At 45.5% G+C, this 60,948-nt stretch overlaps 1 protein-coding gene across 1 annotated transcript; it reads right to left on the bottom strand.

Annotated features, from left to right (window-relative positions):
• Window positions 1–8,021: 8,021 nt before the first annotated feature.
• On the bottom strand, window positions 8,022–54,447 carry PPT2 (palmitoyl-protein thioesterase 2). The gene is made up of 9 exons (XM_033141697.1): window positions 54,382–54,447; window positions 27,565–27,737; window positions 24,084–24,237; window positions 19,215–19,310; window positions 18,489–18,596; window positions 14,393–14,476; window positions 12,411–12,495; window positions 9,458–9,512; window positions 8,022–8,339 (listed from the first exon to the last, which is right to left on the bottom strand). The coding sequence occupies exons 2-9, from the start codon at window positions 27,724–27,726 to the stop codon at window positions 8,196–8,198; spliced, it is 888 nt and encodes a 295-aa protein (XP_032997588.1). The 5' UTR covers window positions 27,727–27,737; window positions 54,382–54,447; the 3' UTR covers window positions 8,022–8,195.
• Window positions 54,448–60,948: the final 6,501 nt, after the last annotated feature.

Consider the following 60,948-nt stretch of genomic DNA (forward strand, 5'->3'; position numbering starts at 1 on the left):
TGTTCCTTTATCGCCTAATGTTTTCTTTCTGCAGAGAGCAGTTGACGAAAAACGATTTCTTACATCCCTGTCACACTGTACATCCAAAGCACTTAAAAAAAAAAACACCTTTAACCGTCATGGCTTCCCCCCAAAGAATCCTGGGAACCACAGTTTACCCCTTGCAGAGCTACAGTTCCCAGCACCCTTGACAAACTACAGTCCCCGGAAATCTTTGGGAGAGCGTAAAGTTGTTTAAATGGTGTGAGACGTATGTTGTGACCTTGGTGACATGATGGCAAACCACTCAATCGCTTCCCACATGCAGGTTTCCAGTTCAAACTTGCAACTGTTGTATCCCCCACACCTCCTAAGTGTGGCCCTGCAGGGGGAAAGAAATGTCTCGACTAAATGTAGCAAAGGGTACTTGGGGAGCAACCCCACCGCTCTAAAAAAAAGAAAAGTTGCCTTTTGTCTTCACTCTTTAAACTGTACGTAAGTTTGCAGACACAAGCTACAATGGACCTAAACGGGAAGAGGGGGTGCGGGAACATAAGGCAGCGTGAGAAATGCAGATTATATTAAAGCTTTCCGGGGATGCAAATAAGATTTAGAAAGAAAGAAAGAAACCACACGGGCTGTAATGGTTCCTCTAAGTATCATAGACCATGTGCTATTCACAAATATGTGCTTCTAGAACACGGGAAAATGATAAACGATAGCTTTACATTGCGGGGGAAACTCACTTTTTTAATCGCTTTCATGCACTCTTCTCACTTGCTCTCGAGGGTGCAATGCCAGGATCACCTGTTCTGCATTAAAGGTAAAGGGGCCCCTGGCCATCAGGTCCAGTCGTGTCCGGCTCTGGGGTTGCGGCGCTCATCTCACTCTATAGGCCGAGGGAGCCGGCGTTTGTCCGCAGACAGCATGACTAAGCCGCTTCTGGCGAACCAGAGCAGCGCACGGAAACACCATTTACCTTCCCGCCGGAGCGGTCCCTATTTATCTACTTGCACTTTGACGTGCTTTCGAACTGCTAGGTGGGCAGGAGCAGGGACCGAGCAATGGGAGCTCACCCCGTGGCAGGGATTCGAACCGCCAACCTAGGTGGGCAGGAGCAGGGACCGAGCAATGGGAGCTCACCCCGTGGCAGGGATTCGAACCGCCAACCTTCTGATCGGCAAGCCCTAGGCTCTGTGGTTTAACCCACAGCGCCACCTGGGTCTCTCTGTTCTGCATTAACACATAGCAAATGGTCTCCTCTGCCCATCCTCTCGAGGAACTTAAAACGGAGGAATTCAATGTCCCGAGACAAAACTGATGCCAACTCAATCTTGCACTAAGATCGATCTGTCACAGCAAGCATTTTGGCCAGATGGAGCAATCGCTGCTTCTCCTCCCCTTGTGTGCTGTTTTATTGACCTCTCCACTACCAACACCCCGAACCAATTTTGAGGGTGAATAGAGGGGGAACCCCATTTCACAAGCCGAAGCCCATGATGGGACTTATTTGTTGAGTCATGCCCACCATGTTATTATGCTGGGATAGGATAGCTCATTCGGTAGAGCATGAGACTCTTAATCTCAGGGTCGTGGGTTCGAGCCCCACATTGGACAAAAGATTTCTGCACCGCAGGGGGTTGGACTAGAATTCAGGCATGTCCAACAGGTAGATCATGATCTACCGGTAGATCACTGGATGTCTGTGGTAGATCACCGGTAGATCAGTGGCTCCCCCCAAAGAAGCTAAAAAAACTTGGGTCCCCTAAAAAAACTCACCATCTTTGCCCTGCACCCCTAAAATTACCTGAACCACCAAAAACAGGGCATCCCTTCCTAAAAAAAAAAAAGCTCAGTGTTGCTTTCCTCCTCAGTAAAGAAGCTCAACAACTTTTACGTGGACCCCAAGAAACAGGGCTCTCCTTAAAAAAAGCTCAACAACTTTGACCTGAACCCCGCAAAAGAAAAAGAAGAAGAGTTTGGATTTGATATCCCGCTTTATCACTACCCGAAGGAGTCTCAAAGTGGCTAACATTCTCCTTTCCCTTCCTCCCCCACAACAAACACTCTGTGACGCGAGTGGGGCTGAGAGACTTCAGAGAAGTGGGCCTAGCCCAAGGTCACCCAGCAGATGCATGTGGAGGAGCGGAGACGCGAACCCGGTTCCCCGGATTACAAGTCTACCGCTCTTAACCACTACACCACACTGGCTCTCTGCCAGTTTTTAACTCTGATCACTGCCAGTTTTTAACTCTGTGAGGAGATCATAGTCTCTCTTGGAAGTTGGCCACCCCTGGACTAGATGATCCAACTCTATGATTCTATGGTATTCCATGTACACTTTCATAGGGCCGTTTGATACAGAAAAGATTGAGAAAAATGGGACTGTAGTGACTGGATTGTGGTTAGAAATGTACATACCCTCTGGTGTGTGTGTATTCAAAGCAGCACCCAAATTGCAGCAACCCCGATTTGAAAAGGGTTTCAGCAGCTGCTCAGAGGTAACTTAGGCCATGCTGAGGACACAAGCAAGTACCAGATCCATGCTGAAGCAGACTCCAGATCTCCTTGCCACGCTACCAGATCACCCCACCCTCACAATCCTTCTGGAAGTGGGATGGGTGGTTGTGTAGGGGACTCACTGCCACAGACTCGCCATCCAACTCAGGGTAGTCCACAACTTGCCACCCTAAGAGCAAGGCTGTGTGAACGCCCGCCAAACTCCACGAATGATCCACTGGTCCACCACCTCTTTCCTCCAGATCCAGATCTGGGAGGCAAGCAGATGGGATAAATAATTCTGCCCTGTCTCTGCATCAGGCATGATTGGACAATCATTGGACACAAACCACCCCTTCTAAAGGGACATGAGGCAGGAGCACCACACCCTAACTTTGAAAAAGCATAACAAAATAGAAAATTCTTTCCAGTAGCAACTTAGAGACCAACTGAGTTTGTTCTTGGTATGAGCTTTCGTGTGCATGCACACTTCTTCAGATACACTGAAACAGAAGTCACCAGATCCTTACGGCTACCCACCTGTATTTGAAAAAGCATGACTTCCCTGGAAAGAATATTGGGGACCGCAGTTTACACCCACCAAGCTACAATTCCCAGCACCCTTAACAAACCACAGTTCCCAGGATTCTTTGCGGGAAGCTGTGTGCTTTAAAATGTAGGTTGCAGCAACGGCCGAAGTTCCAGAAGTCTTACTTTTATATCAGGAGGTAGGCCTAGATGACGGCAGCTCATGCAGAAATTCAAGGGGCGAGATTCTGTGTTCTGACTCATACACATTCTAAAATGAAAGGTTTTCAGGTGTAACAACGGCATCTGCACCTCCAGTTTTAACAACAGCAGCAGCAGCAACAACAACAACAACTAAAATCATGCCTTGGCCATCAGAAATTTGTGGGCCACTAACCTACATTAATTAAAGCCAGATCCAAAATGTGTACAGCTTCAACTTTCCATATGAGAAAAATAAATATTCATGCCAAAAACATTTCCTTATCCCTTATCCTATATTCTCTACATGGCAAAAAAAAAACAACCAAAAACTTCCAAGACATTGCATGTGGGAATGCAAAAATAAAAATAAAAAATAAAATCTTAAGCTTCTGCAGTACTATAAAGTATTGTTAACAATGCTGCTAAAATCCACACTAGTGGCTAGTAAATTATGAACTCCTCAAAACAGCCCCCACTCCCAAATTCTGTTAATTTCACACACAAATGTCTATCAATTTTTCTAACTATTTGAGCCTCAAAATAATTATTATTGTTATGAACATTTCTGAAGGTGGAGTCCTAAAAGAAAGTACAATCTGAAACAAACCCAAGTGACTTGTTCCCCATGGAGACGTCGGGCCTATGTTCTCATGTGAGAAAGTACAGAACATGCTTTGCAAAAAAAAACAAAAAAACGTATTTTTTAAAAGACCTTTGCTAAAACTGGACAGCTGCATGGGAAGGCAGTGCCAAATGTTTGCAACCTAGTGCCAAGGCTTTACCTCAGCAATCGTATCCCAAAATGCAATGCTTTACTCTCTGCCCCTCCCCCCCCCGGTGGAGGAAATGCAACCATTCACTTATATGGAAAAAGGAATGGGGCACACTCAGGAGCACTACTGTCAGTCTGCCCCCACTGTTTGTCTGTTCTCTGCCAGCACAGACCTGCCTGCCTTCTTACTTACAACCAGAGGGTGGCGCTGCCTGTCAGCTCCAACCTGCTTAGTGCTGCCCCCTATAGGACGTGGCAGGGAGGAGGATGGGGACAAAAGTAGAATTCGTTGGTTCTGCCTGTCATTGGCTCTGGCGCCACCTACTGCCGGCCTCCCTCCTTCCTGCCCTATCAGTCCCAATATCAACCAGCCACCACTGGAACAAGGATTTTTGCACCTTAAGCAAAGATGGGAGTTTGGTGCAAATGTAGCCTTCTTCTGGTGCTCGGACAGCAAACCAAAAATGCTATTCACACCAAGGGAGAAAATCGGAGGAAGTCCTTAGTGATGTTGTTCAGTCATGTTCGACTCTTCGTGGCCCCATGGACCGGAGCACGCCAGGCACGCCTATCTTTCACTGCCTCCCGCAGTTTGGCCAAACTCATGCCAGTCGCTTCGAGAACACTGTCCAACCATCTCATCCTCTGTCGTCCCCTTCTCCTTGTGCCCTCCATCTTTCCCAACACCAGGGTCTTTTCCAGGGAGTCTTCTCTTCTCATGAGGTGGCCAAAGTACTGGAGCCTCAACTTCAGGATCTGTCCTTCTAGTGAGCACTCAGGGCTGATTTCTTTAAGGATGGATAAGTTTGATCTTCTTGCAGTCCATGGGACTCTCAAGAGTCTCCTCCAGCACCATAATTCAAAAGCATCAATTCTTCAGCGATTATGGTCCAGCTCTCACTTCCGTACATTACTACTGGGAAAACCATAGCTTTAACTATACGGACCTTTGTCGGCAAGGTGATGTCTTTGCTTTGTAAGATGCTGTCTAGGTTTGTCATTGCTTTCCTCCCAAGTAGCAGGCATCTTTTAATTTTGTGACTGCTGTCACCATCTGCAGTGATCATGGAGCCCAAGAAAGTAAAATCTCTCACTGCCTCCATTTCTTGCCCTTCTATTTGCCAGGAGGTGATGGGACCAGTGGCCATGATCTTAGTTTTTTTGATGTGGAGCTTCAGACCATATTTTGTGCTGTCCTCTTTCACCCTCATTAAAAAGTTCTTTAATTCCTCCTCACTTTCTGCCATCAAGGTTGTATCATCAGCATATCTGAGGTTGTTGATATTTCTTCCGGCAATCTTAATTCCGGTTTGGGATTCATCCATTCCAGCCTTTCGCATGATGAATTCTGCATATAAGTTAAATAAGCAGGGAGGCAATATACAGCCTTGTCGTACTCCTTTCCCAATTTTGAACCAATCAGTTGTTCCATATCCAGTTCTAACTGTAGCTTCTTGTCCCACATAGAGATTTCTCAGGAGACAAATGAGGTGATCCGGCACTCCCATTTCTTTAAGAACTTGCCATAGTTTGCTGTGGTCGACACAGTCAAATGCTTTTGCGTAGTCAATGAAGAAGAAGAAGATGTTTTTTCTGGAACTCTAGCTTTCTCCATAAGTCCTCAGTACCTCACAGCAATTTGGCACCTCAGATATTTATCACCTCCACTAGCTGCGCTTTTACTTTGGAATAGTGAGGATTTCCCTCAACTCCACAACCTACCTTGCTTGCCATACGTTACAGTAAAACCCAAAGTTTTGCACCTTTCGGTTGATTTATGCAAAATAATTTTTTTAAAAAATCCAGGCAGCCTGTGCAAACGAACTCAAACTTTGCATGATGGAATCTGAATATTGCCCATTTGCTTGCTAGCTGGGCTATATACACAGCTCTGGCCATCACCTCATCAAAGGAAGAAGAAGAAGAAGAAGAAGAAGAAGAGTTTGGATTTGATATCCCGCTTTTCACTACCCGAAGGAGTCTCAAAGCGGCTAACATTCTCCTTTCCCTTCCTCCCCCACAACAAACACTCTGTGAGGTGAGCGGGACTGAGAGACTTCCGAGAAGTGTGACTAGCCCAAGGTCCCCCAGCAGCTGCATGTGGAGGAGTGGAGACGCGAACCCGGTTCACCAGATTACGAGTCTACCGCTCTTAACCACTACACCACACTGTTAGAACACATTAAGAGCCAGCTGATCAAGGTAGTAGACGGAATGAAAGGGAGGGATAAGGAGTCTGGGTGGCATGACTTCGGATCGCAGGCATGTGTGGGCATTTATTTCTAGATGTTCCCCTGCTAAAAAGCTCCTTCTGTAGCATGCAGGCAGCTAAGACAACAGGTAAAGAGCTAAGCGAAGCATTTATCTCCAGTGTACCAGCTGACTACATAAAGGATTTGTGTATTTCTTTTATGTGGAGGAACATTCAAAAGCACAAACCTCTCTCTACGGTACTAGAAGTGGAGCAGTCTAGCGTTCCACAATCTCATTCCGCATAGCATGTGAAACATTTCCAGGAATAATTATCCCCCTCAAGCCTCACCAAGCGCAGCTGAAAGTGAACCCTGTCTTGTCTTCATTTCCTTTTTCATTTCCTTTTTTCAAACTCCAGCTGAGTATACACTTTGAGGCACATTGTTTTCTGCGGTTTGTTAAGGGCTGCTGGGAATCGTAACTCTGTGAGGGGGTAAAACGACAGCGCCTGTAATTATTCGAGGAAACGAATGTGCTTCGCATAAACACAGCCTGGATCCACAGTTAGCGTTAAACCTGAGTCCTATTGCGTGTCTCCTATTGTACCTTGGTGATAGTAAGAGTTAATACTGTAGCAGACGGGTGGGGAATCTGTGGCCCTTCGCATCTTGTGGGACCCCAACTCCCATCAGCCCAAGCAGAATGGCAGGCAGTCAGGGATGATGGAAGTTGTAGTCCTGAAACATTGTAGCCCCAGGTCCCTTTCCCTTTCTGTAAGTGGTGAAGCTCTGCAGTTTTCCCACCAATAAATAAGAGTACCTTAGCAGATGCTCCCCCAAAATCAGCCAGCAGCTGCCTCTTAAACAACTGTCACTGGGTGGTTTAAGCACATTTCATTTTTTAAAAAAATATAGACAACAGAGCAAACGACGAAGTTTCTGTCTACCTTGATTTTTGTTGCTAACCTGAGTTTCTGAGAATGTGCTTCTAAAGGAGGAGGGAAAATAGACACATTTATAATAAATACATATTGCCTTTCCATTTAGTCAATAATTTAAAATATTTGTTTTGATCTGTGATTGGAGGACTAAGCTCTGAAGCTCCTTACAACGTTGTGGTGCAAAGAGAGAGACTGAAGCAAATTGCTGGGAAAATTGCAACCTTGAACCATTAGATGATTTTGTGGTGACACCTACATGGTTAAAATTCGAAAATGCCAGGGAACTGGAGTTTTGGTAAAATAATACAAACTGACCCATCTCTGTTGAAATGTCAAAGCAGAAATTTGAGCAGAAATCTCAACTTATCTCTGCAAAATAAAGTTAGGTTATCAAAACTTTCTCACAATTAGTTTCTGTCACCTTTCTGGAAGTTTAGTCTCCATTAGAAACAGTATTAAGATTTTTGCCAGAAAGAATGTGATGGTTTTTTTTTAAAAGTCCAATTGAAAAGGCATTTTCTAAATTCAACCTTTCCAGTGTTAGAATTGCAAAGAGAAATATGGCCAGCTTCCACAAGGCATAGATTTCTGCAGTAGGTTTGGAACCGGGAAATATGAAATAGGAACATTATCCATTGCATTTAAATGTAATACAGTTCCTGTTTTCAGTCTCTTTGCTAAATTCGGCACCTAAATCCCACTCCCCACCCCCTGAATTCTTTTCAAGTATTTGATCCTGTTGAATTGTCCTTTTGCGGTTTTTCCTGCAGCTTTGATAGCTCAGAGCTGCCAAAAATAAAAAATGGCACTGACATTTCCCGCCTCCTCCCCTGCAGCCCTCTGGAATCCACCCCCAACTACTGCCAGCCTTCACCAAAAGGTCCTGCAAGGGGGGGGGAAGTTTCTTCCACTATGAAAGAAAATATCAACCATCCTAAAAATGAAAACAAAACCAAAAGCTATAGGTAACAAACGCGGGGTTTCTTCTCGGTGGGAAGAAATGCCAAGATGAGGTACCACAGCGCATCTCAGTTTAGGACAATCTCATCCTCTGCCAGCTTCTTCTCAAGTCCCTGCCAGCTACGTCAACCATTTGGCAATGCAAGTGTCATAAACTGTGAGGTTGGAATGCCAGTTTGTGTGGGTGACGCCTGGCATTTTGTAAAAAACGATGTCACCTCGAGCGTCCAGAGTCTTCAAACCAAAGGTATCCAGTAGGTACACCTGAGAGAAAGGAGAAACGGGATCGTTTAAACTCCTGCTGAAATACAAAAATAAAAATAAAAAAAGCCCTGTCATGAGGCGGAAGCTGAAGACAAAACTAGTGGCGTGGGATTTTTTTTTTTACCAGTTAATATGTTGCTTGGTTGTGCCTTTAGATTGCAACGCGCAAGAGACACGTACCTTTCCATAGGGTTTTGAGGTCCTGGTTCTTACACATGTGTTCTAACTAGGCCAGGAACACTTTGAGTTTCCTCTGATATTTCAAATCCAGAGGCATCCCCCCCCCTCCCGCAGCCTTCAGGAGCCATTTTGAAGGTCTTATGGAAGAAAACCACCCTAGAAATATTTGCATTCAATAGCTAGGCTTTTTGGTAGGTTGGTAAGAAGAGGAACTTGCAATTGACAGGAACATTCCAAGATTTATACAGTGGTACCTTGGTTCTCGAGAGAGCCAGTGTGGTGTAGTGGTTAAGAGCGGTGGACTTGTAATCTGGTGAACCGGGTTCGCTTCCCCACTCCTCCACATGCAGCTGCTGGGTGACCTTGGGCTAGTCACACTTCTTTGAAGTGTCTCAGCCCCACTCACCTCACAGAGGGTTTGTTGTGGGGGAGGAAGGGAAAGGAGAATGTTAGCCACTTTGAGACTCCTTCGGGTAGTGATAAAGCGGGATATCAAATCCAAACTCTTCTTCTCAAACTTAATCCATTCTGGGAGTTCATTCAACTCCAGAAACAGTTCGAAAACCAAGGCAAGGCTTCCGATTGGCTGCAGGAGCTGCCTGCACTCAATCGGAAGCTGCAGAAGCTGCATTGGATGTTCGGCTTCCAAAAAACGAACACTTACTTCTGGGTTTGTGGCGTTTGGGAGCCGATTTGTTTGAGAGCCAAGCCGTTCGAGTACCAAGGTACCTGTGTGTGTGTGTGTGTGTGTGTGTGTGTGTGTGTGCATTTAAAAATATCAATGGAAATCCATGTTAAAAACAAGTTATTAAAAATTCAAAACATCCTCCTTTCCCAATACCAACTTCTTTTTCCGAGTAAACCAAAATGTACATTTCTTTTGACATGCTGCTGCCCCTGGCTCCGTCCCCCCAATTAGGCAGTCTTGCCTCACTCACCGGCTGTGATGTCATATTTCTCACATTCTCGTTATCATCATAGAAGGCAAACAGGCTGCAGGGAGAAGAAGGAAGAAATAGGTTTCATTACAAGGACAGTGCTTGATTCATAGCTGTCAAGTTTTACCTTTTCTCATGAGGAAGCCTATTTGACATAATGGAATTTCCTTTAAAATAAGGGAGAACTTGACAGCTATGGCTTGATTTCTCTCCCACCCCCACCCCCCCCACACACACTCAGGGCTGAGATCCAACCCCATGACCTGAAACTCTTAATTAAGAACTGCTGCTGCCTGGGTTTGCTTTCTTCCTCCTCCCTCCCAATCCCTTTTCCTTTCATGTCACATCTTTCTTGGCTGGGAGTCTTTCTTGGCTGAAGGCTGGAGGGGAAAATGCTTCAAATAAACAAATTCTGTGATAAGACCCATATGTATGCACCTGCAATTTTATCCTGACTAATAAGTCCATGAAAGTTACCAGCTATTCACCTACACATGTTTAAGTTAATCTTTTGATGCTTAAAAACAAATAATAAATTCACTGATTTTTTTGGGGGGGGGTGCACTGAAAATTTCCATCCCTATTCATCAGGAGGCAATTCCTATCTGCCATGGATGAGAAACATTTTTGCTTACATGCCTGTTGCTGTCCTGTTTTGTTTGCTGCATTCTACAGCGGTTTGAATATATTCTCCCCACGTTGGAGCACCTGCCACTACAATATTGCTGGACATTGACTATTGAAAGGCACCCTGCCTTCGTCACAGTGTTCCCTGACAGCAATTTATTACGCTTACTATTTCTTGTTTATGAACTTTTGCATAACTATGCATATATTATACGTGGACGCTTATGATTTGTAAATGTTGTTTTATGACCTAACCGTTGATAATACATTATTAGCCGCGTGTTGCGTTTGGATTTGAGCAGTACAGGGTATAGCATGCAGGTTGTAAAATTAACACCCTGCAATATTTCAGGGTTTTTGTCTCCTTTTGCAAAATTCAGTATACAGGTGAAATTCGAAAAATTAGAACATCGTGGAAAGGTTCGTTTCTTTCAGTAATTCAACTTAAAAGGTGAAACTAACATATGAGATAGACTCATGACATGCAAAGCGAGATATGTCAAGCCTTTATTTGTTATAATTGTGATGGTTATGGCGTACAGCTGATGAGAACCCCAAATTAACAATTTCAACTTTGGGGTTTTCATCAGCTGCACGCCATAATCATCACAACTATAACAAACAAAGGCTTGACATATCTCGCTTTGCATGTCATGAGTCTATCTCATATATTAAACTCCAGTAGCTAATGAAAACAATTGCTTACATAAATGGACTTTTCCACAATATTCTAATTTATTGAGTTTCACCTGTATTTCAGGGCAGCATCACCATTATTATTATTATTATTATTATTATTATTATTATTATTATTATTGGATTTCGCCACCTAACAGAGAGGCACTGTGGCAGTGCTGAATTCCTCTCGCAAATATTTATACCTAACAAAGGAAGCTCCCTCATATACTGAATCAGACCATTGGGTTCATTTAACTCAGTATTCTCGACACTGGCTGGGATCCGAGACAGGATTTTCTCTCAGCGCTACATGGAAATCCTGGGGAATTGAACCTGGGACTGTTCTATTGCAAAGCACAATCTCTGCTACTGAGCTACAGACCTGCTCTACCTACTCTCAAGGTAGCTTATCTGAAATACAACAAAGCAAACAATGAAAGTTAGGATACAATACTCTCGGGGGTGGGGGGGGGGGTGGAACCAGCAGCAAAGAAAGCATACACAGTACCAAACAGAGATTCTGCCCGGCACCTAAAAAGTGTTATGGCAGGGGCCAGAGGAATAGGCAGCACTATCTCACTTCAGAACGGGGGCTTTCCAAAGCTGGCCCTCCAACAAAGATCTCAACAGTGAGACAAGTTTGTAATCTGGGCTGTGTGCTCTGATTCACAAGCCTAAATGCCTTATGGGCAAGTCCGAATGGCTTCCCTGCATTGATAGCATACGGGTGGGGTAGGGGGGAAGAGGAGTTTGGATTTGATATCCCGCTTTATCACTACCCGAAGGAGTCTCAAAGCGGCTAACATTCTCCTTTCCCTTCCTCCCTCACAACAAACACTCTGTGAGGTGAGTGGGGCTGAGAGACTTCAAAGAAGTGTGACTAGCCCAAGGTCACCCAGCAGCTGCATGTGGAGGAGCGGAGACGCGAACCCGGTTCCCCAGATTACAAGTCTACCGCTCTTTAACCACTACACCACACTGGAAAGAGTGACAGAGAAGGCAGAAAGCTGTGCTTGGAGACAAAAGCCTTGTCCTCATTTATTATCATTTTATTATCCTGCTCTACTGTTGGGGCATAAGCAGGCAAATGAGTCAGCAGACGGGCTGGAGAGAAATCAAAACAGCAGCAGCACCACGAGTTTTCATTCTTACACATGCAGGAAGCTAGAAAGGGTCCTTCAACACAGAAGTGAGAGAAGTGGTTCTATCTGGTGCCAGTGGATAAGTTAATAAAACACGGTACTGTAAAAGCAATCCAGAGTCTTCACTTCATTTGCTCATTTTATTGGGATTTTAAACTGTATTTAACACACACACCCAGGGCATAAACATGGCTCAGGAACACTTGCCTCTACCCCTGCGGTTTTTAAGCAGACTTTGGATGGCCATCCGTCGTGGATGCTTTGGTTGAGATTCCTGCATTGCAGGGGGTTGGACTAGATGACCCTCAGGGTCCCTTCCAACTCTACATTTCTATGATTTTATGTTGTTGGGCTCCAACTCCCATCAGTCCCAGCCAGCATGGCCAATGGTGCCGGATGATGGGATTTGTAGTCCCACAAGGGTCCCTGCTCTACTTCCTCAAGATCTGAATCTCCCCCTCCCCAACCTAGGTGAGAGGGTCTTCTAGCAGCTTCCAAAAGCTCACCTGGACTGCCATGGCGTGATTACACCGTCATCCGGACCCCCAATCAGAACCATCTTTCGGATCCGCAGGAAGTTTCTCTTCCAGGCTGTATTGGGAGAGAGAAAGAGAGAGGCAAAAGATTCAGAAATCTGGTCACAGAAGTCACTGTGGAGACTCTCCTCCTTGGTCCCATGTCCTTCTCCTTCCTCTGTTCCTGACAGACAACAACAGATCTCTCCTCACTCTGAATTCTCTGAGATGTGCAAGGAAGTTGGATCTGAGTTAATCTACATAATTTGCTCCTGCAAGAGGTAGCGATGGCCACCAACTTAAATTTTACGATGGCATCACCAATTGGTGTGGGGAGGTGGGGACAGAAAGAAATGAGAAACTGAAAGAAAGCAAAACTGATAGATGTGCCCATTTCCTACTGGTCTCACAGCCCTTTGCTGTTTAGAAGTCTTAAGGCAAACTGAGGTAAAAAAAAGAGGAATAAGCTGCGATGACTTGTTTTCCGGGTCTGCTCCCGAACTTTTATTTCGTTTAAATATTTGTCGCTTGGCCTTTCTTCCTATGAGGACCCGCAAGACAGCTTGAAGTATAAAGACTAGATAGCAGGTGATTAAAATAAAGCAAAACAGGGTGGGGGGTGGGGGGGAATACCGAGCGAAAAGTCATAAAACACAACACACACGGCACGGCCAGCAAGCAGTCCGTGGCAGGAATCCAGGATCCAACTGCATCGGTTCCAAAAAGGATTGGCAAAACAAAACACAGAAAGGTTTTTTTACAAGCCTTTCTAAAGCCGCCACAGCTGAACTGGCCTGGCAAACCTTTCTGGAGAATTCCAGCAGCCTGACATATAAACTTTTAGCAAGCAAGATTTTAACTCTCCATTTTGGGAAAAGTTTAACTTGAGGAGGTGGCGTTCGCACAAACAAAAGAAACACTCCATCTTCGAAAAGTCGTGCTCGGTTACCAGATGTTGTGGGCCAATAACCTGTTAAATTTCTCTGTGTCAGGATGCTGGCAAGGCCTTTTTTTAAATTAAAAAAACAGAGCTGCCCTATTCAACTTGAGACTTGGCCCGGTTCTAACAACTCAGAGGCAGTAAAAGACTATGAGGACCACAACGGTTAAGGGCAGGACAGGGGAGGCAGCCATGTTTATTCTTCATGAATCAACTGGGATTGGGGGGGGCGGTTGGTTGTGGTTGTGGTTGTTGTTGTTGTTATTACACAACACTCTTGCAGGTGAAGGAGAGGAACCAGGCAGACGCTTTTCTCTCAACTCAGCACTGACATTGGAAGTGAGTCAGACTAGGGAGAAAAATGTTTGAGATAGGAATTGGGGAGACACCCGAACGAACAAACAAACGTGGCACCCACTGACATGACTAGTTTGGCCCTAAGAGGACAATTTGTAAACTTAGGGAGCCCCGTTTCAATTTTCTCTTCAGTCATTGCTTCGCTGTGGGTGTTTTTTTTAGCAACGGAGTTCTCTTTCCACCTCAGGAAGGAAATTATGAGCAAGAGTATAAACATTTAAACATATGTTTAAAGAAGATTGGAAAACGTTTACAGAATATAGGGAGGGAAATTTGTGTTTATTTGAAAACGTGGGCAGCATTAAGATAAACTCAACAGTGTAGATGGGTTTTGATGGATGTAATAATGGAATACTGAACGGTTTAGTTTATACAAAATATGCAGGGATTTGTGTTTTGCAAAATGAACCATGGAAAGAGAAGAAGGGAAGTCACTGATATTTTAAGGTTGTTTGAGTGAATTTTCTAAAAGGTAAAACAGAAAATGTAATAAAAATTATAGAAGAAGAAGGAAAAAAAAGAAATTACGAGCAAGACTGCCTGAGAGACCTAGCTGGCCAAAGATTAGCAACGCAGACCCAAGTCACCCAGGGCTGTGGGGTAGGCCTGCCTAGTGGGGCTAGCCTACCATTCCCCCTTTTACATTGGGAACTGAGGGGCAACGCCACTTTATTACCTGTTGCGTTGGGATGGAGCCTCTCGTCATTCAACAGAGCCAGGAAGTTGCTGCTGTTGAGGTAAAGATCCCGATGATGTGGATCTGAAAAAAGGCAGAAAAATATTGTTTGCTTTCTACACTTGCCTTTTCCCACAGAACCCAGGAGACAGGCTCCAACTCCCCCCCCCCTTATTTTTAATATAAAAATATAAAATAAATAAACAATTATTTTAAAAAACCAGTCTCTTCTTTTTAGGGGGGGGGGACGGCTTTAGATCTGAACATAGCCCTGGAACTTATTTTTAGTGGCAGGTTTTATCTCTGGAATAAGCATAGCAGGAGCAAGAAGCCGCGACTGACTCAGAGCATGCGCAGAGTGCATTTCCCTGCAACGGAATATTTACTTATTTATTTTGTCTATCTCCCACCTCCTTCTCCAAAGAGCTCAAGGTCCGTCCCCCTCCTCATTTAATCCCCACAACAACCCCGTGAGGCTGGTTAGGCTGAGTGGCAGTGAGCGGCCCCAGGTCACTCAGTGCGAGCTTTATGTCTGAGTGGAGATTTGAACTCTGGTTCTAGTCTGACAATCTAACCACTACAACCATGCAGACTGCTCCAAGAGACCAAGGATCCCGAAGTACAAAACCACTCTCCTTCTCCAACCCATCTACCCAAATTTCCTTTGTATTCATCACTCCTGGCAGATCAGTGGTGGGGACCCAGTGGTTCACAGCCCCCACTACGCCCGCTGGCCCTCCAAAAGAGGCAGATTTCGGGGGGCGCAACCGAAAGAAAAAATAACAACCAACAGAGAGAGATAGGAAGGGGGGGCGGAGATAACAGAAAGAAGAAAAGCCCCAAAATTTGGAGAAACAAAAAAGACAGCCAGGGAGCAACAAAAATAGAGGTGCCTTGAAAAGGGAAGGGGAAATAAGGGTGTGCCCCCCCCCAATTATTTGGGGGAACAGATCATTAACCTGTAGTTGAGTAGCAATGCTCCTTTTCCCCACAATGCATTGTCAAGCTGAGCTCGCACCCCATCTCAAAACAAAATTAATTTTAATACACTCAGCAGAATGTAATAAGGAAGCACCACGGCACAACTGTGTAATCTTCTGCTCCTATCCAGCAATTGCACACCTACATATACTGTTTAAGCAGCTCAGTATGAGTCAATAAATGGCTTTGACCAGTCAAGTAATTAGTCTCCTGATACAGTATTAATGTATGGAGATGGAAATTCAAAAGGAATCAAGTGTTCATCTTCCTTTTTAGAAACTCCCTAGCTCCTAATTAACTCCCATACACCCAAACACTTATTTCGCACTGTGCCATTCTTTTTTTTCTTTTACACGGTGCATAATGTGTCTAGCTATAAATTCGGATAAACCCTGGTGGAGTTGGAACACAGCCATTGTGGCTAGTAGCAGCAGCCGTCAATATCCTCCGCGAATTTGCCTAATTCTGAGCAAAAGGAAATCTGAGCAAAGGAAGGTCACCTGACAACAGAGAATTGTAGAGTTGGAATGACCCCGAGAGTCATCTAGTCCAGCCCCTTGCAATGCAGGAATCACTTTTGAATAATCCCTGACAAATGTCCCTCCAACCTCTGCTTTAAAAAAACAAACCCCAATTTAATATCATCATCATCATCATCATCATCATCATCATCATCTATTTGTACCCCGCCCATCTGGCTGGGTAAGGGGAAGAAATGGAGGCAGTGAGAAATTTTACTTTCTTGGGCTCCATGATCACTGCAGATGGTGACAGCAGTCACGAAATTAAAAGACACCTGCTTCTTGGGAGAAAAGCAATGACAAACCTAGAGAGCATCTTAAAAAGCAAAGACATCACCTTGCCGACAAAGGTCCGTATAGTTAAAGCTATGGTTTTCCCAGTAGTAATGTACGGAAGTGAGAGCTGGACCATCAAGAAGGCTGATCGCCGAAGAATTGATGCTTTTGAATTATGGTGCTGGAGGAGACTCTTGAGAGTCCCATGGACTGCAAGAAGATCAAACTTATCCATCCTTAAAGAAATCAGCCCTGAGTGCTCACTAGAAGGACAGATCCTGAAGTTGAGGCTCCAGTACTTTGGCCACCTCATGAGAAGAGAAGACTCCCTGGAAAAGACCCTGATGTTGGGAAAGATGGAGGGCACAAGGAGAAGGGGACGACAGAGGATGAGATGGTTGGACAGTGTTCTCGAAGCTACTAACATGAGTTTGGCCAAACTGCGGGAGGCAGTGAAGGATAGGCGTGCCTGGCGTGCTCTGGTCCATGGGGTCACGAAGAGTCGGACACACATATATATATAAAAAACACTCAAGCATCAAAACCTCTAAGTCATGTTTACATGAAAAGGATACACAGCCCAGGCCTCAGTGCTGAGGTCAGACAAATGGATCCTTGTTAGCTCCTGCAACTGAGACGACCAAGAGCCCGAAGAAGAAAGCAAATGCCAGATTATCAGCTACAACCATCTTCAAAGTGTCACGAGACTCTGTCGTTGTTATTGCAACAGACTAACATAATTTATTATGGCATAGGTGGCACACTTCATCAGAACTGCGGGAAATCTCATAGCTGCCAATGACTCACACAAGTGAGCCAAGCCACATACTATTTGAGGTCACTGGTTTTTTCTGGTCTGGAGGGCAATGCCTTTATGGCACTTTATGACATCTAAATAAGAGCATAAACGTGAGCAATGGCCATCTACGGAATGATTCCAGGGCAAGTTTAAGCAATCCCAATATCCTGCTTCCCGGTAGCGGCAATTTCCGGTGTTCCAGAGGACAAAAGTGACAAAAGACAGGATGACGGATGGGAAATCCACAATGGAGAATCAGAGCTGGTCCCTAAGGGTTAAAAGTATTAGCTGGGACATTTCTGCTTCTTATCTGTCCTCAGACACAAGTGGCCCTTGCAAGCTGCTCTCTCTCTCTCTCTCTCTCTCTCTGTGTGTGTGTGTGTGTGTGTGTGTGTGTGTGTGTGTGTGTGTCTCATCCTCAAGGATCCCAAATCAAAATACAGTAGAACCTTGGCTTATGTTCTTAAGATTTAGTGTCAGGAATATAACGTAGTCCTGGACACAGCAGAGTTAACCGCAGGTTTTCTTGAAGCTTCTGGCTGTAGAGCTTTAACTGGACAGCACAATGCAGGAACTCAGCAAACTCACTTGGATAACTATATACAGTATTTATTGAAGCAACTAGTATCCATAAGTTACTATGTACAAACTTCACAAATAAAAGAAACAAAACATAAAACCTCTCCTCTCTGTCTCTCTCTCTCAACCTTCAGTACACCACTAACAACCAACCAACAACCAACTCTCTCTCACACAGAGCTCATTCTTTAGGAACTCATTGACCAATCACAGGTCGTTGCTAAAGGTCTGGAGAGAGAGCAGATCTTGGCTTTCTGCCAACTGGTAATTGCCTGAAGGTAGACAGCTGACTTTCTGCACGTAGGCACTTTGAAATCTCTAACATATGTTACCCCCGGGTAACGTAAACTTCGGGTTGCACATGTGCAGAAACAGGCACCTCCGGTTGCAGAAACCTCAGGATCCGACCAGAGCTCCGGAACAGATCCTGTTGGCAACCGGAGGTACCACTGTATGGGGATGATAACCTGGCCTACCTTACAGGGGTGTTGTAAGCACTGCCAAAGTAACGTAAGCAGAAGCTGTTTCGGCAACTCAAAAGTGCTACATAAAATGTCAAACAACAGGTGGTGGTGGAGGAACAGGGATAGCTGTAGATTCTTCTTGGGCCGTTTCCTGTTTTGATAATCATCACCACCATCATCATATAAATAACCACTGAGGCCCAAACTCTCATGCAAGGCATATTTCATGTATGCAATTTGCATTCTTGCATCTGGGTATATAAATGAGAGCTACTGGGAAGCCTCAGAAACTCCGGGGCTGCCGGGATGGATCAGTTGGTAGAACATGAGATTCGTGGGTTCGAGCCCCACATTGGGCAAAAGATTCCTGCAGTGCAGGGGGTTGGACTAGATGACCCTCGTGGTCCCTTCCAACGCTACAGTTCTATGATCTGTGATCTCGGTAGTAGCAATAATAGCAGCAGCAGCGATCTCACCATTCCAGTAGTTACAGATTGAGAAATCCTGGCCCAGCTGGGTGTAGCATAAACGGTACAGGTTGGATTTCATGTGCTCCGGGAAGAGCCACTTCAAGTACTTGGTGTCTGAAATGACAAAAAAGGAGAGTGAGCACAGACTTTGCTTCCCCCTCTGTGGTTCTTATTCATTTCATTTATTTCATCCATGTTTACCATGAGGCACACCTAAGCGAATTTACAAGACAATGAACAAACAGTTACATATTTTTTTAAAAAACAACAACAGTGAAAACAATGGAATATATAAAATCATTTAATAATAATAATAATAATACTTTTATATAGAGAGGGGTGAGAGAGAAAAGTATCAAACAGCACTCAAGCTTGCTCTTGTTGTTGAGGCGGAATCTCCTTTCTTGTAACTTGGAAGCCATAGGTTCGAGTCCTATTCTCCAGAGCAGGAGAAAACAAGCTTGTTCCCTCTTCCATGTTGACAGCCTTTGAGATATTTGAAGATGGCTGTCCTATATCCTCACAGCCTCCTCTTTCCCAGGCTAAACATTCCCAGCTCCTTCAACCGTTCCTCATAAGGCTTGGGTTTCCAGACCCTTGATCATCTTCGTCGTCCTCCTCTGTGCATGTTCCAGCTTGACAACGCCCTTCCTAAATTGTGGTGCCCTGAATTGGGACACAGTATTCCAGGTGTGCCCAGAATTCCAGGGTGGCCCTTGCCCCACAACTTACCCCCATATTGCCCCATCTGCGGGGAAGAGAGAGAGATGAAGGTGTCCACGTTGTGGTCAGGCATTGTGGATAGGAGAGCGCGGCAGATGAGTCCTCCTGGGGGACAGAGGAAGGGGAGTCATATTTTAGAGGAAGCATTTGGATATAGTATGCTTACAGGAAACCCACATAGCCCGACGTCATAGAAGATTACTACAGAATAAAAAATTAGGCCAAGAGTTTATATCATCGGATAAGGCCAAGAAGAGAGGAGTAGTGATATACGCAAAGGAGAAATATAGCCCAAGACAGCTTTTTAAAGATGAAGAAGGGAGATACATCGCAATTGAAATTAACATACAAGGCGAAAAATTCTTGATCCTGGGACTTTATGCACCAAATGATGGAAAGTCAATTTTTTATAAGAAAATACATGATCTGCTGTTGGACTATTTGGATTACAAATTAGTTTGCCTTGGAGACTTTAATGGTGCAGTTTCCACACTAATGGATAGATCTCAAAGAACCAAATTAACGAATGATGGGAAACTCCCAAGGACTTTTTTCGAAATGGTGGATAATTTGAATTTGGTGGACTCTTGGAGATTAAAAAATCCCACAGATACAGAGGCAACATACTTCAGCGAACCTCAGCAGTCATGGTCGAGGATAGATTATATTTGGATATCGAATGAATTGGCTCCAAAAATACAAAAGGCAGAAATTGGTCCTAAAACTCTTTCAGACCATAACCCTGTACAGTTAAATTTAAAAATGATTTCCAAGGACTCTTTTAGATGGAGAATGGATGACGCTTTGATGAGAGACACCAAGCTAGTGGAAAGAGCGGCGAAAAAGATGAAAGAATATTTTCAGATAAATTGGAGCTCCGAAGTGGAGAAAAGAATTGCTTGGGATGCAAGTAAAGCTGTAATGAGAGGATTTCTCATTAGTGAAAAAGCAAAAAAGAAGAGACAACAAAACGTAGAGATGGAGAGACTGTTGAAATCAATCAAAGAAAAGGAAAAAGAATTAAGAGGACATCCCAGATGTGTCAAAATCCAAAAAGAAATTAAATACTTGCAATCCCAATATGCCAACATAATGAACCAGGACATAGAATGGAAAGTGAAAATGATGAAGCAAAGAACATTTGAATCGGCTAATAAATGTGGAAAATTACTAGCTTGGCAATTGAAGAAAAGACAAAAGGCAAATGTCATCAATACCTTGGTAGTAAACGGAAAAAACGTGGAGAAACCTGAGGAAATCAGATGGTGTTTTCAAAGATTTTACAAGCAACTGTACAAGGAGGAGAAGATAGATGAAGCAGAAATTGACCGATTTCTGGAAAAGAATGGATTGCAAAAGGTCCCAGAGGAAAAACTAGTTACTCTCAACCACCCAATAACGACACAGGAGATAGAAGATGCGATAAATAACATGCAATTGGGGAAGGCTCCAGGACCGGACGGTTTAACAGCAAAATATTATAAGACATTGAAAGACTGGCTATCGCAGCCACTAAGAGAAGTATGCAACAAGATACTAGAAGGAGATAGGGCACCAGAGACGTGGAAGGAAGCCTTTATCACACTGATTCCAAAACCAGATACTGATAAGACTCAAATGAAAAACTATCGCCCAATATCCCTTTTGAATGTGGATTACAAAATTTTTGCAAATATATTGGCTACAAGATTGAAAAGAGTGTTGAAAGATTATATACATAGAGACCAAGCAGGTTTCTTGCCAGGAAGACAAATTAGTAATAATACGAGAATTATCGTGGACATTTTAGAAAAACTGGAGAGAAACATAAATACAGATGCGGCACTATTGTTTGTTGATGCAGAGAAAGCATTTGATAAAGTCTCTTGGACATTCATGAAAAAGAATTTGGAAAGGATGGGAGTTGGTCAAAAATTTTTGAATGGCATCAATGCCATCTATACAGAGCAAAGAGCTAAAGTAATAGTAAACAGTGTGATATCGGAGGAGTTTGAAGTTGAAAAGGGAACAAGACAAGGGTGCCCTATCTCCCCTTTACTTTTCATTACGGTCCTGGAAGTCCTCCTAAATATGATACGAAAGGACAAACAGATAAAAGGAATTCGTGTGGGAGAGAAGGAATACAAACTACGCGCCTTCGCAGACGATTTGATGTTATCCCTGCAAGAACCGGAAAGCAGTGTCCCCAGAGCTCTGGGAATAATCGAACAATTTGGACTTGTAGCTGGTTTCAAGTTAAATAAGCAGAAAACCAAAGTTTTAGGAAAAAATATGAGTGCAGAACAAATTCAAAGAATACAGGAAGGCACTGGCCTCAATTTTGTTAAAACAGTAAAATATCTAGGTATCAACCTCACAACCAAGAATTTGAACCTGTATAAGGACAACTACGAAAAACTGTGGATGGAAATAAAGAAAGACATGGAAATATGGACAAGATTGAAATTGTCGCTAATGGGAAGAATTGCCGTGATAAAAATGAATGTCCTACCAAGGATGCTGTTTTTATTCCAAGCCATACCAATTCTGGACAAACTGGATTGTTTTAAGAAATGGCAAAAGGACTTATCAAAGTTCATATGGCAGGGCAAAAAGCCAAGAATCAAGTTTAAGATTTTAACAGACTCTAAAGAGAGAGGAGGCTTTGCCCTGCCGGACTTAAGACTCTACTTCGAAGCAGCGGCCTTTTGCTGGTTAAAGGACTGGTTCAAACTAGAAAATGTTGATGTATTGGACTTGGAAGGGTATGATAATATGTTCGGTTGGCATGCATACCTTTGGTACGACAAGGCTAAGATCCACAGAACTTTTAAGTCTCATATAGTTAGAAAATCCTTATACCAGGTTTGGTCTAGATATAAAGACTTGTTAGAGAGAAAGACCCCTAGATGGATCTCTCCAGTGGAGGCCAAGGCCTATAAGAGACCGAACATGTCTGCAAATTGGTTAAGATATATGGACATATTGCAGCAGGAAGGGGACTCTTTTAAGCTAAAAAGCTACGATCAAGTGAAAAGTCAGGTCCCCGACTGGCTGCATTATCATCAGGTATATGAAACATTCAAAATGGACAAAAAAGTTGGTTTTCAAGTAGAAAAATCAAAACTGGAAACAGAACTGATAGAATCGAACTTTAAGAACCTTTCCAAAATGTATAATCTTTTGCTAGAGTGGCATACGAAAGATGAACTGGTTAAATCGTCAATGATTGATTGGGCGAAAGATGTAGGACATAATATTATGATGGATGACTGGGAGAGATTGTGGCAGAAAGGTATCAAATTTACTGCTTGTCATAGTTTAAGAGAAAACATAATGAAAATGGTTTACAGATGGTATTTGACACCAGTTAAGATTGCTAAGATGAATACCAAAATGTCAGATGTATGTTGGAAATGTAAACATGCGAAAGGTACCTTTTATCATATGTGGTGGCTGTGCCCAGCGGTAAATGCTTTCTGGGATAAGATTTATAATGAGCTCAAGAAGGTAATGAAAGTTACCTTTTGTAAGAAACCAGAGGCATTTCTTCTGAGCATGACCAATGAAGAGATACCCAGTCAGGATAGAGTGTTTTTTATGTATGCCACAACAGCAGCTAGAATATTATTGGCAAGAACATGGAAAGGAGAAGAGATACCAACGGTGGAAGAATGGCAGATGAAGATGATGGAATATATGGAACTCGCAGAGCTGACCGCCAGAATCCGGGACCAGAGGGAGGAGAAGGTGTCAAGGGACTGGAAGAAATTTAAGGATTATTTAGTCAAAACAGTAAAATTGAATATCTGAGCAGAATTAAATAGAATAGCGGCTTTAGTAGATATATGTCAGATAAAATTGTTGGTAAGATATTTTTGCGTGAAAAATTTAATTGTTAGGAATTGTGTTAAGATTTGGAGTTAAAGTTAAGACATGATTAAGCAAAGTAAAGTGTATTAGAAATTGAGCTAATGTGAATAGAACAAGATACAAAGCTACCCTGAAGATATATATGACTTTGAAGACAGTGGAGGGAATGGGGGAAGTCCCTCAAAATAGAGAAGTTAGTAACAAGAAAAGTAAGAGGATAAGTGTTAGTTTAAAGGTTTGTATATGTTTCTTTTTATTGTGATTGTTTGATTATGTTTTTGTGTTGTGTTTATGTATTGTATTTTGTATTCTTATATTGTGAATGTTGTTGTTTATGCTATGTTTTCCCTTTGTCTTAATAGAAAATAATAAAATCTTATAAAAAAAAAATATATATATATTTTAGAGGAAGCAGAACCCTAGTCCCGTATCATGTCAACATCGTTCCACATCGCTCCATTTCTTAAAAAAAAAAAATATTACAAGAAACACACACACACACACACACACACACACACACACACCAAACTGGTGGTCACTGCTCTTGTGGGGTCTCTTTACAGGTAAGAAGGAAGATCTTATGAAGACCCTAAAATATAATGTGCCGTATTTTTCCGTGTATAAGACGAGGTTGTTTTATTTAAAAATTATGTTCAAAATTTGGTCTTATACATGGATAGTGGAGAGGTGGGACGGGTGATTGGTGGCTGCCGCGAGCTGGAGATTGTCAGCGGCGTTTTCGTGGGTGATTGGCGGCTGCGGCAACTGGGCGGGCGATGGGCGCTTGCTTTAGTCGAGCGTGCAGACGATTGGTGGCTTCGCCGATGTGCGTGTGATTGGCTGCGGTGGTCTGGCGGGTGAGTGATTTTTGGCAAACCGCCCCCCCCCACAAGAAGCTCAGCAACTGTGGGCGATCTTCCCCTCACTTTCTCAATTTGGAGTCCCCCCAAAAAAAACACAATGCGACCAGACAATGGGCCATTGGTTCGACCCAGAAAGAGCTTCTGAAGCCCTTAACTCACATACCTTGGGAGTAGCATATGAGGTGGACCCCATCGACAGCATTCTGCATGATGGGGTAAATGGCCCGCCGGAACCCTTCAACTTGCATCCAGAGAGGCTTCAGGCTCTCAGTGTGGTCAAACAAATCAACGACTGTGACGTTGGTACCTGGGTGGGTCTGCAAGGAAGAAGCGGGAACAGAGGGAGGGAGAAAATATTCAAAAAGGGCTGAAAGCACAACCTCTCTTGCAGCATCCAAGGCTGGGCTGCTGCTGCACCACCGAAAATATGTATCTTAAAAAAGAAATATTAACTTCAGTTTTTGCAACACTGCTTTTCAATGTTAGCACTTCCATGGCGGCTCACATCATACTAAGGCTATCTCCACACCATGCATAGGAACTTCATGGATCCCTGCTTGAATTACTCAGGGAAGCTATGGACAGGTCAAGATGGACAGGTCATAGTGGAGAGTTTGGACCAAACGTGATCCACCTGGAGAAGGAACTGGCAAGCCACTCCAGTATCCCTGCCTAGAAAACTCCATGGACAAAGACAACAAGCATAGGAACTACTGTTCTGCTATGTCATGCCCAGGGCTGGCGCGTCCATTTAGGCGAACTAGGCAATTGCCTAGAGCGCCAAAATGGAGGGGGCGCTGGCCAGGCTTGGGCGGGGGGGGGGGCAGGGCGGGCTAGCAGCAGCTTCTCCACTGTAGCGGAGAGGTGCTGCTTGCCCCCTACACCACCCCCCGGCTCCCGCTAAAGCAGGTTTGGCGGGGGGAGGGCGGGGGGGATGGGCGAGCAGCAGCTTCTCTGCTACAGCGGAGAAACTGCTGCTTGCCTCTCCACCACCCCCCACCTCCCGCTAAAGCAGGCTTTGGCGGGGGGGCGGCGGGAGGCGCCAGAAGGTGGTTCGCCTAGGGCACAAGAAGCCCTAGCACCGGTCCTGGTCATGCCCCCCCCCCGCTACAATGAATTTTGGGAGCTGTAGTTTGTTTCAGGAGCAGAAAGTTGTTAGTAGACTCCTTCCCCCTCCCCCACAAAAAAACAAAGCTATAGTTCCCAGAGCAGTTCAACAATCTATCCCCCTTCCCAGGGAACTCTGGGAACAGGAAACAATTTTAGGAACGGAAATGGACAAATAAATTAAGAGCAGGATTAGGTAGAAAAAAGCACAGGCAGTGTGAGTTTGTCTGCCTGTGCTATGATGCCCAAACCTCTTGCCTAGTTTAATCGTGCTTTATATCGCTGGCAGAACCCTCACATTTTATAGGGAATTGGCAGCCGCAAAGCGGAGTCCTGCTGCCATTACTGCCTAGCTGTGCCCCAAGACTCCACAAGGCGGTGCCTACATGTGGGCACTGTGCAACCGCCGCTGCAAAGTCCAAAGTTTATCATTGCATTCTTAAGGACTAGAAACTTGTGCATCAAAACAGTGGTGTAGTGAGGGTTGCCAGTGCCCGGGGCTGCACGTAGGGGGTGGGAGGGAAATGGACGTAGTACGCCTGCATGTAATAGTATCCATGTAACTCAGGAGCTGAGTAAATCACAGCTGCAGAGATAAGAAAAGTAAGACTCATTCCATTGTTTAGAGAAGTCGCTTCCTGGTTGGCATGTGGACGCCGGTTTCAACGGAGCCTGGCGACGGAAGCGTGCAGCTGTATTGAGGCAGCACTGGCTGTTGAAATTTTGCACCCCCAACAATTTTGCATCTGGGGCAATCACCCCGTGGCCATTCCCAAGCTATGCCACGACATTAAAAAAAAAAAACACAAGCAAACATTCGGGAAACTGCATCCCGTTCTGCATTCGCACGGCATAATGCCACGTACAGAGTGAGAGATAATGCTTTATCTGACTGGTGAGCAGGGGCCAGTTAAGAACTCTCCTAGCCTTGTGGTTCTATTTCTGCAAATGAAATTGAGACAAGCAAGCACTCAGGAGTTGCCAGAACTCCACACTTCCTCTTTCACTACCCAGGTAACCTGCCTTTCCAGCCTAACCAGTGAATCCCAGTGCAGACACCAGCCTGCCATACAGGGATTTTTGCAACGGCTCCACCTGCAACGGCTCTGAGTCACCCAGGGCCTGGAGAGGTAAATTACAACCCACCCCTGTCTCTTATTAGGAGAGATGTTTACACAATTACCCCTCTCATTAATATGCCACTGAGAAAACGAGAGGTGAACGACTGGGGTGAAATCAGGGAAGAGGACGAAGCATAAAGCCAGTGGAGGTGTAGCCGCTATCTCAAGGGTGGGGAATCTTTGGCCCTCCAGATGTTATTGTACTGCAACATCTGGAGGGCCAAATGTTCCCTAACCCCGGTGAGCATGTCAGGCTAGGATAGGGGAGGAGCCAGGTTCAAATCTCTTGTTTTGCCTGAAATCTTAGTGGTGTGACCTTGAGCTAGTGGTTCTCTCTCTCTCTCAGCATGGAATACCTCACAGGGTTGTTGTTCTGGGGCATGGAACCACATGCACTACCCCAAAGATCCTTGGGGGAAAGGAGAGTACTCCACCTGGAGTACTGTGTCTAGTTCTGGGCCCTACAGTTTCTGGAGGGTATTGACATGCTGGAAGGTGTGCAGGGGAGGGTGACCAAGATGACCATGCCTTATGAGGAACGGTCGAAGGAGCTGGGTATGTTTAGCCTGGCAAAGATGAGACAGAGGAGGTACGACAGCCATCTTCAAATATCTCAAGGGATGTCACATGGAAGATGGAGCAAGCTTGTTTTCTCCTGCTCTGGGGGGTAGGACTCGAACCAATGGCTTCAAGTGAAAAGAAAGGAGATTCTGACTCAACATCAGGAAGGAACAACTTCTGGTGGTAAGAGCTATTTGACAGTGCCTTCTTGTTGTGAAATTACACAGGTCTTCCGCTAGTAATAGCAATAATAATAATAATAATAATAATAATAATAATAATAATAATAACAATAATAATAATAATAATAAATCCTTTGTTTGTCTACCCTGCAGCAGATGAGTAGCATATATGGTATGCATCAGAGTGACAGAGAGAAGAAGAAGAGAAGAAGAGTTTGGATTTGATATCCCGCTTTTCACTACCCGAAGGAGTCTCAAAGCGGCTAACATTCTCCTTTTCCCTTCCTCCCCCACAACAAACACTCTGTGAGGTGAGTGGGGCTGAGAGACTTCAAAGAAGTGTGACTAGCCCAAGGTCACCCAGCAGCTGCATGTGGAGGAGCGGAGACACGAACCTGGTTCCCCAGATTACGAGTCTACCACTCTTAACCACTACACCACACTGGCTCTCGATGCATCTTGCAGGTACGTTTTGCTTAAACAACTGAGGATTGATTTGCCAAATCCCAAACGGAGAGCCCTTTTGAGAAATCAAAGAGCAAAGAACTCCCCCGGCTTCCAGCTTTGTTGCAGGCCCACAAGTTTTAGTGTTATGGGAGCACGTTAAGAGACATAAACTATTCCACGCCCACTCCCACACATTCATACCAGGAATTCTGGTCCTCAGCCTCACCTCATTGATGAACACCAACAGCTGCCGGAAGTCGGAAGGGCTGTCAAACAGGCCATGGACAACGATGATGGGTTTGTAAGAGGCAGTGAGTGTGAACAGGAGGAAAATGAACAGGATACATAATGGAGCAAGTAGCCCAATATAGCCTTGGTGCTGCCGCATGATCCCACCAACTAGACAAGAGAGAAAGAGAGAAATTAGGGTTAGGGTTAATGGGACCTCCTTGTGCAATTTCTCCTTCTTCTGCCTAATCTTCATTATCTCCTTACTTGATCCTCCATTGTGGAACCCAGGCTGAACTTCAGGAAACCCTTGCGCTCTCCTCCTCCCTTTGCAGCCAAGAGGAGGATTTCTATTACATCACAAATTGGGAGGGTCTGGTAGCAGTGATCTGAGCATCTTGGACCCTGCCCCCATGTCTCCTCTTGCCCTCCACCAAAAACCCATTAAGTGAAACAAAAGATATTTACATTTCCCTATATCCCAGCCAAGTTAATCACACCTTTTTGTCTGACACTCAGATATCAGGATGCCAGAGATTATCACTCAGGCAGAGGGCTGCTGAGTAGCTGAAGGGGCAACCCCCCCCCCTTTGTTCCTGAGACAAAGAAATACTTGGTCAGTTGGGAGTCAAAATGGAGTGAGGCCTGTCTTCCTGTGCTGTTTTTCAGACATGTGGCCTTATTTGTTTTGGTACATTAATAACAATTATTATATATAAATAAAATACCTTAAAATTCTTACAACACTTGCAACAAACTCTGGTCGGTTGCTTAACAAGCCCAACTTCAAACCATGGTTTATGAAGCCGGGTTGTTCAAACTAACCAGGGGTTTAGTAAACCTGGTTTGCCCGTAAAGCTAAGGCGAGATTCAGCGAAATCCAATATAATCTTAGCACAAGCCATATGGGAGATGGAGAGGGCAGCACACAAGCCTGATGCTTCTTTGCCCACGACTGATAGAGGCTCGGCTGCATAGCAGTAAACTGTGGCTTAGCATTACGTACTAACACAGCCTAAAGCACTAAACTGTGGTTCAGCACTGGATATGAACACAGCCTGTATATTCTATGAGTCTATGACCTGTTCAACCCACACACCTCTCTCTGCTCGGTCATGACCCAGAAATCCTGACAATGCTTTTAAAAGTTCTGCAACCTGTCACCTCCCATTTGCCACACACGGCCTTGTGAACCCTGGAAGATCTCTCCCTGAAGTTACCATTATAGCCAGAGACCTTGTTTGTAAAGTGCTTTCGATTATTCGTATGTAAATAATTATTCGCATCTTGTAAAATAGACACCATTATCTCCATTCTGCAATCCAGCCAGATGGGTGGGGTATTACTATTAACAACAACAACAACAACAACAACAACAACAACAACAACAAGGAGTTGAAAGAGACAACAGTTTACTGAAAACCACCCAGCGGTTTGATGGATGGAGATGTTATTTCATCACTGCTTTCATGTGATTTCCATTTTAAGTTTTTCTATTGTAAAAATGTTCCAGGATCATTTTCTTAAATGGAATAAGTATTTCCTGGGAAGGTATTAAACTGCGTTTTACCCAAAGCACACACACTGAAATCAACAAACATGACTAAGTTAGGTCCATTCATTTAAGTAGGTCCAGTCACGGACGACTCTGGGGTTGCAGCGCTCATCTCGCTTTACTGGCCGAGGGAGCCGCCGTTCGTCTGCAGACAGCTTCCGGGTCATGTGGCCAGCACGACTAAACTGCTTCTGGCGAACCAGAGCAGCACACGGAAACACCGTTTACCTTCCCGCTGGAGCGGTACCTATTTATCTACTTGCACTGCGTGCTTTCGAACTGCTAGGTTGGCAGGAGCAGGGAGCGAGCAACGGAAGCTCACCCCATCATGGTGATTCGAACCGCCAACCTTCCGATCGGCAAGCCCTAGGCTCTGTGGTTTAACCCACAGCGCCACCCGCATCCCTTGAGTGAAATTTAGTTTAATAGCAAATCTGTGCTTGGGCTGCACCACTTCAGCCTGCAGGCGAGGGAATCAAGGGAGTGAATGCTCCTATGTACAGAAACAATTTTCTCTACAATGAAATCTAGGTGCCAGAGGGAAGGGTTCTGGCCTGCCCTCTTCCTGGCATGCTAGCACTCTGTGTGCAGGGATTTCATGTTTTGTAGCCATTAAGTGCAGTCATTAAGTGCAAACTGAAATGGCACTGTCCAGATACAGGTATTACTACTTCAGCATGAATCAGCGCAGTGTTGCCTACACTGACTGGCAGCAGCTCTCCAGGGCTCCTGGCAGAGGACATTCCCGGCCCTTCCTGGTGCAGATGCCAGGAACTGAACCCGGGACTTTCTGCATACAAATTAAAGCGCCAGCCCTTCCCAGTTTCACAAGGTATTATTGCCCTTAAACGAAAAATGACACAAAGCATATCCTCATTAACACATCGCCTATTTATCTTGCATTAGTATTTGTATGCTGCCCTTCCTCTTATGTCGCTGGGAGGTGTACCAAAATAAAACAAACAAGAAGTTCATAAAAGCTATTTCAACTCACGGGACAGCATACTTAAAACAACAAGCCAACGGAAGAAAACTGAAATTCTTCCAAACCATTCTGCCCGCTCCCAAAATTCTCCTTCATGGGACTCTCCTTCCATGGAGGCTTTTTAAACACAGTGTTGGATGGCCAACTGTCAGGGATGCTTGAGTTGAGATTCCTGCATTTCAGGGGGTTGGACTAGATGGCCATTGGGGGTCCCTTCCAACTCTACAAAATCTATTATTCTATAAAAAGCTGGAAAGAAGAGATATGTCTTTGCCTGTCATCTAAAAGATTGGAGAGAGTTGGCCAGGTGCATCTCATTGGGTATGCAGGGCCACCACTGAAAAGGCCCTTCACCACCCGGCCCACACTGGCATTTTTACCAATCGGCACCGTAAAAAAGGGTCATATGCAATGAAGCATCCTTCTAGAAGCCAGAACCATTGGATCAATCAGCTCTGCTTTCACTGTGGAGTCTTTCCTAGCCGTGGGGATCAACCCTGGAAAGCACATTCTCCCACCCGTCTGAGGCCCAGGAGTAGTTTGCAATTTGCCCCATAATTATAATTTTAAAAAAAACCTAATTGTTGTCCTCTTCCCTCACAAACCAGGCAACTGCAGGAATGCAAGCAGAGATCCTAAGATGCATTACATTTGCATAAACATTTCTCTAATGCCGGTGCCCCTCCCACTCGGAAGGCAAATAAGATCAAAGTTTGCGCAATCAGCCGGCAGTTTCATCACAGAGATGCAAATTTGTTATGCACCTACAGTAGTTTAGACAGTCAAGCAGTTGTATATTTTCATACCCATGAGGACGGCACGACAGTCTCGCGCGCCCATTACATGATACACATGCATATGAATTTAAAATTGCTGTTTTAATCTGTTGGCGCCCTCTTCCTCTCTTGTCATCTGATAACTAGCTCTTCCCATTTGGGAAAGAAATCCACCGCTCCATAAAAAAAAACATACGGTGTGTTCCACACAAAAAAGGAAACTATCACAGATTGTGATGGGAGGACAAAACCAGAGAACTGATCCGCGGAAAATCCTTCCATATGAAAAGGGTAGCTAAGCAGCCAATATTTTATTAGTGGACAAGTAAAAACGCATTTCATGTGGTGAGCGAGATTAAAGGTCTTTAAACCCAACAGAGTCAGGATTCAACCATGCTTAATATCCTGCTTCTTCCTCCAAGTCCAAGCAGTTCTGGACAGCACATGTAGTTCTTTCTCTTTTGTCCTCACAACAACCCTACGGGTGTGTGCAAATAGTTCAAAGTCACCCATTGAGCTTTCTGGCTGAGCGACAATTTGTATGTACTGCAGTCACACAATCGATCAGTCAGTGGCTGAACTGGGTTCCACACAGTCACAAAAACAAAACAAAAAAGAGCCGCAAAAACAGACAGACCTCAGCGTAACACTCAAAAGGGAAGTGTGTGGCACTCAAATCGGAAGCATAACGCTCAAAACAGAAGAAACAGTGTATCTGAAGAAGTGTGCATGCACACAAAAGCTCATACCAAGAACAAACTCAGTTGGTCTCTAAGGTGCTACTGGAAAGAATTTTCTATTTTGGCTCAAAACAGAGCACGTCTGTTTTCCAAAAAAAGGTTCACAAACCGGAACATTTACTTCTGGGATTGCAGTGTTTGGGTTCCAAGTTGTTTGAGTAATGTAATGGCACTCCAGCCACTGCTCACTGGGGTATTCGCCAGGTGTATGATGAAGATTTTTGGATGCCAGGTTGGCAAAAGACATTTCCATCTGGCTGCCCCCCCCAGCTTTCTTAAACAAGTAAACAGAAGAGCCAGTGTGGTGTAGTGGTTAAGAGTGGTAGTCCCGTAATCTGGTGAACCGGGTTCGCGTCTCCGCTCCTCCACATGCAGCTGCTGGGTGACCTTGGGCTAGTCACACTTCTCTGCAGTCTCTCAGCCCCACTCACCTCACAGAGTGTTTGTGGTGGGGGAAGAAGGGAAAGGAGAATATTGGCCGCTTTGAGGCTCCTTCGGGTAGTGATAAAGCGGGAAAGCAAATCCAAACTCTTCTTCTCTTCTTTATTTACTGCATTTATATCACATCTTTTTCTCCAAGTATTAACCTTCAGTTAATCTCCACAACGACCCTGTGAGGTGGGCCTAGAGACTGTCACTGACTCCAAGGTCACCCAGTGAGCTTCATGACAGAGTAGGGCAGGGGTCAGCAACCTTTTTCAGCCGTGGGCCGGTCCACTGTCCCTCAGACCATGTGGTGGGCCGGCCTATAGTTTGAAGGAAAAAAAAAAAGAACTAATTCCTATGCCCCAGAAATAACCCAGAGATGCATTTTAAATAAAAGGACACATTCTACTCATGTAAAAACACCAGGAAGGCCCCACAAATAAGCCAGAGATGCATCACATATAATAAAGTGCAAGTGTCTCTGCGTCCAGTCCCTGTGGCCGTGGGATTGCCGTTGGGACTTGGAACGCAGAGACTTCGGGCGCCGCGTGCCGCTCAGCGACCCCGAGAGCAACTACGGCGCCTACCAGGTGGGAGCAAGGGAGCGCAGGGGCCCCCTGGATCTCCGAGGGATCGAGCATAAACCCCCAGGCGGCTCTTAAGGGGTGATATGATAGCCATGTTCAAATATATAAAAGGATGTGATATAGAGGAGGGAGAAAGGTTGTTTTCTGCTGCTCCATTAGGAAGAACTTCCTGATAGTGAGAGCTGTTCGGCAGTGGAATTTGCTGCCCAGGAGTGTGGTGGAGTCTCCTTCTTTGGAGGTCTTTAAGCGGAGGCTTAACAGCTATCTGTCAGGAATGCTTTGATGGTGTTTCCTGCTTGGCAGGGGGTTGGACTGGATGTCCCTTGTGGTCTCTTCCAACTCTATGATTCTATGATTAGTTTATATGGCTGAGTGTCTAACACTGTTGGGGAAGGAGATTGCCAGCAATGGCATCCCACTGTTGAGAGAATTGCACAGGCTGACAAGTGGTGAGCGGGTGAAGCTCAAGGTGCTGGTTTTGGTGTAGGAAGACCTATACAGCTTGGGACCAGTCGATCATAGCACTCTGCAGGCCACCTCTGTTGTCTTTTGGGCACCCGCTGAAGACACCTGAGATTCAGAAGCTGGTGCCTTCTAACTGGGCCAGCCTACTTTGTCCTTGGCACATGCAAACTTCTGCATTTCACAGAACCCTTGGTGGGGAGGTGGGGAATGGAGCAGTAGCAGACTCCCAGAGGTGTGTGTGTGTGTTTGTGTGTGTGTGTAAATATACTTAGGTGAAAAAGAGGCCAGGTTTCCAGAGGCTGAGCACATTTGCATTGCAGATAAGGAGCTATTTTTCAAAGCCAAAAATATTCCTTGACAATACTAGCTGATTTGCAAAACTACCGGTAGGTTACAAAGAACTGAAAACAATTGCCTTTTTATTATAATCACCACCACCCAGCGCTCACAAAGGGGGCATTGCAGTCGGCTGAAATGGCCTACAACCCTGCCCCCCCCCCATTACAAATTTACAGTCATACCTCTTTAGAAACCATTGCATAGACTTGCTTTTCCCCAGAAACCTGCGGGAGAGAAACTGAAAAGGGGGGAAACCTGGGCGGCTATGCCCTTTTACCTGGCCCCTTGACCCCGCCCCCGGCCACTGTCCTTTGTCCCATCCTGGCCGGAGGCAGGCCAAGGGCAGACCTGAGCGGGGGGGGGGGGGAACCCGGCCAGGTGATCCCGCCCGGTGCCGCAAACACCGCCCACCTGGGAAAGGAGGGCGGAAATTCCCCAGAAAGAACAGAAAAGGAGTGCTTACACCAGGGGTCAGCAACCTTTTTCAGCAGTCCACCTTCCCTCAGACAATGTGGGAAGCCAGACTATATTTGGGGGGGGGAGATAGAATTCCTATGCCCCACAAATAACCCAGAGATGCATTTTAAATAAAAGCACACATTCTGTGGGAATACGTTTTCAGGTGCTCCTGCACCTTGCCGCTGCATAGTAACCTTCCGCGCTATGCACGGAAGGCAAAAGGATCAGGCAGAGGTTTGCTGCCTGGATCGCTCTGCGCTAGCAGCAAAGCGCGCCAAAACAAGGTCGGAAGGAAGTTTCCCGCCCAGAAACTCACCTAGATACAGTGTTGTGATTGGTTAATGATATGTTGTGACATTGTTCAGTTTACTAATAAATGGCCCCTGCTCTCTGTAGCGGTGTGTAGAGTGCGCGAGACAAGCCAAGAGAGAACAACAAGACAAGCCTAGAGAGAAAGAAGACAAGAAGACTTGCGAGACAAGCCTAGAGAGAAAGAAAGCGAAAGAGAAACCAAGCCACACAGAGTAGTAGTCGGGAGAGCGCAACTCCACCATTGACTGCAGTCTCTTATTTCTTTTATTTCTAAATTTTATTCTTAGTTTTGGCCACCTCTTTTATCCTTTCCTTTTTGGAACCTCAAGCCTTCGTAACTCCAGAGGAGCCTTCGTGACTCCAAAGAAACCTCCGGAACTCCAAACAACAATCTCGCGACCTTCAGCTTCATAACCAGCGGACACTTTCACGGCCAGTGGGAGCAGGCACTCTGGAATTACTGGCTGTCCCAGATGCTGGTTATCCCCACAACATTCTACTCATGTAAAAACACCAGGCAGGCCCCAGAAATAACCCTGTAAATGTAAAGGTAAAGGGACCCCTGACCATTAGGTACAGTCGTGTCCGACTCTGGGGTTGCGGCGCTCATCTCGCGTTACTGGCTGAGGGAACCGGCATACAGCTTCCGGGTCATGTTGCCAGCTTGACTAAGCCGCTTCTGGCAAACCAGAGCAGCGCATGGAAACACCGTTTACCTTCCCGCCAGAGCAGTACCTATTTATCTACTTGCACTTTGAGGTGCTTTCGAACTGCTAGGTGGGCAGGAGCTGGGACCGAGCAACGGGAGCTCACCCCATCGCGGGGATTCGAACCGCCGACCTTCTGATCGGCAAGCCCTAGGCTCTGTGATTTAACCCACAGCGCCACCCATGTCCCCAAATAACCCAGAGATGCATTTTAAATAAAAGGACACATTCTACTCATGTAAAAACACACTGATTCCCAGACCGTCCGTGGGCCGAATTGCACTGGGGTTTTCAAGGACTGGATTGCCTTGCTTCTAAGGAGGAAGGCGCCCCAGATCCCGGGCTTTAGTTATCCCTGAGCCCTTACCTGGCTGAAGGCTGTGTTGGATGACACACTCCTGAATCGTGAACTGCTTGCTCAGAGAGGCCTCGCCCCAATGGCCGGTCCTTCTGGCCACCTTCCCAGTTTCTGGGGATTTATGAGGACTCCTCCTGGTCCAGCCTCCTCCTTTCAGCCAGTAGCAACACAAGGAGGCGGGGACAGAAGCTCCCTCAGGTGTTTTGTCCCTGAGGTGTTTGTTCACTGCAGCGAGAAGGAGCATGGGAAGGACAGTGGCACCTGCCAGTGGCTTAGTGATTTGAGTAGGATCCAGGAGTCTGGAGTTCAAATCCCCACTCAGTCACAAAGCTCTCTGGGTGACCTTGGGCCAGTCGCTGCCTCTCTCAGCCTCCCTCACAGGGTTGTCGCAATGGGAAGAACTGTATACGCCACATCAGAGAAAAGGTGTGATATGGTGTTGGAAATGTAAAGAGAAAGAAGGTTCTTTTTTATCATATGTGGTGGTCGTGTAGTAAGGTTAAAGCTTACTGGGAAATGATATATAATGAAATGAAAAGGATGTTTAAAATAAACTTTGATAAAAACAAAACAAAACAAAACCCAGAAGCTTTTCTTTTGGGAATTATAGGGACAGAACTACCTATATTGTATAGAAACTTACTTATGTATGCGACTACAGCGGCAAGAATGTTACTTGCTCAAAAATGGATAGAGGAAGAAGTCCCAGCAAAGGAAGATTGGATACAAAAACTGATGGAATATGCAGAAATGGCAAAACTTACCGGAAGAATAAGAAATCAAGATAACATACTAATTGTGATTTTATTGGTGTTAGCCGCCCTGAGCCCGGTTTGGCAGGGAAGGGTGGGGTATAAATAATAATAATAATAATAATAATAATAATAATAATAATAATAATAATAATGGTTTATTGAATATTTACAAATAAATTGTAAACAGATAAGAACATTGGCAGGATTATTGTAATAACCTGCAGTTTTATAAGAGGATATATTTAAAGAAGACGAATAAATGAGCAAAGTAGGTCAATTTGGATATGCAGAAGGTATTAAAAATACATTTAAGGAACCGCAGAAAGAGGGGAAAGGAATTCAAGTTCTTCTGAAATGTCAAAATGATTGTAAACTTAATGAAATGCATAAACTTGAAAAGTATAAGTAATATTTTTTCCCCAAAAAATAGAGTGTGATATGAATTAATAAACTAGGATCAGTCACAGTGGGCTGGAGGCCTCAGGCCGCTGATGAAGACTGCCCATCTCTGAATGGTCCCCACTTGGAAACAGACCCTGCAAATAAAGAACCAGCACCCACCTGTTGACTCTAGGTTTTTAGCTCTCTGCATTCCCATTTATTATTTTGAAAAGAGCGCTGTGTTTTAAAGGTGTGCCTGTGAGCCGACTCAGCAGGAGAGGGGCCAAAAGACAATCCTTAAAAAAAGGATTGTATACATGCATGAAGTCAGGCCTGTGCAGAACTTGTCTGAGGCCTGGGGCAGGATTCTTGAAAGAATAAAGTTATAAGCTAAAAAGAAAAAGCTACTAACATGAGTTTGGCCAAACTGCGAGAGGCAGTGAAGGATAGGCGTGCCTGGCATGCTCTGGTCCATGGGGTCACGAAGAGTCGGACACGACTGAACGACTGAACAACAACAAGAAGAAGAAAAGGCGCAGCTGGTCCCTGGTGGGGGCCCCAACCAGCTCAGCCATCGGGGAAAGAGGCTGTCACCCGCCTCTGCACGGGCCTGTCAGGAAGAAAAACTGTTTTGACTGTTTTTAGCACTTGACTGGAAGGACAGATCCTGAAGTTGAGGCTCCAGTACTTTGGCCACCTCATGAGAAGAGAAGACTCCCTGGAAAAGACCCTGATGTTGGGAAAGATGGAGGGCACAAGGAGAAGGGGGCGACAGAGGACGAGATGGTTGGACAGTGTTCTCAAAGCTACTAACATGAGTTTGGCCAAACTGCGAGAGGCAGTGAAGGATAGGTGTGCCTGGCGTGCTCTGGTCCATGGGGTCACGAAGAGTCGGACACGACTGAACGACTGAACAAGCACTCGACTTGTAAGGAAAAGTGCTAAAGGGCAGGGTGCAGAACAGACAAACAGCCCTGCCCACCCCTCCTCTGTTCTAGCTGGTTAATTTATTGAAATGTTAGAGAACTTCCAAAAAAAAAAAAAACAACCAAAGAAAAACACACATTGTAAGAAAAATTCCTGCAGTGCTTAATAAAGCTACAAAGGATGCCTCCATAATGATACAGACTTTCTCCAATTCTTGAAGGCCTCTTCTGCTCTATAATATTAAACATCACCCAAGAACCTGCATAAAGATAACTGAACACCCCCCCCCATAACGGGAGCCTCTGACCCTTCCATCTAGCGTCCAAAATTGCCGAGGAGCCAGAAGCAAGCCTGAGCCCAGTCTGTTCGGTTTAGCGTAACGAACAAAAACCGCCCCAAATAGCCTAGGAGTCTAGATTTGTTTCCCAGCCCTTTTGCAAACCTGAGCTACCGGTACTTTTCTAATTACTTGAGAGGGTGTGTGTGTGTGTGTGTCCGCTCGCCTCCACTTGCTCTACCTGCCAGTACCCCTCTCCAGCCCCACCTGCATTCGCTCTGCTCCCACGGCACGCCAGGCTCCCTGTGCACAAAAAAGGGGCTGCTCTGAACATGCACAGAGTGCCTTCCCTTCCCCCGCTGGATAAAAGGCAGTCAGCGATTGGACGGGAAGGCAGCTGGAGCTGAGGCACGGCCCAGCCTAGGTCTGGAGCGCTAGCTGGCAAGGCTGGTAAGGGCAGGCTCTCTCGGGCATTTTGCCGACCTTCACTCCCTAACCCCGTCCTTGCCTTTAAAACCTCGTAAAAGAAGCCCGACTGCAATCTAGTGCAAATACAGTACAGAGAGACATGTTGTTAGTTGAAACAAAATAAAAAAATTCCTTCCAGTAGCACCTTAGAGACCAACTAAGTTTGTTCTCGGTATGAAGAAGAAGAGTTTGGATTTGATATCCCGCTTTATCACTACCCGAAGGAGTCTCAAAGCGGCTAACATTCTCCTTTCCCTTCCTCCCCCACAACAAACACTCTGTGAGGTGAGCGGGGCTGAGAGACTTCAGAGAAGTGTGACTAGCCCAAGGTCACCCAGCAGCTGCATGTGGAGGAGCGGGGACGCGAACCCGGTTCTCCAGATTACGAGTCTACCACTCTTAACCACTGCACTATGAGCTTTCGTGTGTTGCGAGCTTGCTTTACATAGGGGTTGCGCAGAAATAAGATTACCCAATTGCGCTCTAAAGCGGCAGCCTCTTCTTTCCCTTCTTTGCACAGAATGCAGCTAATTAATATTATGATTAGCTAATATTATAATTAGCCATAGCTGTCAACCCTCCCTGCTGTTTCCCAATGCTATAATAAGGGAATTTCCCGCAAAAAAGGGGAAAGGTTGACAGCTATGTAAATTATCTGATCTACTTTATATGCATATTTGGGTGGAATATCAGAGAGACCTGCATGCTCGTGTGCAATATCTTGACTGCCCTCGTAAAAACATCAGTCTTCTCCCAGCATCGTAAAAGCAGGGGTTGGAAACTCCAGATGCTGTGGAACTACAATTCCCATCAATCCTGACCCATGGGCATGCTAGCTGGGGCTGAAGGGAGTTGGGTGGATTCGCTATCCCTGGCGGAGTTTTACAGGAAAACCTGTGCTGCTCGACATAGGAATGGACACCCTTGGAAGGTGGTGGACTCTCCTTTGTCAGAGGCAGTGTTCAAAATCCCCAAGGGTCATGTTGCAACCATGTGGAAATAACAACAAACAACAACAACAATTGATTATTTATACCCCGCCCATCTGGCTGGGTTTCCTCAGTCACTCTGGGTAGCTCCCAACAGAATATTAAAAACACAATAAAACATCAAACATTGAAAACTGCCTTCAGATATCTTCTAAAAGTCAGACAGTTGCTTATTTCCTTGACATCTGCTGGGAGGGCGTTCCACAGGGCGGGTGCCACTACCGAGAAGGCCCTCTGCCTGCTTCCCTGTAACTTCGCTTCTCACAATGAGGGAACCGCCAGAAGGCCCTCGGAGCTGGACCTCAGTGTCTGGGCTGAACGATGGAGGTGGAGACGCTCCTTCAGGTGGATCTCTGGATACCATGTTTAGCGACTGACATCTCCATCTGGCTAGGGGGTGCTGAGGCGCTGCACTCAAAAGGCATGCACCTTGTGCCGCGACACCAACCCCATGGGGCTGAGGCCTCTACAGTCCAATCAATGCCTGCTGGGATGGGGTTCAGCCCCCCCCCCCACATCCTGAGGGATCTGAGGAGGCCTGGCGGGGTGTTGTCCCCAGCTGCAGGGTTTCCCCTGGATGTCATGCCAGGCTGGGAAGCGTTGGCAGACCTGGTCGGCCTCTCCTGATGCGAGAGCATCACACGTAGAACACGCAATGCTCGTGACATCATGTGCGCTGCATGCCTAATGTCACACACACACACCCCAATGTCAGGCACAACTCGGCACCCAGGGCCTTGTGCTCCTGCGCTGCCCTGCGGATCAGCTGGCTCACGGGGCAGCAAAGTTTGCTTCTGCGCTGCTGCGTGAGCAGCAATCCACGGCGCACTTCTCGAGGGCAAGAAAGCCCCTCTGGAGGTGGCGGGGGCTTACTTCCAAGCAAAAAAATATCAATAATAGATTTCATTGGGGGGGGAAGGCCCCCTAGATATTCTGTTGTGGCGACCGTAACCTAAGGTGTTTCTTGGTGATTAGCTTTTAAACCTGAGTTTCTAACACTGGTTGGAGGTTTCTAAGCCGAGGTTTTTAACCTGTCATGGATTCTTTAACCGAGATTCCCGTATAGCCAGGGGTTGGAATAGATGACCCATGGGGGCACCTTCCAATTCAACAGAGCAGGCATGATTCTATTCTGCATTTGCCATTGTGGCCTCAGCAGCCAGTTCTCTGGGACAAAGAGACGCTCCCTTATAATTGCTTTCTTACAGGAACAAAAGCCTGAGAAGAACGCAAAAGACAACCAAGAACTCCCGGCAGTTAAACAGATCATAACAGAGACTTATAAAAAGTCACACAGTGACCAGGTAAACTTCTTCCGTAATTGCAGAAGGAGAGAGGGCACCAGGCGAAACGGTTGTAAAAGGATTACAGAGCACAAGGCATGGGGAACCTCAAAGCCAGGGTGTGGGTGTGTGTCTAATGCGGCCCTCCAGGCCTGCCTATCTGGCCCTTGAGACTTTGTACAACCTGCATCTCCCACTGGCTTCTTCCTCTACTGACTATACCTGGAAGGAATGCATCTTTGAACTTCGATAATCCCTCTTTACTTGTTTGAATGGAGAGTAGCGCATGTTTGGCATCACCCACCATGCCTATGTGGCCCCCTGAAGGTTGCACACAATGGGATGTGGCCCTCCAAGCTGGAGGAGGTTACAGAAAAGGAAGCCAGGCTTATTCCCAGGTAAATGGTTTTAAGACTGCTCTCTAAGTGGTCTACCAAGACCATCAGTTATAATAAATAATAATAATAATAATAATAATAATAATAATAATAATAATAATGTTTATTTATACATCCATGTACACATGCCCTGCCCATCTGGCTGGGCTTCCCCAGCCACCCTGGGCTGCTCCCAGCAGAATATTAATAATAATGATAAAAAGCGATAAAACACCAAACATTAAAAACTTCCCTAAACAGGGCTGCCTTCAGATGTCTTCTAAAAGTCAGATAGTTGTTTATTTCCTTGACATCTGAAGGGAGGGCGTTCCACAGGGCGGGTGCCACTACCAAGAAGGTCCTCTGCCTGGTTCCCTGGAGCTTCACTTCTCACAGTGAGGGAACTGCCAGAAGGCTCTCAGAGCTGGATCTCTGTGTCCGGGCTGAGCAACATGGGTGGACATGCTACTTCAGGTATACTGGACCGAGGGGAAAACCACTGTTTTATATTCTAAGCCTGAAAGTGTGTTCTGTTCGTAGAATCATAGACTCATGGTGTTGGAAGGGACACCAAGGGTCATCTAGTCCAACCCCCTGCAATGCAAGAATCTCAACTAAAGCATCCATGACAGATGGACATCCGACCTCTGCTTTAAAACCTCCAAGGAAGGAGAGTCCACAACCTTCCAAGCTGTCCCACTGTTGAAAAGATTTTACTGTCAGAAAGTTCTTCCTGATGTTTAGTCATAATTTCCTTTCTTGTAACTTGAAACCATTGGTTCGAGTCCTACCCTGCAGAGCAGGATATTTGTAAGCCAACCTGGGAGCTCTTTGTGCATAAAAGCAGGATGTGCTGTTGTTGTTTTTTAAAATGCTAATGCAATATAATATGCTATTGCTAAAACGCTCTAATCTCAAAACTGCCATTACTAATTTATGAGAATATTTTTATCCTGCACCTTCCGTTCCATCCTGTCCCCCAGAATAATATCATTAAAATGCTAACAATATTAAAAATATATGAACAATTCAAAACCCCAGAAGAAAGAGCCTAGCAAACAGTACAAAAAAAGGATCGGCGCTACACTAGGAAAAACGTGCATCTTCCCAAAAGCATATTTCTTTTAATAATGACCCAGAAAGACTACGATAAATATTTATACACAGAGATAGGTTTTTTTGCTAAGGCCCTGAATCTTTAACAGAATAGCCCTATACTTGTCTACAGCTGTAACTTGGTTTTCGAACAGCCTAGTTCTCGAACGTTTTGGCTCCCGAACAATCGAAACCCGGAAGTGACTGTTTCGGTTTTCGAACGTTCTTTTGGAAGCCAAACGTCCAACGGGGCTTCCGCGGCTTCCGATTGGCTGCAGGAAGCCGCGCTCTGGTTTTCGAACATTTTCGAAGTCGAACGGACTTCTGGAACGGATTCCGTTTGACTTCCAAGGTACGACTGTACTCAGAAGCAAGTCCCACTGAGCCCAAAGAGGCTTCCCCCCCCCAAAAAAATGGGTGTGGAATTGCAGCCCCAACCTCTTGTTGAAACGAATATCCTGATATAGGAACTTGGGAAACTGCCTCAGGCAGAATCAGGCCCATTGGTCAATCTAGCTCACTGATTAGGGTTCCAGGCAGAATGATGGTGATTGTACCTAAGATGTTTTGCATGCAAAGATTCTCAACCACTGAGCTACGGCCTTTCTTAGGCAGGAATAAGCAGCTGCACAGATATAAGATGGGAGGGACACCTGACTTACTAGCAGTACATGTGAAAAGGATCTAGAGGTCTGAGTAGACCACAAGCTGAACGTGATAATAAAATTTATTATTATTATTATTATTATTATTATTATTATTATTATCATCATCATTACTTATACCCTACCCATCTGGCCAGACCTCAACAGCCACTCTGGGCAACTTCCAACAGGATATTAAAAACACAGTAGAACCATAGAATCATAGAGTTGGAAGAGACCACAAGGGCCATCCAGTCCAACCCCCTGCCAAGCAGGAAACACCATCAAAGCATTCCTGACAGATGGCTGTCAAGCCTCTGCTTAAAGACCTCCAAAGAAGGAGACTCCACCACACTCCTTGGCAGCAAATTCCACTGCCAAACAGCTCTCACTGTCAGGAAGTTCTTCCTAATGTCAGGAAGTTCTTCCTAATGTTAAAAACTTTCCTAAACATGAGTCAGCAGTGCAATGCAGCAGCAAATAAAGCAAATGCTATTCTATTATTATTATTATTATTATTATACTTTAAAGTATTTTATTTTTAATTTGCTCAGTTTGCATTATCATCAACACAAAATTACATCTTTCGTTCAAAACTTCATCTCCTCGGCCCCCTCCCCACTTTCTGCAGTTGCTAATGCAATATCTTTTACCTCTGCATATCAAAGTCCAATTTATTTTTCTAATTATCCTTCATAGTCCATTAAAGTTATTCTCACTTTACTCAACCCTACCAATGACTTTAAGTTGTGTACAGTAATTTTTCAAATATTCTGTAAATATTCTAGGCCACATCAGTGTCCAGATCAAGGGAAGTAATAGAACCACAGCGGGTGGCGCTGTGGGTTAAACCACTGAGCCTAGCTAGGGCTTGCTGATCAGAAGGTCGGCGGTTCAAATCCCCGCGATGGGGTGAGCTCCCGGTGCTCGGTCCCAGCTCCTGCCCACCTAGCAGTTCGAAAGCACGTCAAAGTGCAAGTAGATAAATAGGGACGTTTCCATGCACTGCTCTGGTTCGCCAGAAGCGGCTTAGTCATGCTGGCAACATGACCCGGAAGCTGTACGCCGGCTCCTTCAGTAACGCGAGATGAGCGCTGCAACCCCAGAGTCGGACACGACTAGACCTAATGGTCAAGGGTCCCTTTACCTTTACCTTTATTCTGCCTTGGCCAGACCACACCTGGAATACTGTGTCCAGTTGTAGGTGTGACAATAAAAGAAGCAGGGCTTTTTTGCAGCCGGAGCTCAGTTCCAGTACTTCACCACTGACATTATAAGAGAACGAGGGAGGCGTTCATGGTGAGTTCTGGCAGCACTTTTTCTAGAAAAACAGCACTGTTAAGAAGGAGATTAAGAAGCTGGAAGATGTGCAGAGGAGGGCAACCAAGATGATCAAAGGTCTGGAAAGCGAGCCTTATGGGGAACGGTTACGGGAACTGGGTATGTTTAGCCTGGAAGATGTTTAGCCAGAGAGGAGATAAGATATCCCTCTTCAAATATCTCAAGGGCTGTCACATGGAAGAGGGAGCAAGCTTGTTTTCTCCTGCTCTGGAGGGTAGGGTCCAAACCAATAGATTCAAGATACAATAAAGGAGATTCCAGATAAACATCAGGAAGAACTATCTGACACTGAGAGCTGTTCCACAGTGGATCCGTCTCCCTTGGGAGGTGGTGGAGTCTCCTTCCTTGGAGGTATTTGAGCAGAGGCTGGAGGGCCATCTGCTATGGATGCTTTAGCTGAGATTCCTGCATTGCAGGGGGTTGGAATAGATGGCCTTTGGGGTCCCTTTTTGTTGTTTAGTCATTTAGTCATGTCCAACTCTTCGTGACCCCATGGACCAGAGCACGCCAGGCACTCCTGTCTTCCACTGCCTCCCGCAGTTTGGTCAGACTCATGTTGGTAGCTTCGAGAACACACTCCAACCATCTCGTCCCCTTCTCCTTGTGCCCTCCATCTTTCACAACATCAGGGTCTTTTCCAGGGAGTCTTCTCTTCTCATGAGGTGGCCAAAGTATCAGAGCCTCAGCTTCAGGATCTGTCCTTCCAGTGAGTACTCGGGGCTGATTTCCTTCAGAATTGGATAGGTTTGATCTTCTTGCAGTCCATGGGACTCTCAAGAGTCTCCTCCAGCACCATAATTCAAAAGCATCAATTCTTCGGCGATCAGCCTTCTTTACAACTCTACAATTTTGCGATTCTATGCATCTCAGATGGGGTGATGTGGGGACAGAGTGTATGACAAGCACAGCATTGTATGACAACCTCCTGTGGGTGGGATGCAGTCCTCCGGACCCCCCATTCCCAAATCATTAAAAGTCTAAAGAAGCACCTAAAACTGGGCACAGAATCAAAACGGGGGTTGCGCTTCTGTGCTTTGCACACTCTCTCATTTACTTATCTCATTATTATCATTTCTTATTTATTATCATTATCATTTCTTATCTCATTATACATAACAAAGCTATCTTTAGCCATCTCACCCCTTGCCTTTCCCTGCAAGACTAATTGCAGCCGTTAAGTCAACAGGTTTTCCACACCTATCAGCTGATCACCCATTCCCACCACCCTTCTGAGTAATACCCCTCCCCACTCCCTCACTATATTTAAGGATCTGGTGACTTCTGTTTCAGTGTATCTGAAGAAGTGTGCATGCACATGAAAGCTCATACCAAGAACAAACACAGTTGGTCTCTAAGGTGCTACTGGAAAGAATTTTCTATTTTGTTTCTCTCATTTACTAGCATCGATGGCACACCAAAAGCTTCAGACACTGCCCCCTCTCCTTCCCAGTCCCTTGCCGAAATCAATGGCACTTCAATTTGCTTCCTTTTGCCCGAACCATATCTGTTCCCTTCCAGTGAAACATTACACCTGGCTCAGCAGAGGCGCGCAACAGTAAACAAGACGGGGCACGGAGTCACACGTCAGATTAACAGCAGCAACACACCCGCAGAAGAAACACCGACATGGAGAAACAGTGAATCAGCCACACAGATTCAGAAGCGAGAGGGGGTTTGTAGGCAGCAAGAGATGCCCATTTCTAGATTGTCCCAAAGAGAAAGCATAAAATAACAAGTGTTTAGATACTTATTCTTGGGTGGAAGATGGAAACACAGACACCACCAGGGTGCCAGAAAGCAAACACACAGAAGAACCCAGTGGGATTTGCCCTCTCTTAATATCAACAACCTCAGATCTGCTGATGACACAGCCTTGATGGCAGAAAGTGAGGAGGAATTAAAGAACCTTTTAATGAGGGTGAAAGAGGAGAGCGCAAAATATGGTCTGAAGCTCAACGTCAAAAGAACTAAGATCATGGCCACTGGTCCCATCACCTCCTGGCAAATAGAAGGGGAAGAAATGGAGGCAGTGAGAGATTTCACTTTCTTGGGCTCCATGATCACTGCAGATGGTGACAGCAGTCACGAAATTAAAAGATGCCTGCTTCTTGGCAGGAAAGCAATGACAAACCTAGACAGCATCTTAAAAAGCAGAGACATCACCTTGCCGACAAAGGTCCGTATAGTTAAAGCTATGGTTCTCCCAGTAGTTATGTATGGAAGTGAGAGCTGGACGATACAGAAGACTGTTCGCCGAAGAATTGATGCTTTTGAATTATGGTGCTGGAGGAGACTCTTGAGAGTCCCATGGACTGCAAAAAGATCAAACCTATCCATCCTTAAAGAAATCAGCCCTGAGTGCTCACTGGAAGGGCAGATCCTGAAGTTGAGGCTCCAGTACTTTGGCCACCTCATGAGAAGAGAAGACTCCCTGGAAAAGACCCTGATGTTGGGAAAGATGGAGGGCACAAGGAGAAGGGGACGACAGAGGATGAGATGGTTGGACAGTGTTCTCGAAGCGACTAGCATGAGTTTGTGAAAGTGAAAGATAGGCGTGCCGGGTGTGCTCTGGTCCATGGGGTCACGAAGAGTCGGACACGACTGAACAACAACAATTTGGGTTTTATTTTTTTCGATTTCCAGATGTTACTGAACTACAACTCCCGTCATTCTTAGCCATCGGGTATTCTTGTGTGAGCTGATGTTGTTCAGCAGCAACAAGATCCTTTTTAGATCTTTTAATTGTTTTATAATGTGTGCATCTGCCGCCCTGGGCGGCTTCGGGAGGAAGGGTGGGATAGAATAAATTTAAATAAACACATAATATTTTATACTAATAACAACATCTGGAGGCCCAATGGTTCCTTGCCCCTGCCCTAGTCCCTCCCAAACCACTTCCTTCCAGATATTTCACACCCGGGCTGTCATTTGCCAGGAACTCCCTTGCCAAGATGGCAACACTCGTAGAATCATAGAGTTGGAAGGGACCCTGAGGGTCATCTAGTCCAACCCCTTGCAATGCAGGAAGATGCAGCTGCCCCATATGGGAATCAAACCTGCAACCTTGGTGTTATCAGCACCATGCTCCAACCAACTGAGCTATTGAGGCTCGTTTTTATTCCGTTAGCTCAGCATCTCTCAATCTGCTCTTTAGCTGTGGTCACTCATCTTCATCATCCTCATTATTTATTGCATTTTTATCCCACCTTTTTAATCCCAGGAGCTGTCCATCTCTAGATTATCCTCGCAACAAGTCAGGCTGAGAGACTGTGTCTGGCTATGAGGTCACCCAGTGAGCTTCATGGACGAGTGGGAATTCGAACCCTGATCTCCTAGGTCCTAGTCCAACATCTAATCAGTACACCACACTGAACTGAATCATGCCTGTATTGGCAGGGGTTGGACTGAGCAATGAATGTTGGAAATGTAAAAAAGTAGAAGGTACCTTCTATCACATGTGGTGGACGTGCCCAAAGGTTAAGGACTTCTGGGAGAAAATTTATAATGAACTTAAGAAAGTGTTGAAGTACACTTTTTCTAAGAAACCAGAGGCCTTCCTGTTGGGCATAACCAACCATGAGATACCCAGGAAAGATAGAGTATTTTTTATGTATGCCACAACAGCTGCTATAATTTTGATTGCTAAAAACTGGAAAGGTGAAGAGCTCCCAACGGTAGAAGATTGGCAGATGAAGTTAATTGAGTATATGGAACTCGCAGAACTGACCGCGAAGCTCCGAGACCAGAGGGAGGAGAAGGTGCAAGAAGAGTGGAAGAAATTTAAAGATTACCGGTATTTGAAACAACGTGAAAAGTTGGACATTTGAAGTGAAATCAGTGTATATAACAGGCGATAGCTAAATAATGTTAGGTGAAAATAGTTTATAAGTTAAGAATTTGTTTTTTATATTAGAAGTTATGGTTATGAATAAGTTGATAGAGATAAGATAAGATTTTATTTGAAGATTAAGAATAATGGTGAATGATTGTTAAATTAGTTACAAAGTTACTAAAGTAAATTAGAATTGAACGCAGAAAAGAGAACGGAGGAAGTCCCCCAAATAAGATTTGAAACAAGATTATAATAAGTAGATTGGTGTGTTCCTGTGTTTTTGTAAGGTGAGAGGTATGTATTAGTTTTAATTTGATTGTTATTTGTATTGTGGGTTGTGTTTGTTTTTATATGTAGAATGTATGTTTTTTATTTGTTGTTTTTATGTGGAAATACCAATATTTTTTTTTTTTTAAGGAATAGATAACCCTTGGAATGACCCAAATCTACAACTCTGAGATTCTATGCCAAGTGGTGCTTCCAAGGAACATTCAGCCAGTTCATTTTCTTGAATTTATATCCCCCGCTTTCTTTAATCATGGAACCCAGATGGTGTTCATGCGGTTACCAGGAGGTCATGCACCCAGGCACTGACCAGACCCAATGATGCTTAGCTTCAGAAAGGTTGGGGGACCATATGTCTTCAGACTGCCAAAATCTCTTCTTAGCAGGTGTAAAACCAATTGCAACACACATGCTAGAACAATTCCATCAAAGTATTGCAACATCCATAATTAAAACGCAGAATAAAGCAACCCCATTAAGATGGAACAACAGTTAAAACAGCAATTAAAATTATCATATCATATCCTGGGTGTCAGTTGAGGGGGGGGGAGTAGAATTGCAGTATTTTCCCACCAACAAAAATATGACTCTTTGAACATTAGTTTACGGCAGTCAAAAGATGAGATCGGTGGCAGAGGTGTTTAGTTGCCTCTTCCCATACATGTGTCCCAATGACCACATAAACAACTTTATAAAATAATAATAATAATTTATTTATGCCCCGCCCATCTGGCCAGGTTTCCCCAGCCACTCTGGGCGGCTCCCAGCAGAATATTAAAACATGATAAAACATTAAACATTTAAAAAAAACTTCCCCAAACAGGGCGGCTGCCTTCAGATGTCTTCTAAAAGTCAGATAGTTGTTTATTTCCTTGACATCTGAAGGGAGGGCGTTCCACAGGGCGGGCACCACTACCGAGAAGGCCCTCTCCCTGGTTTCCTGTAACCTCGCTTCTCACCAGAAGGCCCTCGGAGCTGGACTTCAGTGTCTGGGCAGAACGATGGAGGTGGAGACACTCCTTCATTTATTTACTGCTCAGTAAAACAACACCCTTGGAAGGTGGGTGTTGAGCTACCATAGTAAGGATTGCAACTAGGGCACAAACCAGTGCAGCACAGGGGTAAGAGTGTCAGACTAGGACCTGGGAGACCAGAGGGTCAAATCCCCGCTCAGCCACAAACAGGGTGGATTTAATTTAAATCACTAGTCAGTAAGGCTTGATTTAAATCATAGTTTTCTACAAAAGACTAATTCTTGCTGGTATAACTTTAATATGCAAGTAGATGAAGATTTTTAGAATAACAACTTTTCATATTAGTTTTTTTTATCTCCAGTTTAATAGGTTAATCATTCATATTTGGACAACTTTTCTGTTGTACTTAGGAAGGAGAAAAATAACCATTACCTTAATAATAACAATTTAAATAGATTTATTAGATCCATTCCACTCCAAACAATCAGAAAAATATTGTTTCTATTCTATTCACTGAACTTCTTGAAACTTAGCACTGAAGGGGTTGATTCTATATTCATAGGTTTGTAGAACAATAGGACTAAGGTCTTTTTCTCAACTCTGTTCATGTTGTAACATTTTTGCTGTGAAGAAGAGGCATGTGATCTCTGCTGAGTCAAATTCAGTTTTGAGAACTGCAAAAGTAAACCAAGCATCTGTGATAATATCTTGTAGGCAGAGAAACTACCCAATAATCTTACAAAAACCTCTGGAAGAGCATAAATGACATTGTGAATGGATTAATGGAATTTATTTACCAAAAAATTTAAACATATACAACCTTATTCTACATATTTAAAAAACTAATCTTTATTTAATGATTGAATAACCTTTGGATGGTAATATATTTTCCTCAAAAGCATTTGATTTAAAAAAAATCCGATTTAAATCCAAAAAATCCGATTTAAATTTTAAAAAATCTGATTTTTTTTAATTTATTTTTTAAAAAATCATTGATTTTTATCCACCCTGGCCACAAAGCTCGCTGGGTGACCTCAGGCCAGTCATTTCCTCTCAGCCTAACCTACCTCGCAGGGGTATGTTAAAGACTGAAGAGCCAGGCATGCCAGAAAAAGTGGGGTATGAATGCAATAAGTAAGTAAGTAAATAAATACTGCTATAGCACAGAATACAGAAAGTGGTCCCAGAGCAAGTCTTTAGCTGCAAATACTGTACTCTGCTTGAAAGTACGTGAGCACAAATCACATGCATATGTCTCAGGAGGAGTAAAAAAGGGCAAAATCATAGCTGTTCTTTTTTGCAAAACAAAACAAAGTTACGGGGGGGGGAATAAACGTGCACAATTTATACCGGTCACAGTGCAGGATCTTGCTTTTTCGTAATGCAGGACTGATGGCACATACTTTTTTTTTTTAATGTGTAGGGAATTTAGGTCCATAACCAGAAACGGCCACAGAAATGTTGCTCAGTTGGTGCACACCAATTGACCCAGGACAAAGCCCATGCAAAACCAGTGGTGGCAAGAAAACGTGTGCAGTCCAGTTAAGTTCAAAAGTTACTTTATCTATTCGATTCAGGAATTAGAAACCAATGTTCCAAGTACCTGTCAGTCATCCCAGATTCTTCGCACTTATTGACAAAACACCGATGTCGCTGGATTCCAGCTTCCTTTAGCTATAGCCACTGGGTGAGGCTGATGGGAGTTCAAAAACAACTGGGGGGGAGGGACATGGGCCCCCTTACTCTCTACCAAGTAGAACGCAGTGAACATATTTTTCCTGGTTTTCAGTAAGAAAAGACTTTTTAAAGATGAAAGCTGAGAACGCACAGAAGATGTTATAGCTTGGCATTTTGTTGAGGGGGGGGGGGCCAGTCGAACCAGCTGGAAGAGGACCGGAGGCACCAGCTGGGGAACCCCCAAAGGAAACCCCAGAGGAGGAAGGCTCAGAGCCCAGGGATTGGTAGCAGGACACCAAGGAGAGGTCGGGGGGGGGGGAATTGGGAGGAGGTTCCAGATGCTGAAGGAGCAACAGGGTTTAGCGAGCAGGAGGAATATGTGACAGGGAGCAGTTCAGACGCGGGGGCTGAAGCAGAGGAGAGGGATCAAGAGACTGCTGAAGAATCCAGGGGGGGGGTCTCCCTCTCCTGCTGCAACAAGCCCCCCTCCACCCTGGTTTCGAAGAATGCGCTGAATAATGAGGCGGGCAGAACAGAGGCCAGAGGGAGGCGGTCTGAGACTGCCTGGGAAACATTCAGGAGAGGAGGAGCCTGAGAAAGGGTGGAGGGCAGGAACCTCCAAGGGGGGCAAGACCTATTGCAAAGTGTTGCCGAGTTGTGTGTTGTTTCCTTGAAGAGTTAACTTCACTGACAACTGACCTGCTGCATCTGACTCCAGCCTTGACACCCGCATGGCTACAGCCCACGGAAAAGTCCTTCCCATCTCGTGTAAAGTTTCTGAGGTCACATCCCAGAGATTCCCCCATACCTCTACATTTGTCACTGACAAATTCTGGACTGTCCAGTTTTTGGAGGGTTGTTTTTGTTTTTGTTTTTTTGTTTTTTGATGCAATTGCATTCCACCCAATGCAGGTTGCACAATTACAGTTCTTTGCAACTCGGAGATAGACGGGACGTTTTGCAACAAGGAAAGTTGTAGAAGGCATGCCCTGGGAGGTGTGACCTGGATCTGATGCAACTTGTCACCTAGGCTTCCTGCCAGCAAATCAGTGTGCATGCTCAATAAACAGGTTGTCTGGAAGTGCCCTCTCTTTAGGGTGAGGAGGCAGATAAGGCTGAGCAGATGGGCCATGCTGCAAAGAAGTGGTGAATTATAAGCACAATTCAAAGTGTTGGTGCTGACCTTTAAAGCCCTAAACGGTCTCGGTCCTGTATACCTGAAGGAGCGTCTCCACCCCCATCATTCAGCCCGGACACTGAGATCCAGCGCCGAGGGCCTTCTGTCGGTTCCCTCACTGCGAGAAACAAAACTACAGGGAACCAGGCAGAGGGCCTTCTCGGTAGTGGCGCCCGCCCTGTGGAACGCCCTCCCATCAGAAGTCAAGGGAATAAACAACTACCTGACATTCAGAAAATACCTGAAGGCAGCCCTGTTTAGGGAAGTTTTTAAACTGTGATATTTTAAATGTATTTTAATGTTTGGTGGAAGCCGCCCAGAGTGGCTGGGGAGACCCAGCCAGATGGGCGGGGTACAAATAAATTATTATTATTATTATTATTATTATTATTATTATTATTATTATTATTAAGCCCCAGAAAGGACAGAGAGAACACAGGAAACTGCTGTTGGTCCATCAGACTCAGTATTGTCTACACTGACTAGCAGCTCTTAAGATTTCAGGCAGAGAAACTCTCCCAGCCATACCTGGAGATGCTGGGGATTGAACCTGGGACTTTATATGTACCAGGCAAGAGCTCTGCCGCTGAGCCATAACCCTTCCACAAGCTATGGGAGGGGATGGGGAAGAGCAGAAGCTGCGTCTTGATTCACAGACCAGTTCATCATCAGTTCCATAAAAAGGAATCCATTTTTTTCCCCAGGCCACAAATCCCTGCTTAGAGGCAAAAGAGTATCTTTCTAGAAAGACTTATTTGTTCCTAAAGGTGCAAGCATGGAATAGCTGACCAATCCTCAGAAGAGATGGGAAGGAGAGGAGAAGGAAAAGCAGGGTGCCTACACATCGTACATTTAAGGCACATTATTTCCTGCTTAAGAAACTTGGGAACTGTAGTTTGCTACGGGTGCCGAGAATTGTAGCTCCGTAAGGGGTAAACTGCAATGGCCAGGATTGTTTGCGAAATTTGTGTGCCCTAAAATTAGGGTGTGTACGCAGCCTAAGCTAAGGCAAGTGAAAAGCTCAGTAATGAAGGTAACTACTCAGCAGCGCTACCTCACCATTTGGAGAAGGGAAGAATTTCCTAGCGGGGATGCAGAACCTGTTAGCACTGCAAAACTTCAAAACTGCAAGGACTTATTTCCCATCTCCTTTCCAGCCCCCAAATATACATAATACAAAGGAACTGCTTCAAAGTCGCAGGCTGTTGTCCAGAGCAGTGTTTTTCAACCACTGTTCCGCGGCACACTAGTGTGCCGCGAGATGTTGTCTGGTGTGCCATGGGAAAATTACTTTATATATAGTCAATATAGGCACAGAGTTAAATTTTTCAACATTTTCTAATGGTGGTGTGCCTCCTGATTTTTTTCATGAAACAAGTGTGCCTTTGCCCAAAAAAGGTTGAAAAACACTGGTCCAGAGGTTAACTAATCCTACCCAGCCATTGCATCCAACTATTCTTTGGTTTTGCTGTTGTTGTTGTCGAAATGCCAGTGTGTTTGTCGCCCTGAGCTCCTTCGGGAGGAAAAGAGGGATACAAAACCGATGCACAAATGCAACAACCCCCCCCCCCCCCAAAAAAAGATGAATCTATCTGACACACACCCAAAGCAACAAAAATTAGCGAGATCCTGTGAAAATCCAACGCTGGCACCATAAGAGCCGCACGGCTGAAGCATTCCTGTGATTGCAAGCAAGCAGGGTTTTCACCAATGGATTGGAGCAAAGGCAGATTCTGCTCTTTTCGCTTTGAACAGCAGCCAGACGTGCAGGCGCTAATGTTGCGAACGAGAAGAGCCTCTCTTGCGCACCAAAGCTGTGATTCAAATAAATAACTACAGCAGCCGGCAAGCTCGGCAGAAAACGAAAGGAGATGCGAATAAAAGACCTCCTCCACTTTTCCCCAGGTACGCACCGAGCAATTTGCCCCGCCGAAACGACTACAACCCCCCCCCCTTCATTTCTTTTGCGTCTTTTGTAAATTTGCAAGGAATTAACGCTGGCAGGAAGAAATCCGCCCTTTCTTTCCCCAGCAATCGAGAAACTAAGGCGTCCCCTCTCCACCCAACCTCATTGCAAAGCCATATATATATATATATAAATAACTCTGGGTCATAAAAGCCGCTTGGGCTCCTGTGTCTTTAAGGGCTGCCGAGAGGGGAAAATTCCATCAGGTTCGCCTTCTCCCGCCAGTGCAGCTAGGAAAAGGGGGGTGGGCGCTGGGGAGCCACCCCGGAGTGAAAGTCCCTTCTGTGTGTGCGCAACTCTCCAAAAATACAGTATCAATACCTGAAAACCTCAACGGAGGCCAAAAGGAAAAGTCGGCGCGACCCTCCCGGCTCCCTTGCAGGCCCTTCTCCAGCCAAAGCAGATCCGTATGAATGATCTCTCTGTTGCGGATCCCCGATCGAGCCCCATTCAGCATCAAACCAAACCCATTCCTATCCTCGCCCCTCCACCAACACACTCTCCCAGCTTAAGGTTGTGGAGCGATTCGCCACCCCGCCTCTCCTGAATGGGATTCCCCAGCTGTAAACCCCATTAATTCGCAAACTTTTTTTTTGTTTGTTTTTCCGCCTTGCAGTTCACCGGTTCGTGCGCCCCACCGCCGCCCATCGGATCTTGCCTGGATCAAGACACCGGACGCTTCCCTGGCCCCATCCGCCAGCTGATCTCCTCTCCTCTCTCTCTCTCTCTCTCTCTCTTTCTCTTGTTGTTTATTTCCCCTCTCGTGCTGGAGCGCGCGCGTCAGATCCGGGGATGCTCCCCCGCCCCCGGCGACCGCGCAGGCGTCCCTGGAAACCAAATGTTGCAACGTTCCATTTCCCACCCCCGCTTCATTCATCGCGAAACTCGCGCCCCCTAAAGAGAGGAAGACTCCCTGGAAAAAGACCCTGGTGTTGGGAAAGATTGAGGCGGCGGGCACAAGGAGAAGGGGACGGCAGAGGACGAGATGGTTGGACACAGTGTTCTCGAAGCTACCAACAGGAGTCTGACCAAACTGCGGGAGGCAGTGGAAGACAGGAGTGCCTGGCGTGCTCTGGTCCATGGGGTCGCCAAGAATCGGACACGACTGAACGACTGAACAACAACAACAAAGAAAGGAAGAGACAGCGAATCAGTAGGAGGCTGGGTTCAAGGCGGAATTACAACCCCATCCCTCCCTCTCTGTGCTAGAATGTTCGCGGACATCTGGATTTGCAACAACAACAATACTGCAATAACAAAAAGGGGGGCCTAATTTGCCTCTTATGGATGCAAACCTTCGGTTTCCCAAAGCATCAGCTTCCAATGCTTGCAAATGAAGGCTTTGATTTTGTTATAAAAATTCTGTAACTGGGTCCGTCTCCAGAAGGGAGTCCATAACCCCGGGAAGAGCGCTGTATTTTAAGAGCCCCTTCCCGACAACGCAGCACAAAGACAAAGACAATACCGAGTCTCCCAAAGCAAGGCCTTGTTTATTAGAAACTGTTGCAGCAGGGTGTTTTGCAAGCAAAAGGCCTCGAACAATGGAGCGCAAGCTCCTATATGGACTTTTGAAATTGCCCCCGTCCAGCTCAAGACCACCCCTCCATACATCATACGTACGTCAGAATTACATCACAAATTGGGGAGGGTCAGAGGAGGTAACTTGGGAATTTTCCACACCCGTGCCATCTCTCTTTGACCCCTCCCAGACACAATTTCTGCAAACAAAAGGTTTCCTGCCCTGGCCAGTAGGGCTAATGGCTGTCCATTGTGAGGGAAATGGCCCATATCTGGCAGAGACTTCTCACCTCCTCCCTGCAGATGAAAACACTTGGCCAGCTAGAATCAAAATGGAGTGAGGCCTGTCTTCCTGTGCTGTTTACAGACATGTGGCCTTATTTGTTTGGTACATTAATAACAATTATTATATATGAATAAAAGACCTTAAATTCTTACAACAGTTTCTACCAGTCGCCAGAAAGGGAGCTCAGACTGAAAGTGGAGCCGCGCTAAAAGAACGCTCTTGAACCAACCAAACCGACCCCTTCTTCTTTTAGTTTTAAAACCTAATAATCCCCTGCAATGTTCCCTCATGCATAAATCCTATTAACATTAATGGCATTTGCTCTCAAATTAGGGTTGCAACCAACCAAGTACTGCTGTCATGTGCATTTGCTGCCGGTGCTCGGCAGGGCTTGTGGGTTTTCCCTTTGAGGCACCACCTGGCCGGCCACTTTGAGAATGCTGGACTAGGTGGGCCATTGGCCTGATGCAACAGCCAGTCTCCTCTCTTATCTTCTCATCTACAACTGTATCCTGTGTAAACCACTGGAACAGACTGTTGGCACTTCTGCAGAAAGTATTGCACCAGCTGCCACATGGCCAAGTTCCACAAGTTAAATCCAAGGTGCTTTTTCTGGTGTACACAGCCTTATAGAGTTTAGGACCTAAAAGATCACCTGTACTCTGCAGGAGGAAGGGACCCAGGTGGCGCTGTGGGTTAAGCCGATCAGAAGGTTGGCGGTTCAAATCCCTGCGACGGGGTGAGCTCCCGTTGCTCGGTCCCAGCTCCTGCCCACCTAGCAGTTCGAAAGCACGTCAAAGTGCAAGTAGATAAATATGTACCTCTCCGGCGGGAAGGTAAACGGCGTTTCCATGCACTGCTCTGGTTTGCCAGAAGTGGCTTAGTCATGCTGGCCACATGACCCGGAAGCTGTCTGCGGACAAACACCGGCTCCCTCGGCCTATAGAGCGAGATGAGCGCCGCAACCCCAGAGTCAGACACGACTGGACCTAATGGTCAGGGGTCCCCTTACCTTACCTTACTCTGCAGGAGAGGGTCTCCGGGAGATACAACCTCAACAGGAGATCTATTCCATCTGAAGGCCTTTCATCTGGCGACAACACCTACCCCTGGCAACTCCATCGCGTTATATTATTTTATGGTTTACTTCCTACGTTTATTTCCCACATATATGGTACACGTTACAGGTAGGTAGCTGTGTTGGTCTGCCATAGTCAAAACAAAATAAAAAATAAAAAATTCCTTCCAGTAGCACCTTAGAGACCAACTAAGTTTGTTCTTGGTATGAGCTTTCGTGTGCATGCACACTTCTTCAGATATGCACACGAAAGCTCATACCAAGAACAAACTTAGTTGGTCTCTAAGGTGCTACTGGAAGGAATTTTTTATTTTTTATTCTTATTTTATATGGTACATGCTAAGGGACCACTGTTGTTATCCACATATCCCTAGAGCACGCAAGCTACTGGCCATGAACCACCATTGGCAGAAATGGCAGCAACAGCAGCAGCAGATATGTTCTGTGCCTATGGTGATATTGTAGCAGTGAGTTCCGCAGGCTTAGGCTGGAAGGTCAAACAAGACTACAGCCAAGAAATTGAAGCAAACCAGTGGCCAGGAGGCCTGATCTTTATTGTTGCAACAAGACTCCAAACTACAACATAGAAGAAGCAGAGAGAAGCCGCAATCAATGGTTTACATCCATATTTCAAAGTTTCCCATAATACATCTCAGGATGCATCATCAAGACATTATAGATATGTCACAGAAAAGGTGTGGTCTCAGGTAGAACCTGAGATCCAGGCGTGCCCCTGTCAATCAAACGTCTTTCACTCGTACTCCATCACAGTACAAAGGAAAGCATTTACAGCATGGGTAGGCAAACTAAGGCCCGGGGTCTGGATCCAGCCCAATCACCTTCTAAATCCGGCCCACAGACGGTCCAGGAATCAGAGTGTTTTTACATGAGTGGAATGTACGCTTTTATTTAAAATGCATCTCTGGGTTATTTGAGGGGCATAGGAATTCGTTCATTTATTACTATTTTTCTTCAAAATAAGGCTTCATCCCACTATGGGGTGACCCGGTAGGCATTGTGATTGAGATGGTTATCTGCCTGACACTCTTGGGGCAGGTTATCACTGGGAAGGCCCTGCAGACATGGCTGTGTGGGCTCTCTCACCCCTCCCCTTATACCTCACTTCCCTGGGTCCTAAATGCCATTGCAACTGAGAAGATTGATACAAGTGATTTCTTATGAATTTCTAAAGTTTTCCCATTGAGCTAGTACAGAGATACATTTATCAGTGAATTGCTACATATGGTATTGACACACTTTCCCTGTTTTCCTTTGTTTGGAGACCTGGTGCTGTTATTTCCTCTTGACATTAAAGAATTTTATTTGACAGGTGAAAGGCAGAGAAAGGTGCATGACTGAGTGGTTTCGTAATGTTCAGCGGAGACTCTTCCTGTGGTGTGTGTGGGGGGGGGGGTCTCTCCAATTTCCTGGTAGCAATATTGTATCCTCTTGCTAATCATGCCGTTTTAAATGTGCATTTCATATTTGACTCCTTTTAGCAATGCTTTCTTTTCAAACACCTAAGATTTTAAAAAGTTGCTAACTTTGCTGCGTTAAATGTGCAGCATTCTGCAGTTGACCTCCTTTGTACAGTAATGTTTTTGTTTTGAAATATTTGCTTTAAATGCATGCTTCGTATTTGGCTTCCTGCAGTAATTTTTTTTGTTCCAGATTGTTTTATCCGATGCTTTAAGTTGGAAGCTGCTTTGAGATTTTGATTTTTCCTAAAAATATAAAGCGGCATAGAAATTACCTGAATAATAATAATTATAATAATAATACCTTTATATTTTTTCTCAGTGTGAATTTTGAGACACAACTAAGAGCTGTATAGCTGCTTTTAAGTAAAAAATGTAACATCATGGCTCTAATGTCTATTTTGGTCTTCCTCACTCCTAGTATTGGGAATACATTCTAGGGGCCTTGCCCTCAGTGAATTCCAAATGAGCCCTCCCTGCAGTCCATTAGAGACCACTGACCTCCCAGCAACACTCCTGATGAACGGTGCACAACTTTCTCGTAAGAAAAATTGATATTCCCTTAGGAGCTGAGTTCCACCCAATACTTAACCTAGCAGCGACATGTGACTCTGTTTGCTAGGGAAACAATCCAAAGGCAGTAAGGGCTTGTCAAGTGGGAAATGTCAAATATGTGGTTGCTCGAGGAGCTGTAAAGGGGAAAGGGAACCCTCTGAAGAAGCAAGAGGGAAAAGGAAATGTTGCCAAATGGGTTGAAATAGGCAGGGCTAAAAAAAAAAAACCACAAATAAATCAGCATGTCGCTATCTGTACTTCTTTGCATGTCATTTTCCTCTGAACCCACAGCTTACAACTCCCCAACCCTACCCACCACCACCAGACATGTGTATCTATACCTGCAAGGGGGAAAGACTGTATAGTTCAGTGGTAGAGAATCTGCTTTGCAGGCAGAAGGTCCCAAGTTCAAATCCTGGAATAGCTAGGTAGGGCTGGAAGAGAACTCTTGGAAATTGTGCAGCCATGCTGCCAGTCAGTGTAGGCTATACTGAGCTAGATGCACCAGTGGTCTGACTCAGTATAAGGCAGTGTTCGATGTTCCTGTGGATTGTTGTTGCTGGCATCCGTCTGTCTCGAGAGACAATGGAGTGTGCCTCCAGGGGTGAAGCCAAACCAATGTGGTGTAGTGGTTAAGAGTGGTAGTCTCGTAATCTGGGGAACCGGGTTCGCGTCTCCACTCTTCCACATGCAGCTGCTGGGTGACCTTGGGCTAGTCACACTTCTCTGAAGTCTCTCAGCCCCACTCACCCCACAGAGTGTTTGTTGTGGGGGAGGAAGGGAAAGGAGAATGTTAGCCGCTTTGAGACTCCTTCGGGTAGTGATAAAGCGGGATATCAAATCCAAACTCTTCAATGAGTTAGCAGGACCAAAGCGATCTCCTGGGGGCTCAAGCCTGGGCAGTGTGTATGGAGGTCCTGGGCTGCCCAGGTGACAAGACCTCTTGGCCTCACTGATGTGGTCCAAAGGGAAGCAGAGCAAAATATCTGGCACTAGCTTGGCTGCCGGAGTTGACAGGAGACGTTCAAGGCACCATCCAACTGTCTTAGGGTTTGTGTCAGGTTTACTCCTTAGCCTCTCCTCCTGAATGATCAGTTTTCCTTCTCCTAGAATGGGCTCCCTTCCCAGGCTGAGGATGCCCATCTGGCCCTCACTTCCCTCTGCAGCACATGCAGGAACCACCTTCTTGCCCGTTGGACCCGCTTTTGGTCTCATCCGCTCAATCTGCCAGAGCCTGCCTTTGCATGCAAGAGAAGTCCCTGACTCACCAAAGGTTTAGTTACAGGTAGGTAGCTGTGTTAGTTTGGCCAAACTGCGGGAGGCGGTGAAAGATAGGCGTGCCTGGCATGCTCTGGTCCATGGGGTCACAAAGAGTCGGATACGACTGAACGACTGAACAACAACAACAACAGGTAGCCGTGTTGGTCTGCCATAGTCAAAACAATATATAAAATCAAAAAATCCTTCCAGTAGCACCTTAGAAACCAACTAAGTTTGTTCTTGGTATGAGCTTTCGTGTGCATGCACGAAATACGTGTGTATCTGAAGAAGTGTGCATGCACACAAAAGCTCATACCAAGAACAAACTTAGTTGGTCTCTAAGGTGCTACTGGAAGGTTTTTTTTTTTTGTATTTTATATTTTGTTTTCACCAAAGGTTTGAGACTCATCTGAGGATTACACTTCATGCACATGAAGGACTCTAATCGGTGAAAGCGGATGCCATAATGACATCTGCTAGTCTTTAGAGTGCTACATGACTCTGCTGTTTAACACTGTAACAGACGGAACACTGCTATTTTGCTGTAAACTGTTCCTCCTCCTCCTCCTTTGGTGATCACTCATAGCCAAGTAAGATTGTCTTCCATGACAAACATATTGTGTGTGCATAAGTGACTGTGAACAGGGCTGGCGTGTCCATTTAGGCGAACTAGGCAATTGCCTAGGGCGCCAAAATGGAGGGGACGCTGGCCAGGCTTGGGCGGGACAGGCTAGCCAGCCCCGTCTCGTCCATTGGGGCCGGTGGCGTGGCGCGCCAGGGCGCCGGCCCCCCCAGGGGCGCCCCCGTGAGCCTGCCGGCATACAAGACACCACCTCCCCAACCCACCTCCACGGGCGGGCGGGCGCTCGTGCACCGGCGGCACAGCCGCTGCCGCCCATGCTGCTCCCAGGCGGGCTGTGAGCCGGCCGCCCAGCCCCGTCTTTGAGCACGGCCCTGCCGGCGGCCTCCCCCCACCGGCGGCTGGGTGCTTGTGCCGCCTGCGCTCTCCCCCGGACGCCCCGGACGCATGGGGGCGCCGGAAGGATGGCT

This window comes from Lacerta agilis, chromosome 2 (assembly GCF_009819535.1).
Source record: "Lacerta agilis isolate rLacAgi1 chromosome 2, rLacAgi1.pri, whole genome shotgun sequence".
NCBI lineage: Eukaryota > Metazoa > Chordata > Lepidosauria > Squamata > Lacertidae > Lacerta > Lacerta agilis.

Excerpts from the sequence above, each read along its gene's own strand:
- PPT2 (XM_033141697.1), bottom strand. The coding sequence starts at position 27,726 with ATGCGGCAGCACCAAGGCTATATTGGGCTACTTGCTCCATTATGTATC. Across the intron at positions 18,597-19,214 it reads GCAGATGGGGCAATATGGGG|ACACCAAGTACTTGAAGTGG; the intron begins GTAAGTTGTGGG and ends TTGTCATTTCAG. Across the intron at positions 8,340-9,457 it reads GAAATATGACATCACAGCCG|GTGTACCTACTGGATACCTT; the intron begins GTGAGTGAGGCA and ends CCTTTCTCTCAG.